This window comes from Ursus americanus, chromosome 15, assembly GCF_024610735.1.
Source record: "Ursus americanus isolate L20-20 chromosome 15, mUrsAme1.1.p, whole genome shotgun sequence".
NCBI lineage: Eukaryota > Metazoa > Chordata > Mammalia > Carnivora > Ursidae > Ursus > Ursus americanus.
Genome location: NC_142141.1, coordinates 34,518,273 through 34,590,361, shown reverse-complemented (window position 1 = coordinate 34,590,361; position 72,089 = coordinate 34,518,273).

Genomic DNA, 72,089 nt, shown 5'->3' with positions numbered 1-72,089 from the left:
GCCAGATGTGGTGGTGGGAAAGGAAGCAAGATGGGGCACCTGGCCATGGCAGCTCCAGGTAATGTCCTCCATGTCTGTTTCCATGTCTCAGAAAACCAGTTCTCTCTTTTTCTCATAAAATATGTTCAATTAATGTACACAGTCTGATGAAAAGAGGAGTAAAAATGGAACAACACGATCTTCTGAGTTTTGCTTTATCGTTTTTTTTTTTTTCATTCTGTTTGAAAATGTTCTCTCTAATTCAGAATATAGTTGGCATATAATGTTACATTAGTTTCAGGTGTACAACTTGGTGATTTGACAGGTTTATATATTACGCTCTGCTCGCCACCCGTGTAGCTCCCATCTGTCCCGCTACATCACTGTTACGGTATCACCGGGGGTATTCTCTATGCCCTGCTTCAGGGTATTGCAACTGGGCTGCTCTGCCAATGTACGATCATTCTGCAAGTTAGAGCAGCCTGGACACGTTGAAATACTTGACATGAAAATGGTCTACTTGGACTAAAAATCCATTAGCACTCTCAAACAAAAAATTTCAAGGTTTTATTTGTCGAGGGAAGGAAAGGAACACCTGTTAGATTCCTTAAATATAAATTCAACATTTATGTCTTGACACAAAGAATCACCTTCACAGAAACAAGTTTAAATTGCTCATTTTATGTGGCTCAATAATTAATTTCTTCCCTGTTTTGAATTATGCTTTCCTTATCATAAATATATGGTGTAATTATATTTTTTTCATCCAAACCCAGTTAGGAAGCAAGTAAATGCCCTTGACTTTACCCTAGGGTCCCATAAATATTATCAACTTTTTAAAAATCTGTGCTATGAAATGATATAATCTAGGAAGCACTGGTCCCATTACTGCTTCTAAATGTTTCTGTGGTGAAGGTCCAATTTTTTTAAAATTTCCAATCTGTTGTGGATCATTACTTTTGTGACAAATTAAATAGCAATAAAAATGAATGACTAAGAAAAGAAAAGAAAAAGAAGACATAAAATGTAAGCTTCTGGGGCACCTGTGTGGTTCACTCAGTTAAGCATCTGTCTTCAGCTCAGGTCATGATCCTGGATTCACTGGATCGAGCCCCGAGTGGGTGCCCTGCTCAGCAGGGGGTCTGCTTCTCCCTCTCCCTCTGCTCCTTTCCCACTCGTGCTCTCTCTCTGTCGCTCACTCTCTCTCAAATAAATAAAATCTTTTTAAAATATAAGCTTCTATTTTTTTTAATTACTAAGTTCAACTTGCCAAATTGCTATAAAAGTTTAATGCTTAGTCTCAGTTCTTTACTCTATCCTGCCATAGACTCACTAAAACCCAGTTTGCAGACCAACAATAAAAAGTGGACCACATGTGTGTAATTCTGAGTTTGACTCAAAATTTGAGTTACTAGAAGCCACTGTCAGGTGTTTTTATATTATTAGGCATACAACTTAATAGAGTTTTCTGATTATTTCCTTGCAATAAATTCTTAGAAATAGATTAATAGCCTTTTAAAACTTCTTTAAGTAACATAAATCAAATTTTTTTTACTGATATCATGATATTTTTTGTTACTGTACCTATGGCTGCTAGACTTGACCTTTCTGTTTTAGTTTTATTGTCTTTAAAAGTGATGTATCCTACCATAGCTAAAACAACTTTGAAAAAGAATAAAGTGAATCAATCTCCCTGATGTTAAGACTACACTCATCAAAGACAGCGTAGAACTGGTAGAGGGACAGACACACAAATCAACTGAACAGAAAAGCCAGAAATATTCATCCACCATTATGTCCAATTACTTTTTGACAAAAGAGCAAAAACAATTCAAGGGAGAAGGGATAGCCTTTTCAATAAATGGTGCTGGAGCAATTGGACATCCATGGGAAAAATACGAATCTCAACCAAAACTCACATTTCATACAAAAATTGTCTCAAAAAGGGGTCAGGGACTTAAATACTAAGCAGAAAACTATAAAATTTCTAGGAAAAAAAATAGAGAAAATCTTTGGGATTTAGGATTAGACGAGCTCTAAGATTTGACACCAAAACATAAAGGAAAAATTGTTAGATTGGACTTCATCAAAGTTAAAAATTTTGTGCTATGAAAGACTCTTTTAATAGGATGAAAAGACAAATTACAGACTTGGAGAAATAATTGCAAATCACACATACAAAAGAAGATTTGTGTTTAGAATAAAGAACTTAATATTCAACATTAATAAATAAACAACCCAATTAAAAATGGGCAGAAAGCACCATAGACATTTAAAGAAGAGAACATACTGATAAAAAAATAAGCACAGAAAAGATGACCAACATTATCTCAGGGTCAAGAAAAGGCAGAGTTGGGGTGCCTGGGTGGCTCAGTTGTTAAGCGTCTGCCTTTGGCTCAGGGCGTGATCCTGGTGTCCTGGGATCGAGCCCTGCATCGGGCTCTGTGCTCTGCTGGGAGCCTGCTTCTTCCCTCCCACTCCCCCTGCTTGTGTTCCCTCTTTTGCTGGCTGTCTCTGTGTCAAATAAATAAATAAAATTAAAAAAAAAAAGAAAAGAAAAGAAAGAAAAGGCAGAGTTTTCCAGCTATACTCAAAGAAGGAGTTACGAAAAATACTATCATCATCATCGTTGTCATTGTTACTAGTCATTAGAGAAATGCAAGCTAAGACCAAAAGGAGATATCACAACACACTTTCAGAACAGCTAAAATTAAAAAATACAGCGATTACCCTAAATGCTGGAGAGGGTGCAGAGAAACTAGATCATTCATTTATTGCCTCTGGGAATGTAAGATTGTATGGTTACTCTGGAAAATAGTTTGGTAGTTACTTTTAATGCTAACAATAAACTTGCTACATTTATTACAGAGGACATATATTACAGAGAAAATTTAAAAATTATGCAGAAATGTGTACATGAATGCATAGGGCACCGTTTTTTTGTTTTGTTTTGTTTTTTTCCTTTCTGATAGTCAAGGCCTGGAAACAACCCAGATGGTCTTTCAGTAGGTACATTCATGTCATGGAGTACCACTCAGCACTAACAAAGAAAGAGCTCCTGATACAGACAACAGCTTGGATGAACCTCAAGGAAACTATGTTAAATGCAAAAACCCAATCTCAAAAGGATACATACATTCATTCATGAGTCCACTTATGTAACATGTCTGTGAAGTGACATAATTATAGATATGGAGAACAGATGAGTCGTTGTGAGGGGTTAGGCATGGGATTGGGACTGGGGAAGATGTGGCTGTGAAGGGACAGGACAAGGGAACCTCGTGGTGATGGCCCAGGTAAGTATCTTAATTGCGGTGATGGTCACACAGAGCTACACATGTGATGAAATTGCAGAGAGCTACACACACACACACACACACACACACACACACACACACAGACACACAGACACAACACACACACACACGCACACACAGAAGTGCATATGTGACTCATGAAATGTGAATAAGCTCTATGGTTATATCAATGCCAATTTCCTGGTTTTAAGGTTGTGCTATAGTTAGACTAGATTTTAATGATGGGGAGGCATTATATATATATAATCAATTTTACAATTCAACATTCTATTTCTAATGACTCAACATTAAAGCACTCGGAGGAAAAAAAAAGTGTTGCACAATGATGTGAGGAAGGAGCCTGGGAAAATTTTCAAAACGGAGGAGAGATAACATAGCATTTGCTAGTATAAATTATATGCATATTGACATCTCAGTTTATGCCCTTATTTTGTGGCAAAGAAAAATTGGAGAAAATGGGCAAGGGCCTACCAGCAAGAATTCCAGGCAGGCTGGTGAGTTGGCACTTGGTTATTGAAAGCACTCAGCATTCCTTGGTATAAGGGCACTGTCCAAGTTCACTGCATTATTATGCCTATGACTTCAAATGCCTTATTGGGTAAAAGCAAGGGGACTTTCTGTAAACATACTGTTTTTATCCAGATGATTTCCTAGAATAATAATGAAAAATGATAGTGAAATATTAAAGGAATGGGCACCAAGTAAGGAGATTGCTTTTGAAATGATAGTTGAGGATATTTATACTTTACTCACCACTTGAAAGATTTCTCTCTCCCCATCAGTGATAGCACTATTGTTATCATGGAATCACCATTCTACCAAGTAGTACCCTTTCTGCTATACTTTTACTTGGGTTCATTGGAAAGTCTAGAACTTTCCATCCTGACATATATAGGGAAAATGCATAAAGAGCTCCCAAAGGGAACTTGAGAGAAAAAGAAAAGGCTTTGAAGGAGAGGGAGGAAGATACGGTTCAAGTGAGAAAACAAACCAACCAACAAACAGAAAACAAGCAAACCCACTATCTTCTCCAAGTCTGTCAGAGAAAGCCAGGCACCCAGGGTGTAGCTTATTGCTATAACTCTCTGTCCCACATGATCTCAAGGGCAGAAGACAGAGAGTAGGAAGCAGGCCGCACATTAGGAAAACCCATATGGAAGATCTCTCTGTCTGTAGGCACCCCGAGTGTGGCAACTCTCCCTGTGTACCAGAGATGAAATGGCATTAGTATTACGTGAGAAAGGGGATAGAGAATGGAGATCTACCAGTATTTTTCTTGGACTCTGAAGTAAGTCTAACATTAGAATTTTTGCTGATTAACCTATGTAATGACTTAATAGATATTTAGAGTCATAGCTTTTACTAAATAAAGTGGATTTGTCATAATCTTAAATAAAAACTCTTCAGAGGTCAGATAAAAATTTTACTTGGACAAAAGGATGGATGGATCCTTAGAAAATCTAGTTGGCAATTTATTTCCATTATTATTTACTTTTTAAAGGATTATGAGGCAGAGGCCCATTCAAGCCACCTTAACCAGTAAATAATAAAAGAAAATTCATGTTCTGTAAAGAAATTTGTTTCCATGCTTCTGCCAAGAGATGGGTTCTGAAGTATGACTAGGTAGTGAAGCCAGTTAATAGAGCTGTTGTGATGAAAGAAAAAGAAAAAGAAAGAGAGAGGAAGGGAGGAAGGGAGAAAGAAGAAAATATTTACAAGAACATTATTCTCAACTTTTTTGGGGGTCAGATCTGAAACCCATCTGCCTGGGTTTGAATACTGGCTTCACCACTTACCAGTTGTGTGAACTTAATTTAGTTACTTAACCTCTCTGTTCTTCATCTGTAAATTAAGGGCCATAAAACAACTTGCCTTATAGTGTTATTGTGAGGGTTAAATGAGTTAATAGATGTTTTTATTTTTATAATCATAAGCTCACTCCAGAATCTGAGGGCCAAGGAAGGATAGGGTTTACCAGCTGTGCTCAAACAAAGAGTAATGAAAAATATCATCATCATCATCATCATCATCATCATCATCATCATCATCGTCATCATCATCATCAATAGGTTTAGATGGCTTCACTGGTCAATCCTTCCAAGTATTTAAGGAAGGAAGAATACCAAACTCAACACAAACTGTTGTTTTAAAAAAGAAGAGGTTAAAATAAAGAAAATAGAATGAGCTCCTAAAGCCTTCTCTGAGGCTAGTTTTACTGTATCAAGGCAGAATGAAGACATCACAAAAAAAAGAATACTACGGACAATATTACCCATGAACAAAAACTCAAAAAATTTGACAATGAAAAGCAAACTGAATCCAAAAATATATATGTTTATAAGCATATGACTTATATGACTATACACTATCCAAGGGGATATTTTTGGAATGTATCAAGGACTCAGGAAGGTCATTCTGTGAGATTAATTATTTAATAAATTAATTCCCTGGGAAGAAATTTTACGCCTCATTCTTCATGTCCTCACATTTGTTTCCTCAGTCTGTTTAATGCTTGCTATGAGGTGTGGTGGGATCAAAGAGTACAATGACCAGGGGGAACAATCCAAAGGGAACAAAGAAAAAATCTAGTTCTTCAGCTCTGGTGCTGGCTTGCGTACAGTAGTAGAAACTTCGCGTGCGTCCACAGTGACAAAGATCCCTCCAGCACTGTCTCTATCCACCAACAGTCTTAAGAAACACACCCATTACGCTGCGTTAGGCAAGTGTTAGATGAGAAATCTCTCCCCATGTTTCTATACCAATCACTACATCCTCTCTGGATAGTATGGAAGCCTACCTGATGGAAAAATCTCCCTTCCTCTGTACCTTTCCCCCATTCTGTGATACTTAATCTTATGACATGTATAACCCATTTACAAGAAAATGTTTATAACTACCTAAAATCTATATTTGTTTAGAGTTTTGAGACTAACCAGTGTGAATGGACACTAAATTGAAAACACAAATAATTTTCATGCCTTGGCAAAAACTAAGTCCAACATTTGGTCGAGAACTAAAGGTCAAAGGAGATAGGCGGATCACTAGAAAAACAAATTATAAAAACTGCTTCCCATAATAGTTTTCCAAGATTTTTCCTATACATGCTACACTTTCTTATTTGGAAGGCAGTGCTGTTTTTTCAGTAGTTACAAAAGCATGATAATGCATTTTCTCACATTACAGATTATCTTTGGCATCGATGATATGCTCGGATTGCTATGTCCTTAAAAATTAAGCAGCATAATAGAATGCTTAAAAACCTTTTTCTGGGAACTGTAGTCTGGTAGAATGTCTATGAAGGGAAAACTGTTTCTGCCTTCCAAGTCAAGCCTAGTTTCCTCAATATCCCAAGTCAGCGGGACTCTTCCATTAGGGGAAGTAGCTGGTTTCAGTGTGAGCTTACAGGGCTGGGGGTGGGCAACTCTCTGAGAGGCTTTGGCACCTGCCTCCACCAGACCAAGTGCTTCTCTTCTGAACCCTGAGGTCAGCACTGAAATACTTCCTGTTGCTTTCTGCCCCCTTCAAAGAGATCTCCTTGCACTGGGCAAAATCTTGCCCAGAAATATGCGGCTTTGAATCTTAATAACAGTGTGTGCTGCTGGTCAGTGGGTGAATGTGAATATAATTTGGCAATTTTTTACCTGACTCCGACGGCTGTTGTTGAACTTAAGCTAACCTAGGAACTCATAAAAATGGCTCCAAACATTCCACATGCTTTCTTTAATTGTATTTCCCTGAATCTGCTTGGGGGAAGTCTTTTAGCAGATGTCCTAACCATATGGAACTGTCCTAGCAATTAATTTTTATAACTCGTGGGCTGAGCACGTATTGAATGGAAATACGCCTGCTGGATACATATGTGTTGTTGACACTTTTTACAGAAACAGCTTGAGGTACATTGTGGCAAATACATTTCATTTATGGGAAGATCACCCTTCCTTCTCCGGAGCCCTGCTCAGACACTCTCCCTTCACTGTGCCGGGCAGTTTGTCGAGACGCAAGATACTTTTTGCTCTGAGCACTTCAGTCTCTCATTAGGGTCTCTGATACTATTTTTTTTCCTATCTGAATAGACAGGTCGTTTGTTTTTTTCTTCCTGTCCTGCACCTCTGACTACTTCATATTCAGATAGAAAGAGAACATTTAAAACCATAGAGGGGGCTATAAAATGCAATAATAGGATGAATGTGAGCTGATAGGCATATTCGGAAGCTGAATTTTTTTCTGAAATTTCCTGCTACCCAAAGCTCAAAGAAGAAATGGTGGCCAAATAATGATTATTGTCTTAGGAAAAGAAGCATAATGATTGATTTGGCAGGACACATTTGTCTCTTGGAAAAGATTATAAAGAAAATTCAAAGTTGGGTAAGGTATAGTAAGGCCTTAAACTGAAATATTGTGATGTGGTAGCCGTATTCTTCACATGCCCCCATCTGGAAAACTGAGCCCCTAACGCTGTTCACGCACAGCTCAGGCATTCTGGTGGCCGATCAAGCCCTAGAGTGCATCGCACACTGATCATCTGCAATGGTCCAGGTTATTCCAAAACCTAAAATATGATAATATACCATGATACCGCTGATGAAAATTTCGAGAGCTTTTTAAAAAGTAGAGTACGAAAATCTGATGAATTATTTTCTCTTGTGGCACAGTCTTTACAATAAGTTCGTAAGTGCTTTGATTGACCTTGTAATTAAACAGGCAAACTCCTCTCCCCTCGGGAAAGGTTGCAGACTCTAGACGTGTAAAGCAATGAAAAGGGGAAGGATGTCATAGCCGTTACAATGTTGTCTTTCAGGTTTAAGTGGAGACGTTTGTTGCCATCAAATGCCTAGACCAGTTCAAAAGGATTGTCCTTGTCCTTGTCCTCTTGTTTGCCTTCAGCCTTACACGGTCAGAAGGGAGCAAGTCAATGCCTGATATTTCTGTGTAGCTTTTCAGTCTATAAATAGCAGTTTTGTGAACTATTAGTAACAGAAACTTCTCACAATGCAGCAATCCCAGGGTGTAGAGTGAGGTTTTTCTGAGGAGCCTAAGATCTAGTCCAAATGCTGGTGTGGGGCTTCCTGGGTATGTTACTTACCCCTTGTATCAACTGGGGCTCAAGCAGAGAAGCAGAACCAGTAGGAGATGTATATTAAGAAATGCATTGTGGGAGATCGACTAGATGAGTCCAAACTCTGCAGGGCAGGTCATTGGGAAGGGCGGGCTGGGACATTAGGGCACAGAGGAAAGCTGCTGTCCACAAGAGGAAATTGCTTCTTCAGGGAAACCTCAGCTCCACTCAAGGCTTTCAACTCATCAAATCAGGTCCACCAAGATTATCTAGGATAATCTCCCTTCCTAAACTCAATTGGTTATAGTTACTTCCCATGTACAAAAGATTTCCATAGCAACACCTCTATTAGTGTTTGCTTGAATCCCTGGGGACGGTAGCCTAGCCCAGTTGACACATCACACTGACCATCACACCCATAAAGAAGAATTATGAACTTTTGCAGACCTTAGCAACATAAGAAGCAGTCTGGCAAAACTCGTTTGGATGAAAGTGAGCAAGAAAAAAAGAATTGTGAAAACCTCTCTTCTTGGTAGTATCTTTCTGCCGAAGTACCTTGTAGTTAATATAGTCATTCTTCAAGCACAGTACTAATCTATCTTATGCATTTGAATACCTTTTAGCAAAGGGTCTCAGGATTTGCAGGGCCTCATGACTGAACAAGACATATTCCCCAGAGAACCTCATTGACACCCTTCTGATTTTCCAGAAGATCTTTGGTGAATTGACTGAGGATCTTTGAGTGGCTAACAGAGAGATTCAAAAATTCTCTGTCAGGGAAACTCTAGCAACATGACCATGGTCTCAGGAGATGTTTATATGAACCAGATTTCTAGAGCACGGACTAGAACCTCTCTCATGCTACATAATACCTGTACTAATAACATTGGGACACCTGTGCCCAGGACTGGTGGCTTAGGCTGTGGCACTAGCCCTCGTTAGAGATGGGCTGGCATCCTGGGAGGTCACTAGCATAGATTTCTAAAGCAACATCTTACCTTATTAAATCCTCATGCCTGAGTTTCTTTATATAAATTTTAAAACCTGACTTGAGGCACCCGGGTGGCTCAGTACGCTGAGCATCCGACTTTCGATTTCAGCTCAGGTCATGACCTCTGGATGGTGAGATGGAGCTCTGCAGCAGGCACCCCACTCAGCAGGGAGTCTGCTTGAGATGCTCTCTCTCCCTCTTCCTTTCTCCCTCTCCCTCTGCCCCTCCCCCTGCTCATAGGCTCTCTCTCCCTCTCTCTAAAATAAATAAATCAATCTTAAAAAAAAGAAACAAAATGCCAGACTTGCATTCCTTAAATAATTTACTCTCCTCGAAAGGTTACCTGGTCCAGCAACGGCAAATAATTTTGAAAGAAACTGAGAATGGCCGGACTGTGCTACATGAATGGGACGTTAGCTCAGGCACGTTCTTGATTGTCCTTGGAATGAGTGGCGGTTTTTGTTGCTGTTGTTAGCTATAGTAACTAAACCCTGGAACACGCCTCTGAGGAATAAAATGAGAGTGGGATAGAAGTTCAAAGTTGATACTTGAAAATCCCTCGTGGGTATGGGAAATCTGAAGTGCAAAACACGTAAGGATTAACAGGAATTACAAATCACCTGTAATGCAGGCCAACAAGACCGTCTACTACTTCCTTATGCTCTCGTCATCTGCCTTCAGTTAATCTTCGTGTGTTAGAAAAACTCAACTGGTGATAATGTGAAGTTTGAGTTGTCACAGTTTGGGTTCCTTCCATGTCACTTTGTTTTGTGATGAGGATTATGCCTTTCAAAACTTTTATAGTTAATTCCTGGCTTTTCCTGTAGCTTTGTTTTTATTACAAAGATTAGAGAAATACAAAACTGCTGGCCATGCAGAATTAAAGGATACGCAGTGCCAATCGGCTTGGCTTATTATCAATCTCACAGCTGAGTTCTGTATGGGGTTTTAAATTGTGCTGATTTGGGGGCGCCTGGGTGGCTCAGTCATTAAGCGTCACGCTCAGGGCGTGATCCCGGCGTTCTGGGATTGAGCCCCATGTCAGGCTTTTCCACTGGGAGCCTGCTTCTTCCTCTCCCACTCCCCCTGCTTGTGTTCCCTCTCTCGCTGGTTGGCTCTCTCTCTGTGTCAGATAAATAAATAAAAATCTTAATAAATAAATTAAATAAATAAATAAATATTGCTGATTTTGTAAATATCTTCCTGCACTAACTTTTTAATTAAGTACAGTTATGAAGTTAAGGAAATAAGTACAGTTAAGGACGTTAAGGAAATAATTAAAGTTCTAAATAAGAAGTTGGAACTGACATCCTACTTTCAAACATATTATCCCTTCAAGTAGGCATTCAGAGCAATCCACTGCACATTCTGTGATTAAGTTGTTAACACATTTCTAAAAATATACTTGCGTGAGTTTTCTTAAGAGCCTGCGTTAAATAGTTTCGCATAGTTTTGAGGAAATAAATGAAATATACACACATGTAAATAAAATGTGGAGTTAAGCCTCAAACACAGGCAAGTTATGAACTGAATCATTCTATCTTTGGTCAAGAAGCTATGAAGTTAAAACCACGCATGGGTCTGTATTACTTGACCGAATCTGCACACAATTTTCAAGAAGGAATTATCAAAACCTATCTCAAGGTGTAATATACATACATGCCCTTGCAGGGGCACAGCACCAACTTGGATTTATATTATTGGATATGTTTGCTTTGCAAAGTGATTTAATCTGTGCAACACTTTGCTGCTTTCAAATTGCTTCTATGTAGTTTAAAATTACCAATTCATTATCAATCTACTAGGGAGTCTAGTAAGAGGAATTATTAGAAAAGTTTGTCGCTTACCCATATGCAGTTCTTCGATCCTAGATACATGGCTGGATTTCACTTTCCCACCTTTACTTGTAAGTGGGAAGGGCTCTGTGACTAATTCCTAACAATAGGTTTTAAGGCAAAGTGATACATGTAATTTACTGGTAGAGATGGCATTAAGTCCATGTGTAATTTCAGTCTCTGTTCTCCAATCACAAAGACCACATGCTACATAGAATGCAGATAAAAGGGTGTGAAACATACAACAGCCTGTGTTATGTGTGACTATGTGGAGCCGAGCCCCCTCCAGCCCATTCTTGACACGTTGAGTGAACAGGAAATAACTTTTGTTGTGTTCAAGTGTGGAGTCTTTGTGGTTACCTATCAGCATAGTATAATAATGAAACCAAGCCAGACTAATACTGTATTTATATATTTCCTTACCTTAGAATTTAAAGAACCTTGGGCATCATTTGATCCTATGGTGAAACCTAATTAACAATCAGATCCATCCTGCATGGCATGGACCCTCTTTCACTACCACTCATTAATTACCAGGAAAAACACTAGCAGATAACAAAAGTCCCAGGGGAGTATTCCAAGGGACTTCGTTATTATTACAGTTAGGTGGGGGAAAGGCAGCCTTTTTAAAATTATTATTATTATTACTATTTAAGATTTTATTTATTTATTTATTTATTTATTTATTTATTTATTTATTTAAGAGAGACAGAGATAGAGACCACAAGCAGGGAGAGGGGCAGAGGGAGAGGAAAAGGGAGGGAATCCCAAGCAGACTCCCTGTTGAGCACGGAGCCCAACACAGGGCTCGATCCCAGGACCCTGAGATCATGCCCTGAGCTGAAGGCAGACGCTTCACCAACTGAGCCACCCAGGCACCCCAGCTATAGTTTTTAAATAGCCAGATTAGGAACACCTTGAACCTAACAAACTTGTGAATATTTTCCATTATTTCATCAGTGGTTAAGCTAACCTTCTCCCTCTTGCTGGAGAGAGAAATTAAGTTTCATGAGACTGTCTTAATGTATTTAAAGAACCCTTAAAAATCAAACTGTAAGTACTAGCTGCATAATGACTTAACCAAAAGAAGCTAGAGATATTAAAAAGACGTCAGAAAATATGTTCATAAGACAGTCAAGGAAAGCATTGGTTCTATTTTTGTAGACACTATTTGAGGTAATGTGAAAATTTTATTGTCTTAGTGATGCTGTTTTTATTCTAACAGAAATGATCTTCATGCATTTGTGCTGTTGGCTGTATAAATGGAGCAATTAAAGAATGTACCAAAGCATCAATGTTAAAATAATTAAATAGCTATGATCATAGTCAGTGAGAATGAGTCAAAAAACTTCAACAAAAGTCACATACCTAATGAATATTTTATTCGTTAAAATATACACATAAGTTTACTCAAATAAACAAAAGTGAGTTCTTGGATATTGTAGAGACATGAGTAGCACATTTGGGAAATTCAAACTGACCTAATATCTTTGGCTGTCTGCACATAGTGAGAGGACAGCATTCCGAACTCAGCCATGGCAGAAACAAAATGAGAGAGAAAATAAAACAATTTCCAGTACTTTTATTTTCAGTCTTGGTTTCAAGGCCGTCTTTTGGAAATCTACAGTGCTGTATGTGTGAAGGTGTCATGAGTAATCAATTGAAAATCTCTGAAAAGTTCTATTTTGTTTCAAAGTCCCTGAAAGTCACTGTCAAACTCAGGGTTCGGCTAGGTTATACTATAGTTGAGAAATGATGAGATAATCTCCCTTTGCATTGGTCTGTGAGGGCTGCCATGACAAAACACCACAGACTGGCTGGCCTAAACAACAGACATTTATTTCCTCATGGTTCTGGCACTGGAAGTCCAAGATCAAGGTGTTAGAAGATTTGGTTTCTCACGAGGCCTCTCTCCTTGTCTAGATGGCTATCTTCTCATTGTGTCCTCACGTGGCCTTTTTTCTGGGTGCTCATCTCCCTGGTGTTTCTTCGTCTTTCCATTTGGACATCAATCATGTTGTATTAGATTGAGGCCCACACATATAACCCCACTGAACCTTAATTATAACCTCTTTAAAAACATATCTCCAAGTATAGTCACATAGGGGTTTAAGGCTTCAACATATGAATTTGTGGGGGTGGGTCACAATTCAGTCCATAACACCCTTCAAGTAAAATATGAAGAAATCTGTTCTGATCTTCAAAATCAGAAAAGATGTAGAAGGAAATTCTACTTCTCCATGTTATATTTTAACATACTTCACATATTCACCAAGAAGCCAAATACAATCATAAGAACGGCATATAAGTACATGGGATATTTACGAAATAATGGTCATAATTGTAATGATAAAAGGGCAAAGCCATTTTGAAGCATGAGACTTTAGATTCCCAAGAAAGTTTTTCCTACAGGCCCTTAGCGTGGGTAGCAGATGCCATCTGCACTCTGGCCACAACTCCTGGATCCTTCAGTGGGGTTTCAGCAGCCTTGCAGTCCCTGCTATCTGCACATGTATTTTTTTCTATCAGAATGGAGGAAAGCTCTATCCAAGCAGACAAAGAATTCTGGAAAATTTAACTGTCTCATTCTACCTCCCCCGCATTTCTCATGTAGGCTCTCAGGAGCTGGAATAATTCTTAGATATGTGCTTAGCAGTTTCCTGAGTTCCCTGTGGGATTAAACTCCAGGTGTTTTCTGGAGTAGATGGTTTCATAGGGTGCCCTTTGTTGGCTGACATTCTTCTCTCTCCGGTGTCTCCTGTATTCCACAGGTATTTGCACTTGAATCCTTGTAGCAGAGTCTTCTCCTGGGAAAACCCAATATAAGATCTTATGGTGAACCAAAAGATCAAGTCTTCTACCAGGACAGATACATGTATTACATGAGATGTTCTTGGGGGTGGGCCTTCTAATTTAGGCATGTAGATCATTTCTTTATTTTCTAGAAACTGGTGGCATGTGAACATAAAGTGAGAGTTTTCTGATTAGAGTGTATAGAGTTGACACTTCTCTGTACTTTCTGGAAGAATTGATGATTTATTTCAGTTTCCCTGAATTGCTAACCTGGGAGAACCAAAGGCATATCAATGGACCTGCCAGTAAAGATGAAGAAGATAGAAAGGGGGAAGATCCAAGGTAGAGACAGCTCTTAAGGAGAATGGAGTAAGAAGCCATAAGCCAGGGAAGGGGAATTTAAAAGGGTCATAAACAACAAGTGTGCTGGAAGGGTTCCTACCAGCTAGCAAGAGCCAACTGTAAAACTTTCAGGAACTTTGCAAGGTTGTTGTTTAAAATGGCCAATATTAAAGATTAAATTGTATAAAGATAATTAAATCACACACACGAAACAAAGTTAATAATCATTACTCCCCTATTCTTGCTATTTTCTGTGTTCTTAAGGTTTTATGTCTATTGTATTTAGAGAGTGGAAATACTATAATGGTGTGTATTGTTGTATCTCTTTTCAATTTTGCATTCAGTGGTAGCTTGTTGGTAGCCCTAAATGGGATATACTGGGATATCGTTGTCAATCAGGACTGGTTTTTTTTTTTTTCCTGGAGACCCAGTTATTAAACATTTACCAGCATACTACTGACAACAAGTCAAAATATTTATGATAACTGGGTATTCTGAACACAGAAGAGGTAAATTTGGAAAGGACATGTGAGACTTTTCTGACAGATTGATCACTTGAGCTCAGAACACTCTGTCAGACTTATTAAACTTGTATAGAACTTCTGTCATCTAAGACCTTTCTGCCTAACGTTTACTCCTTCCCACTCTCCCTCCCAAGGATCAGACCAACTCTATGATATTACAGCTCCCTCAGCCTCCTCCAGCTCTATTTTTCATCACAGGCATTTTCCCTAATAAATCCCTAACATCCTTGATTCTGTCTTGGGGCCTGCTTCTCAGATGATCTAGATTAACTCTTGTGGTTCCAAGGGCGGTCCAAGAAAACAGTTGGTAAGATTGAGATTCGAGATCTTATCCACTGCCCTGCGGGTGAAAAGGACACCATTGTGGTTGGTAGGTAGGTGGGCATGGGAAATCCCTGGAACATGACAGCAGCTTAACCACTAAAGACCTTGGAAGAATGTCCCAGTGGAGAAAAATGATGTTATGGGAAAAATAATGAAAGAATTTAAAAAATATAGGGGAGAGGGAAGTCCAGAAAAACAGTGGATTTTGCTGGTTATTGAAAAGTTGTACTAATCATATGAAGAGGGAAAATGCGAGATTAAGGGCCTTTGAAAAGCAGGCTTGATTTTGATGGCTATTCACAAGAGTCAAAGACCCTAATGAAAAGTCCTCATCCTCTGCAGTGAAAGAGGAGCTTGCTGAGCAGCAGGCTGAGGATCTTATTGTGAGTGTTGTAGAGCTGTAGAGACATTATGTGCATGGCCAAGGCAATTCTAATATATGGAGATAAAGACTCTGATGAGAAAGCCCAGGGCCTGTAATGTAAGATGGTAACGTCTGGCTGGGTGACTCTATAGAGGTTGGGTCTGCAGCTCCTCTGACCTCCCTAGGCTTGTTGAGGTGACCCACCATTCCAAAGTTAAGAACTGGCACGTCTACCGTGCTGGAATATTCTGCAGAGACCTCCTCATTGCAAGGCAACAGGTGTCTGCTTCAGGAACTGCCTCCATGTTCTGTCCTGACTACCAGGCCGAAAACTAGGATTAAATTTCAGCATGATATGAATGGAATTTATGCTAAGCTTGATATAAGAAAAAGATACTACACATCAAATGATCTGTAAAAGTTAACTAGTAGTACGTAGCCGCAGGAGTGAGAATACCTGTTATACATTTTGAGAGTGCTGAGTAAGGCTAGATAACCAAGAATTCTGACCTGGGCTCACTTTCTCAAGACACAGGCTCTAGCTCCCTGGCAAGGACTCCAGAGGACAAACTTGCTGCTGGGATGACTTAGAAGTCTGGACAAAATGATGGCTGAAATTCAGCAAAGTACAAATGCCTGAGTTTCCTTGGTAGACAGCAGAAGTAATAAAGAGACTGAAGGAAGTGAGCATGCTGGAAGAGACATTTTATGTGGGGCCAGAAGACCCTGCAGAAAATCTGTGCTCGAGAAAATCAGAGAGACATGTTATTCATCAAATCCATGAGGAATGTGCTCATAAAAGGCGCACCAACATCCCTAAATGGTTCAGTGGTAGCTTTTCTATGCAGGTCAGGGGTGATGTTAGGGGAGGCCATTGTAGAGCTGAGTTATATCACTAACCATGAAGATGTAACCACAAAGAAGCCAGGTGGGGGCACCAAAATATCAGAATCCAGGAGGCAGCAAACACGGTAATGACCAATAAGACTCAATGAACAACCAAGAAGACTTGAATCAAAGGTAAATTGTGGAGATGGTTGACTATTGTTCTCTAGGTGCAAAATAAATGTGTACCCACATTGATGCTGCTTAACACCTGCTGATAACCCAAAAAAGGCGAGAATGAAGGAGTAAGACCGAAACAGCAGGAAAACATCAAAATTCCTTGCCCTTTACCAGACTTGAGCAAGTTTTGTTTATCAGATCTAGTATCAGATCCGGTATTGATGGAGGAGGTGCCCAGGTCTCTAGGAGAAAGGGCCTGTTGTACTCAGCTTGCAAACAAGTGGCTGGTTTGTCCCCTCAAGGTATAGTTCCGTATCAGTCCGCTAGGGTACTGGGTTCTCCTTCACCGGGCCTCAGAATCTGCACATGCCCCAGGGCTTCTTCCACTTACTATAAGGCATTTGGATTATTTTCATTTGGGGGTAAGTATTAAAAGGCTGCTATAAGCCTCCACATACGGGTTTTTGTGCGCACGTGCTTTCATTTTATATTGGACATATACCTGAGAGTGGGGTTAAAAAGTCGTATGGTAAGTGTGTGCTTCACATTTTTTTAAAAACAAGGGTTTTCAAGTAAACAGCATCGGTTGGAAGCTGCTGCAAATACTTCCGGAAGTACTCTCAGTCTGTGCCTCTCAAAAGTTTGCAGACTGATCCTCTTCGTAATATTGTAAATACTAGGAAAGCTCAATTCCTTGTTTGCAACTGTCTTACTTTTACCTTTTGACTGGCTTTACCCTTTCATTCTGCCCCCAACCCCTGCCTCTGGCAACCATCAACCTGTTCTCTGTATCTGTGAGCTTATTTGTTTGTTTGTTTAGATGCCACATATAAGAGAGATCATAGGGTGTTTGTCTTTTCTGTTTGACTTACTTCATTTAGCATAATGCTCTAGAGGTCCACCCATGTTGTCGCAACTGGCAAGAGTTCATTCCTTTTTATGGCCGAGTAATATTTCATTGTCTGTCTACACCATGGTTTCTTCATCTGTTCATCCATCCATGGGCACTTACATTCTTTTGTGTTTTGGCTATTGTAAATAATGCTTCAATGAACATGGGGGTGCATCCATCTTTTAGAATTAGTGATTTCTTTTTTTTCAGATAAAAAGCCATTAGTGAAATTTCTGGATCATATGGTAGTTCTATTATTAATTTTTTGAGGAACCTCCATGCTGTTTCCATAGTGGCTGCACCTGTTTGCATTCCCCCTAACAGTGCAACACTTGTTATGTCTTGTCTTTCTGATAATTGCTATTTTAACAATAGCAATGAGGTGATATCTCATTGTGGTTGTGATTTTCATTTCCATTATGTTTAGTGATGTTGAGCATCTGTTCATATACCTGTTGAACACCTATATGCCTTCTTTGGGGAAATGACTATTCAGATCTTCTGTTCATTTTTTAATTGGATTGTTAGGATTTTTTTTTTTTTTTTGCTATTGAGTTGTATGAGTTCTTTACAGATTTTAAATATCAGCCTCTGATCAAATATATGATTTGCAAATGTTTTCTCCCATTCAGTAGGATGCCTTTTCACTTTTTTGATGGTTTCCTTTTCTGTTCAGCAGTTTTTAGTGTGACGTAGTCCCCGTTGTTTATTTTTGCTTTTGTTGCTTTTCTTTTTGATGTTAGATTTAAAAAAATAATCTCTAAGGCCCGTCAAGGAGCTTACTGTTTGTGTTTTCTTCTAGCAGTTTTATGGTTTCAGGGCTTATGTTCAAGTATTTTATCTATTTAGAGATAATTTTTGTGTACAGTGTAAGATAGTGGTCAAGTGGTCCAGTTTCATTCTTTTGCACGTGGCTGTTCTGTTTTCCCAATACCACTTATTGAAGAGACCGTCTTTCCTTATTGTATTCTTGGTTCCTTTGTCATAAATTAATTGGCTATATATGTATGGGTTTATTTCTGGGCTCTCTGTTCTGTTCCATTGATCTATGTGTCTGTTTCTATGCCAGTATAATACTGTTTTAACTAGGCTCCATGCCCAGTGTGGAGCCCAATGTGGGGCTTGAATTCATGACTCTGAGATCAAGACCTGAGCTGGGATCAAGAGTCAGATGCTCAACTGACTAAGCCACTCAGGCATCCCATAATACTATTTTAATAACTATAGCTCTGTAATATAGTTTGAAATCAGAAGTGTGATTCCTCCAACTTTGTTTTTCTTTCTCAAGATTTTTTGACTATTCATGGTTTTTTGTGGTTCCTTACAAATGTCAAGATTATTTGTTCTATTTCTTTGGAAAATGACACTGGAGGGGCACCTGGGTGGCTCCGTCGTTAAGCATCTGCCTTCGGCTCAGGGCATGATCCCAGAGTCCTGGGATCGAGCCCCACATCAGGCTCCTCTGCTGAGAGCCTGCTTCTTCCTCTCCCACTCCCCCTGCTTGTGTTCCCTCTTTTGCTGGCTGTCTCTCTCTGTCAAATAAATAAAATCTTTAAAAAAAAAAAAAAAAAGGAAAATGACACTGGAATTTTGATAGAGATCACACTGAATCTGTAAAATTGCTTTGGATAGTATGGACATTTCAACTTTATTAATTATTATTCCAATCCATGAGCACAGAATGTCTTTCCATTTGTTTGTGTCTTTTTTTATTTCTTTTTTTCATGTTTTGTAGTTTTAAAATGAAATGGCCCCTCTACACCCAGCATCCTTGTATAGTGGAACTCCAGGCCCTTCTGGGCTAACAGTTATGTGAAGGAATTCTAACCTAGGATCCTGGAATGATAACAAAGCTACCGGAGTGAAAGAAGTTGCAGATGTAAGGGATGAATAATAGATAATTCTTTTACAGGTGAAAGTGAGAACAGAAATGGATGGGGTTCATTGTAAAGTGAAAGAAGTTTAACTTGTCTTATCCCTTGAGTGACAGAGACAAGGATGGCTAACTATTGCTATTTTTGGAGGTGAGAGGGGAACAAAAGAGAGTTTTTTCATAGCTTCCCACTCTGTCTGCATCCACTAAAGATGAATGATGCAGTTGACCTTAGGAAAGTACCTTGAATAGAATATTGAAGATATAGAATATTTCTTGCTGTGAGGAGTAAGGACAGGGATTGACTATGGATAAATCAAAGACTAGAAGGTGTTATAAGACCCTAAAAATATTTAGACATCAAACATTTTTTAATAAGAAAAATCAGCAGAAGTATAGAGGAAAGCAGAGCAAAATAGACAGTAAGAGTCCTGGTAAGTAACCAGTGGCCAGGAGATCTTCAGGAGTTCAAAGTTGCACAAAACACATAGCCGAATGGACATATCACATGGGATCCTACTAATTTAGACACCAATTAGGATTCATGCCACCCTTCTCAGACCTAGAATATACTTTTTGACCGCTGTTAAGGTTTACCTAACCCCAACACTGAAACAAAGAGATGCAGCAACTACGGATAGCCAATGTTGTCCTTGTGTATGTAGATGATAGAATAGGAGCTCGTTTCCACACACAGAGGTGCGCATGCTTCAAACCTTAGTCCTGCCACTATTAGCTCTGTGGCTTGGAACTTGTTACATAAATTATCTCATTCTGAGTTTATTTATCTGTAAAACTGGAATAGTGATATCTACCTCAAAGTGTTAATGTAATAACTAGGTGAAATAACATACACAGAACAGGTTTTCAATAAATATCACTTCCTTGAATTATCTCAAAATACTAAGATGATTAAAGTACTAATTTCCAGAATTTCCAGTACTAAAATCCAGAATTTCTATTTAGAATGTTTGCAGACCCCAACCTGGGTGAAAGCTTGGAGGCTAGGAAACTTCTCCTGGGGCTGTGTTTTTATAGCAAGCATACTGTTTTTTCATAGATGTTATATTTATTTGGGTTATTGTTGGTGGGTTGCATGGCTAGAAATAAGAGGGAGTGCTAAAGCATCACTCAGTTTGCAAGCCTCTCCTGGGCACTGCTATTGGCGATAAAGTTTGTTGCTTGCTGAAATGGGCCATATCTCACTGTTTCTATAGACCCTCGCTGGTAGTGAGTGAGTGTAGCAGTCAAAGCTGATGGTTATAGTTACACTGCATGGTTGCTGAGAGCCCAGGCTGGTGACAACTATTAAATCATCCTGTAGACAAAGAGTCCAAGGGGGAGATGGTAGGTCAGAGGGCTGCTTATTAAATCTCTGAGATCATGGTTTTCTGTGTCTCACTGGCATTCACAAGCCTCAGTGACTGCAGCTAATAGGCCTGAATTTTCTCAACAACTCTCTCTACAAGGCATACAGAAGACTGAGCAAATTCTGACTAGGATTCTATTTTATGAGGAGTCCTTGGGTCTTTGATTTTTATACTCATAGGTAAGAAATTCCCCCTCTGAAAGCAAATCACAAGCTCTGCAGTATATGGTCAAAGTTTAACTTCGAAATGAGACAAAAACTGTCTTATAAAACTTTGTGTGTAGAGTTTGAATGAGTCAGACATTTGGGAAAATCTCAGAGTATCAAAGAACAGTTAACCAACCCTGCCCCAGGAAAAAAACAATTGTGATAATACAGAATCTGAATCTTATCACTTATCTGCAAATTAGCTTTTTAATAAGGATTATGTATTATTAAAGAAAAGGAGGGGGTGCCTGGGTGGCTCAGTTGGTTGGGTGTCCCACTCTTGATTTCAGCTCAGGTCTCAATCTCAGGCTGGAGAGTCAAGCCTGCACTGGGCTCCACTCTAGGTGAGGAGTCTTGGAAAAAAAAAAGAGAGAGAGAAAAGAAAAGAAAAGAAAAGAAAAGAAAAGAAAAGAAAAGAAAAGAAAAGAAAAGAAAAGAAAAGAAGAAAAAAGACTCATTAACACACACATTCATGCCATTTAAGGCTTTGTAATCGGAGCGTCACAGGGTAATTGAGCAGGAACCAGGAGTTGTGTGCTTCACATCTAGTTGCCTAGAGCAACCAAAAGAGAATACTTAATGTTTCAGGGATTTTGTTCTACTTTTATTGTTGCCTTGGGGCAATTGACCAATTCTGGTGTTTTCATAAACAGATTGTAGAAGCTTTTGACGTTTCTTCTTTGCCCCTTTTCTTCTTCCTCATCTTTCTGGTATGAAAAGTCTTCTTTATGATACTATCTGATTTCTTCCAGTTTTCTCAAGCAGGATTTTTAAAAATCCTCAAAATGAATTGGTTATTACATGTATGTGATTCAGAAATTTGTCACTGTGATGTCTGCCAAACTGTTTGGGCTTATTTAATGGGCTAAGCAGATATCCACTCACTTTTTCCCCCTAACTATTTCATGAATCCCCCCGCCTCGAAACTGATGATGAATGATCCCAGGTAAAGAGTATGGTCAGCTATACATAATGAACTCCAAAGGAGCATTCAAAATACATCGCAATGCATTTAGACTCCGCTTTATATTAGTAATAACTGGGACGTCTGGATGATTTTTCCTACCTTGAGTATATACAGTCTTTGTCTGTTGACAGTTTTCTACTTATTCCAATTGATTTTCTCTTTTCCATTCATTATATTATATTTCTAAAGACCTTTTCATTTTACAATATACCTTTTTTTCTTAATCCACAACTAAATTTTTTATTTCTTGCATGTAGCCACAATATTACTTATCTTTGAATCCTAAGAACTTATCATTTCCTAACCCATTAAGGATACTCACTGATTTTTTTACTAGTATTTAAATCAATTAGCAAAATAATTTAATATTTTATCCAAAGTAAATGCAAATTGAAAGCAATAACAATAACTCATCAAGGTTTCATTCAAAGTAATATTTGATTATATTTCGGTCAATTACTTCTTAATTAAATTAGGACATTGAACATTGTTAATTAATGACAGCCCCCTAAGCAAAGTTGAGATATTGAGAGGAGAGGTTTGCATTGGTGAGAAATTAGAATATTATCTTTTGCATAGTACAGTGATGAGCAGTTAATGAAGAAGGGGGCTGTTTTCAGAAGTACAAATAGAATTCTAACTAATGTACCTGCTTATTTTCGTCCTTTCTGTTACATCGGGCATCAGGACGATACTCAGCGTACACGATGAACGCCACGGGTGCTCGGTGTTGTTGCTGCGATTGCTATTTCGTAGTAGCAATAACCATGGATTCAAACCATTCATCTATATTCTCTTCCTCAATACGGTTTGTGACCAGAGGAGATGGTGTATGCGATCAACTACATAGACTTTGCCCAGAGATAGAGCAAATCTAAATGTTCAGAATAGCACTCAAGGAGTGACCTCACTCTTTTCTTGTAAAACTGAGACAATGATTTTGACCATGTATCAATTCTCTTTGAAAATAATGCTCAAAATGCTATGGCTTTAGAAGAAAATAAGCAAATGAATAATAAATGTCGGTACATATAAGAAGTACAATTCTTAAAATGCCATAGGAAATATTGAAGACATGATCTATTAGGAAAATATTTGGAATGCATATACAGGCAATGGGTGAATTGTTTGAAATCACAGAGTTTACATAGACCAAATCTAATGGGTAAGACAGTTTTTGTCTCATTCCGAAGTTAAACTTTGACCATATACTGCAGAGTTTGTGATTTGCTTTCAGAGGGGGAATTTCTTACCTATGAGTATAAAAATCTAATTACCAAATCTAATCTAACAGAAATACTGCATATATTATGTATAATATATATTACATATATATAGGAGGAGCAGAATAGAAATATTATATGTATATATGCAATATGTATATAATAACACAATAGAAAAATAATAGAAATAATAGAAATATGAATTGAATAAATAAGTCTCAGAAAATAGACAAAAGCACAAACAAATAAATAAATGGTAAATTTTACTTAAAGCTAAAGGACTACAAAACAAATCAGAGAAATGGTTTTTTAAATCTGTAAATATATTGTCAAAAAATATGTTTGGTATTATTTCTTATAGGAAAGACTGTGGGATAACAGGGCTCTCATACTTTGTTGGTAGGAGAATAAACTGTTGTCATATGTTTGGAGAGTAATTTGATATTTAACAAAACCGAAATCCACACAGATTTTGACATATTTAGTGATTCATTTTCTAGTCATTCTTACAAAAGAATACCAAGATACAATAAACCTTATGTCAGCATTTTTAGTTATCGGAAAAACCTGAAAATATTTTCAATTTCCAACAATCAAGCCCAGTTAGGTCCTGGGTTTTGCCTGACCCTTGCTGGTTTGCTATTATTTTAGCATTTGTCTCTCCTTAAAAATATCCTGGTTATGGGGCACCTGGGTGGCACAGCGGTTGAGCGTCTGCCTTCGGCTCAGGGCGTGATCCTGGCGTTACGGGATCGAGCCCCACATCAGGCTCTTCTGCTATGAGCCTGCTTCTTTCTCTCCCACTCCCCCTCCTTGTGTTCCCTCTCTCGCTGGCTGTCTCTATCTCTGTCGAATAAATAAATAAAATCTTAAAAAAAAAAATATCCTGGTTGGGTGATAAATTATATGGTCACCCCTCCAATATGGAAATGGTTAATTTAATTATGAAAGAGAGTACAGCACACATGGATGTAATTTTTCATTTTATACCTTTCTATACTATTTGAATTTTTGCCATGTGTGTTTGCTATTCTTTTTCTTAGAATATTTTTTGTAAAGTGTGTGAAACTTAGTTATTCTCTGAAATTCAATGAATGGAAATAAACTTTTTTTTTTTTAAAAAAAGGATTTTATTTAGAGAGAGAGCATGTGCGTGCAAGCAGAGGTAGGGGCAGCAGCAGAGAGAGAGAGAATCTCAAGCAGACTCCCCACTGAGTGAGGAGCCCAACACAACATGGGGCTCGATCCCACAGCCCTGAGATCATGACCTGAGTCGAAATCAAGAGTCAGACACTTAGCTGACTGAGTCACCCATGCGCCCCGGGGGAATAAACTTTTTTATATTCCTACACAAACTATTGAGAATCACTGTTTTTATGGTTACTTTCAGTGGAGATAAAAATCCCTGCTGAACCCTGAAGGACTAATCCTCTGATTTTGATGCAGACAAAATTCTAGTGAATTAGGTTTTAATTGTTTTATGAGGAACTGTGGTTTGTTCTGTATAAGACAATATCAAAATCTCTTAGTTTGGTACTAGTATAATGTTTGTAGGTTTCATAAGCAGGATGTTAGTATTTGCTGAATGAAGAAATTTTATGCCTGAAACAATGTTCTCAATTTGAGCTTAGGTCACTTAGTGCTAAGTATTATGCTGAAAATCAGAAGATGTAATTAAAAAGAAAGTCAGCAACCCTTTAATATGAAACAGACTAGAACTGAAAAGGATAAAATGACAGAGAGGCTCCTTCACAAGCCTACGTATTGTTAATTGTGAGGGTGCCAGAATTGGGCTGCTAGGGTTCAAATCCTGACTCTTACCACTGGTAAATTACGTGACTTTGGGCAAATTAGTTAACTTCTCTGTATCTGAGATTCTTCATCTATAAAATCAGGATAGTAACTGTTATGAACTTCATGTGTGTGTCCATCCCAGAATTCATACATTGAAATCCTAATCCCTGGTGTGACAGTATTTAGAGATGAGCCCTTTGGGAGGTCATTAGGTCATGAGGGTTGAGCCTCCATGATGATATTAATGCCCTTATAAAAAGAGGCCAGAGAGCTAGCTAACTTGCTCTTTCTCTCTCCATCCTCAACCTTCTGAAAACCAGGAAGAGGGTTCTCACCAGGAACCTAATCATCTGGCACCTTATTTGGGACTTCCCAGGCTCCAGAACTGTAAGAAATAAATGTTCGCTATTTAAGCCACTCAGTCAATGGTATTCTATTGGGACAGCCCGAACTAAAACAATAACTGTATTAAATTCATAGGTATATTTGTTTCCTATGACTGCTGAAACAAATCACCACAAATTTAGTGACTTAAAGCATCAAAACTTTGAATCAGAAGTTAGAAGTGGCTTCACTGAGCCAAATACCAAGGTGTCAGCAGGGCTATGCTTCCTCTGGAGGCTCTAAGAGAGAATCTGTTTCCTTGCCTTTTCCAGCTTCTAGAGCTCCATTTCTTTGGCTCGTGGCCCCTTCATCCATCTTCAAAGCCAGCAGTGTAGCATCTTCTCTCTCTCACCGTGCTTCCTGTTTCCATCACGTGGTCGTCTCCTCTGTGTAATCAAATCTCTCTTTGCCCCCTTCCTCTGTGAACATTTACAAGCATGCTTAGGCTCCACCCATATAATCCGGGATGATCCCCTCATCTCAAAATCCTTAATCACATCTGCAAAGTTTCTTTTCTACCAATAAGGTAACACAGTTTTCCGAGAGTAGAATTTGAATATCTTTGGGGGACATTATTTAGCCTCCAGCAATAGTGTTACTGTGCTGTGTTACTAAAGGAGACAATGAATGTAAATTTCTTGGCATACAGACTGTTGTCTAATAAATGTTAAATAGTATTGTTATTATGGTTACAAAGTTCTAAGTGGGAGAACAAAAGTAAAAGCTACTCATTTTATATCCGGTCAAATTGTCCTTTAAGTACAATGGGGAACAGCACCCCGGAAGACTGCATTTAAACAAACAAATAAGGTTACAGTAAAACCTAAGAAACCAATATATGTATTTTTTTAAAAGAAGAGGGAAGAAGTAATTATGGTAACAGACCACTAGTGAATATTGAATTCTTTTAAATATAAAAGTTAGCTGGGGGACCTGGGTGGCTCAGTCAGTTGAGCATCTGCTCTTGGTTTTGGCTCAGGTCATGATCTCAGGATCCTGAGATCGAGTCCCCTGTGGGGCTTCGTGCTCAGCAGGCGGTCTGCTTGTTCTCTCCCTCTCCCCCTGCCCTTCCCCCTGCTCACACTCTCTATCTCTCATACAAATACATCTTTAAAAAATTTAAAAAATATATAAAAGTCAGCTGAAAATTGTGCCCATTGTGATTATGGAACAGCCAATAATGTAATAAATCTCAACAATGTAAATATATATATGTGTGTGTGCATATATATATATATATATATAATTTAAAAATAGAAGGAGATGAAGCAGAATGAAATGAACATGCTGATTTCCTCATTTCTCTTCTCAAAAATGAGTGTGGCCTAATGTTGCCGTATGCATCTAACAAAAAAATAATGGCTTTTACTTCAAAATTTCCTATAATCTTATTTTTCTTAAACTATATATATACATTTGGAGGAAATAGCACATTTTTCTATGGTTTAATATTTACCTGAGATATTGGAGATGTTGTGGGATTCTTTTTTTAACTTTTATTGTTGTTGTTTAAAGTATTCTCTGCACCCAACACAGGGCTTGAACTCACAACCCTGAGATCAAGATCTGAGCTGAGATTAAGAGCTGGACTCTTCACTGACTGAGCCACCCAGGTGCCCCAAGATCTTGTTCTTTTAATCTACTGATAAAGTCAAAGTTAATATTGAAATTATAAAGTGTTAGTGTTATATTGATAAAATTAGTTCATCTATTTAGCTCTGATGATTCTATCATCTACCCAAACAAAAGAAAAAGGACCATCCTGAATGAAAGAAAAAATCTTGATGCCAATTATTTTAGCGTAGCAGAATTTGAAGTTTTATGTATTTTTTGACTTTGCATTTTCTTTTATTATTAATAAGGATTGATTCATAATCATTTCCATGAGCACTATAGAGTTATTGTTTCTTCATTAATGAAAATAACAACTCGCCCAGTACCCAAAATAAAACATCTTAAGACCACCGTGGATCTCCTAGTCACTAAATCTAACATCATTACTCTGGCCTCATGTTTTCCACGTTCTCTACAGCGTTTGATAATACTTATTACCTTATACTTTCTCTTCTCACTTGACTTACAAAATACAAAAACCCATCTAGTTTTCCTCCCATCTCTCTGGTTGCTTTTTCCCCTTATGTTCTTACTTTTCCCTACACCTGTCTAAACATAGTTTTTCATTCTTTCAAACTACCACCTTGACAGGGTTCTCAAAACTTGCGGCGTATAAGAATTGTCTTGGGAGTTAAAATGCAGTGTCCAGGCTACTCTTTAATCAAACATAGATTTTCTGGGGCTGGGAAACAGGCATCAGTTTTGTTTGTTTGTTTTAAAATGTATTTGAGATTCCAATGAGTAGTGACATTTGAGAAAAAAATGATGTACTTTACTATCCAAAGTGTGGTCGTCAGACCAGTAATTTGGGCATTACCTGGATGCTCGATAGATATGTAGAATCTTGTGCCCCACCTGAGATGTGCTAGGACAAAAAGTGCATTTTTGAAGTCTTGGATGATTCATATGCAAATGAAAACTTGAAAAGTACTGAGGCAGATTACCAGATTTTAGCACTTATGATCTTTTTCTATGTTTCTGTTCTCATTTGCCTGTGGAATATCTTTACCTGTATCATCCAATGAGCTTAAACTTACAACTGAACTAATATTCTGTGCTTTTCCAATCATGAATCAGCATTTTTTTTCTGATTTTTTTTTAAGATTTTATTTATTTTTTTGACAGAGAGAGACAGCAGTGAGAGAGGGAACACAAGTGGGGGGAGTGGGAGAGGAAGAAGCAGGCTCCTAGCAGAGGAGCCTGATGTGGGGCTCAATCCCAGAACGCTGGGATCACGCCCTGAGCCGAAGGCAGACGATTAATGACTGCGCCACCCAGGCGCCCCTTTTTTCTGAGTTTTTATCTGCAAATAATATCTCTGTTCATCCTGCCTTTATACCTTCAGTATTATATAAATATTGTCTTTTTTTTTTAAGATTACACTTATTTATTTATTTGAGAGACAGACAGATAGTGACAGAGATAGCAAGAAAGGGCACAAGTGGGGAGGAGAGGGAGAAGCAGGTTCCTGTTGAGCAGGGAGCCGGACTGGGGCTCGATCCCAGGACCCTGGGATCATGACCTGAGCCGAAGGCAGCCGCTTAATCCACTGAGCCACCCAAGCGCCCCCAAATATTGTCTTTTTTAAAAAAATTTTCTTTCACACAGTCTCAATGTCCTTTTATAATAGCTCTTCCATATCTCTCACTCATTCCTTTCCACTAATTCAGACATAATTACCTCTCACTTGAACTTTTTAGATTGCTTCTTTATATATATTTTATCTGAGTATAGTTGACACAAAATGTTACATTGATTTCAGGTGCACAAAGTCATGATTTGACAAGTTTATACATTACGCTCTGTTCCCTAGACCTGCAGCCACCATCGGCCCCGTTGCGTCACTGTTAGAGCATCCTGACCGTGTTCCTCACGCTCTGCTTTTTAGTCCCATGATTTACTCATTTCATAACTGGAGGACCGTACTGAGATCTCTTCTTTAAAAAAAAAATTATTTTAGAGAGAGAGCACACAAGCAGAGGGAGAGGGAGAGAGAATCCTTAAGCAGACTCCCTACTGAGCAAGGAGCCCAATGCCAGGCTTGATGCCAGGACCCTGAGATCATGATCTGAGCAGAAATCAAGAGTCAGACACTTACCCACCTGAGCCACCCAGATCCCGAGATCCCTTCTTCACCAATCTTGTTGCCTCCAGTTGCTCTTTGCTCGAATTTGTTGTGCACCGTTGGATCAATCTTCCTAACGCCCACCAGTATCAGCCGGCAAAGAGGATCACCTAATATTAATAATCTCTAGAAGTGATTTCCTATGTTACCTGAGAAACTCACTCATAAACTTTAAGGGAATGGTAATCTACCATTGTAACAACCAGATTAAAGTAATTTTCACATTTTCTGATATCTTTGAAGATGGGAAATTGGTGACCATAAAACAGAGTGCACATCAGCAAAATCTAAAATAGTTGGACCAAGAAACCCCAATGTCCTTTGAGAGCAAACGTAAAAATAGTAAGTCATTTTCATTTTTTTTATTAATTTAGAAAGAGCCCGCATGTTTGCCACTTGATTTAGTTCTACTTCCCATCATTTATTATTCCAAAAAGAAATTGTTACCATCTCTGATCGTAGCTGAGAGGTCTTCGTGTATTTCCTCAGCAACAAAATGTAATAAAATTAGTTGTTCAGATTATGTCATTTTAATATGTTTGAAATTTTTGTTCAAACAATAACCATGCCATGCAAGAATAATTAAGTTATATCTGGATTCAAATATTAATGATAATGTAGTTTTCTACTTAGTCATTACTTTTTAAAAATAGCATGGAATAAACTCAAGCTGAAAGTGTTTGCAGAATTCCAGAAACTCAATTTGTAAGTGTATACCTGGAGGAGGAGTTTGTTGAAGGGTAATTAGAAGGACAGAGTTTGGTTAATACTAAAATAATTTCCATTAAATTGATTTTATGTACACAGTGCCCTTCCATGGTTAGAACTTATATAATCTATTAATCAGAGAATTGCAATAAGAAATTCTTGGGTCCTTGGAAGTACTTTTGAGTCTATGAAGAAACCTGACAAATTTATTACCCATTTAATTCTGTTTCCTGATGGGCAAGCATGTTTCCTGAATTCTCAAGAATCTGTGAGAATACACATTGAGATGTCCCTCGAAGGAACATTTTCCACATCATTTTTTTTAGCCTAGGAAAAAATAATTGGCTCCAAAAAAAATGTTCATTAGCTGTGTATTTTTGTTCATTATTTAAATTAGAGGACTAATTCATTTCCATTTGTGCTCGTTATTAAACAGAGACAGATTCTGACAAGCAAGTGATAACACGTCGTGAACTTTTGATGTTACAGACACAGTAGGCAGCAGATGTGTAAAAAAAGTAAAACCACAAATTCTAACCAACAACAATTTAAAGGGTTGAGTCCTCCTCTGGGAAGAAATTGAGACAGCATTTTCGGAATCTCCCTTGCCCCAAACACTGCAAAAATTTTTTTAAATATGAAATTTCATAGATACCAAAACAAACAAGTAAGTCTTTTCTCAATTCTATGGGAATTTCAGTAAAACTTCAAAATCAGCAGAGTAATAGGCCGATGCTTAAGTTAGGGGGTCAGGTGGGGAGCTGTAGGGTCTAAACAATTGCAATTTTTCTAGGATGTATAGACCACACTGGGTCAATGTAGAGGTGAAGTAAAAGCATAAGGATGGCTGGAGCCATTGGTATGAAGTGGGGGAGATGGCTGCCTTTGATGCCATGTTGACAACAAAGAAGAGGAGAGTTAGATCCCGGCTTGGGTTGTTGAGTTTTATTTGGAAATTGCCATTCTGATGCTGTAGGTGAGGAGAAGCCTGGGTTTAGATCCCTCTGAATAACGGAAGAAAGTTTTACTTCCCAAACAAATGCGTAAATTGATATAACTGGTGGTTTTCATCCTTTGACTGAAGTATGAGAGGGGATGTTTTGATTGCTTATCTTACAGGGCAAGGTTTGTTGGGTTTGAAGGCATATTACAGAACTGTAAGAGACAGATAGTTACGGGAGAGTGAGAGCATCAGTATTCTGCTCATCTCCACAAATCCAGAAGTTTCAAAGATGGGGACACCTGAGTGGCTCGGTCAGTTAAACATCTGTCTTTGGCACAGGTCATGATCCCAGGGTCCTGGGATCAAGCCCTGCGTCGGGCTCCTTGCTCAGCTGGGAGCTTGCTTCTCCCTCTCCATCTGCCTGCCACTCCCCCTGCTTGTGTTTTCTCTCTTGCTCTCTGTCAAATAAATACTTTTTTTTTTTAAGAAGTTTTAAAGCTCTGAAGCTGAAGGAAGTGTTTTCTTTCCTTCTTTGTGCTGCTTATGGACTCTCCTATGATTGGAGACCACACAGCATACAGAGAAGGACAGAGATGAATTCTTCACACAAAAGATCTAGAAAATGGTGTCATCCCCTCTTGGAAATGTAAAGGAACAAATGAAGCAACGGCCACACTGACTTGGCCTGGAAACTAGAAAGGAAGCATTGACTTCCCAGAGGGCTTGAGCAGCCATGACTCTCAAGTGGTTTAAGTGTACTGTTGAGTTTAAGGACAGACAGAAGAGCGTTCTGTGGACTTATTCTGGGCACATATGTGGCCTTACTCTAGAGATCCACTAAAATATTTGAGGATCTGAACTCCTTAATAAGTAAGATTACCCACACTCAAGTACATAGAGATTCATACCATCAATTTTGAATATAAAAATAAAAAAAAAAAACTTTCTCTATTCACCATAATGAAACCCAAAGCACTCAGATTTACCCATTCTTTTGAGTTAGCAGTTCTCTATCCCTACCTTCTCCCTGTATGGTATATATTAAGGCAAATCCATACCTGCTCCCCTTGGGAGCCACCATCTACTATAGGCCATGTAGAATCCTAACAGTGCTTGCAATTTATCCCAGAAAAGTAGGCAAGTGACGTTTTCTAAACTGAATTCGAATCACTTTTCTTCAACACATACCGCCTTGACAAAAGTGGAAGGGCCAAACAAAGAAAACATTTCTTCCAGTGTTCAGCTTGATTGGAATTGCCATTTTTCTAAAGGGGAATTTCAGAGGCATCTTTGGTCCCTCTCTTTCCTTGATTTAAACATCTCTTCATTCACCATATCCTATTGACTCTACTTCTTAAGTATTATTGATCTCTTCTCTAAGCCCATTGTAACTCCCTCAACTCAGGCCCTAAAGTCTCTTATGTTGATTACTCTATTGCTTCTCTAATTGGGCACCTTGTTTTCAGCTTTTCTTTCCTATGAATCATTTACTTTATTTTATAAAAATCCAAAATGGGTTACTCTATTTCTCTGATTAGACCAAAACTTTAGTTTTTAGTTTTAGTCTCCAGGCATTATGAGGCCTTTTTCAAAACTAGTTTTGAGCGTTCAAAGGCCTTATAATGCCTGGAGACTAAAATCCAAACCTGTCACTTAGGCTAAAGCCATCATACAAACAGCATTTTGTTCTGTCTGTTCCCAGATTTAGAATAGAGTCTGAAACATAACACTTTGCAATTATGGATAAATTTAAAAGATCTGGTGTCCTACAAAGCCTACCCACTTATTTCTTTTACTACCTACTTCTCTTTTCCATACGGCAGTTCTCTTAATCCCATGCGAAGCCGCCTAATTTAGGTACATCTCTTTATAAAATAGTCAACACAGAGTTAAAAAATAATTATGTTCACATGGAAAGAACTACATAGAGATTATTAAATGGTTTATAGTGTTAACCTTATAAATAAAACTGCCAGTTATTTTACCAGAAAAACAAAATAAAACAAAACAATGGGTTTATTTGGAAATAGCCCAGAATCGCAATCTGGGACAAGCAAGCTACAGCAAAACCATAGGCGAGCCCAAGGAATAAAAGCCCAGTCTTTCATAGAGGAAAGAGGGAACTAGGGAAGGCGGTTATAAACATAAAAGACTATTGGAATAAACTGGGGATTGGAAGCATGGTGGCTTTTTATTGGCTGAGTTATGATAGTCTCTCGTCAGCTGGGCTGTTGCCTACTGCCGAGGAAGAGGAAAAGCTTCCTTCCTCCTGCTGGGATCGTAAAGCAGTATTTAAAGCAATATGGACTTGCAAGCCATGTCTCTCATGCAGGGTCTACAACTGATGATGAGTGAGTGGTAGGGCGTAAGAGCTCCCCTTGCTGGCCTCCCAACTCCTTTCTAAGTGAGGTTTCCTTTTATTAATTTTCACAATAATATATTCTAATATATGGTTTGTTTTGTTAAATATTTTGTTGCTATATTCCTATCAAACAATATATTTCTTCTGATTTAATGTTTTACTTTGAGGAAAGCTCACATTAAGGGATTTAAATACATTTTGTTTTATTCTAAATATCTTTGAAGAGTGTATATAGAAATAAAACTTGTAATTTAATTTATGGCAGAGTGGTGAGTCTTCTAACTCTCTGAATGTGTTCTCACCAGTACTTGCTCTAATTTCAAATGTGTTTGTCTCTTGTGGTCACTTGTATCATTGTATTCCGACTGATGCAGACTTTATGGAAAATCAAGGATTAAATCACAGCTGGTGAATCAGTTGCCTTTTGAAATCCTCTGACCTGAAATGTCTATCGCCTCGATGTAGTACACATGAAATTGAAATTCACAAGTGGTATTTAAGTTTCCCACAGTGTTATGAACAATCCAAAGCGTTGGTATGTTCTCTAAGGTCTTAAGTAGCAGAGCAGGCATTATTGGGCCCATTTCACAGATGGCTCTTCATGGTAGTCTAGATGCTTGTCTGACTGGTTCTCAAAATAGCACAAGAGAACTTCAGAGGGCAATGAGTCAGATTTCCCAGAGTCTTTTTAGTAAACACGCTGCTATTCCCTAGCTGTGTGACCTTGAATTAATTCACATCTTTAAAACAAGTGGGATTAGAAGATGATTCCTAAGGTCTCTTTCAATTTAAAATTTTTACCTACTAATTTAAGTGTAAATCTTATTCTATATGGTAAAATCAAATATGCTCTCATGGCTATAAGTGTTTTACTGAAAAATTTGAGTAGAACATCAGACTCAATCCCATGGCACTCGATATTCTTAGAGCACTTTAAAAACAGTTTCTTCAGGGGCGCCTGGGAGGCTCAGTCGTTAAGCGTCTGCCTGTGGCTCAGGGCGTGATCCCGGAGTCCTGGGATCGAGCCCCACATCGAGCCCCACATGAAGCCCCACATCGGGCTCCTCCACTGGGAGCCTGCTTCTTCCTCTCCCAGTCCCCCTGTTTGTGTTCCCTTTCTCCCTGGCTGTCTCCCTCTGTCAAATAAATAAATTAAATTAAATTAAATTAAACCAGTTTCTTCATTCATTTCTCTATTTTCTGCTTGCCATTTTAAAAAATATCTTCTCATAAAACAGACAATATATTGAGTCAGATAATTTCAAATTAGAAGGTTATTTAGTATAAGTACCATTAAAATCAACTTTCATATTTATTTTTCCTTTTATCCCATATTTAATTATAAAAATTTTCAAAAATACAAGAAACTTGACTTAAGCACAATCTAGATGCTAACAATAAACATTTTGCTCTATTTGGCTTGTCACATATCTATCCAACTATCCATTTCTCTGAACTTTCATCAATTTATCCCATTACTGATACATTTTAAAGTAAGTTTCTGGTATCTGTACCCTTCACCCCTCAACACATCAGGATGCATATCATTAACTAGGGTTCAATTTTGTTTATAGTTCTTTTTTTTAGTTTAAATTGCCATGCAGTGAATTGCACAAATCTTAAGTGTACCATGTGATAAATTCTGATAAATATGAATATCTATGTAACCCAAAGATTTGTCAAGAAAAAGAATATCATCGTCTCTCCGGAAGGTTTTCTTGTACCCCTTCCTGGTCAATCCTTTTGCATATCTCCCAAAGACAACTACTGTTTTAATTCTTTTTCATACCAAAGATTAGTTTTACCTATTACAGAACTCATATAAATAGGACAATATAGTATGTACATTTCTGGGTAAAGTGTCTTTTGCACAACGAAATTTTTCAGGTACATCAGTGTTCTTTGTGTTAGTAGTTCGTTCCTTCCTATTGCTTAATAGTATTCCTTTGGCTGAGTACACCAGGGTTTATCTACTTTTTTCATGGACACTTGGGTTGCTTCCAGTTTTTGTCTAACATCGATAAAGCTGCTATTAACATTTGTTTTAGGTCTTTATGAACATATGTTTTAATTTCTATTTGGTGACTACTTAAGAGCAGGATTGCAGGGCTATAGGGTCAAGTGTATGTCTAGTTTTATGACAATCTACTGAAAGTTTTCCCATGATTTTACACTTCCTACCATTCTACACTCCAACTAACAGAGTTTGAGAATTCTAGTCGGTTAATATACTCACAAACATTTTATGTTGTGCCATTTTAAATTTTAGACATTCTAGTAGGTGTGTAGTGGCATCTTACTGTGATCTTAATCGTAATTTCTCTGATGACTAATGATGTAGGTGACCTCTCCAGAAATATATAGGCCTTTGTCAGATACATAATTTTTTTTTTAAAGATTTTATTTATTTATTTGACAGAGATAGAAACAGCCAGCGAGAGAGGGAACACAAGCAGGGGGAGTGGGAGAGGAAGAAGCAGGCTCATAGTGGAGGAGCCTGATGTGGGGCTCGATCCCATAACGCCGGGATCACGCCCTGAGCCGAAGGCAGACGCTTAACCGCTGTGCCACCCAGGCGCCCCTGTCAGATACATAATTTGTGAAGATTTTCCCCTGGGATTTGTCTTGCCTTTTCATTTTCTTAATTGTGTCTTTTGAGGAACAAAGTTTTTCAATTCTGATGAAGAGTAATTTATTCATCATAAAAATAAAATGATTTTTCTTTTATGGTTATTGATTGTTGTGGCCTTCTAAAAAACTTTGCTTTCTTCCAACCGTAAAGACCTTTTGTTTTCTTCTAAAAACATCGTTACGTTTTTACCTTTTATGTTTATGGTGTCTAATACAGTTATCCAGTTCTTCCAGCACCATTCGTAGAAAAGACTTTCTTTTCCCCGGTGCATTGCTTTAGTGCCTTAGTAGACTCTGGTAAGGGTGGGCCTATTTCAGGGCTCTTTATTTTTTCACTGATTTATGCCAGAATTATTCTGTCTTGATTACCTCATGTTTATGATAGACTTGAGTAAGGTCGCATAAATGCTTTTCTTCTTTTTAAAGATTGTTTTGTTGGGGTGCCTGGCTGGTTGAGTTTGTTGGGCATCCGACTCCTGATTTCAGCTCAGGTCATGATCTCAGGGTCCTGGGATGAAATCCTGGGTCAGGCTCCATGCTCTACAGGGAGTCTTCTTGGGATTCTCTCTCTCCCTTTCCCTCTATCCCTCCCCACCGCTCTTGTGCTCTCTCTCTCTCTCTCTCTCTCTCTCTCACTCTAAAATAAAAAAATAAACCTTTAAAATTAAAAAAAAAGATTGTTTTGTCTATTCTGGGTCCTTTGAATTTCCATGTAAATTTTAGAATCAGGTTATCAGTTTCTACTTAAAAAGCCTAATGGGATTATGATTGGGTTTATTTCAAATCTATAGATTAATTTGAGGAAAATTGATACCTCAGCAATATTGAATCTTCCCATTCATGGACATAGTATTTTTTGTTTCAGAAACTTTCAGAAGAATGAGTGGTCATTACATCTATTTTTAGAAATGAACGAGTAATGAAAATGAAAGGCCCAGTAGGAAACAGGCAGGGGAAAATAGGTAGAGAAAGGGAAAAGTTAGAAAATGTAGGCGTGGCTTCTATGATGTACTTAGACCACACACAATTCTTATGGAACAAAAGGTTAAAGATCTTGAGAAAGCTTTATAATCAGAGTACTTTAGATACAGTACAAAGCCAAACCTGCAAAGCAGTAACCATTTTGTTATGTAAATGGCATATCGCAGCAACTTTATGTATATGTGGTTAATATGTAAGATAAAGGAATGATGAGTAAAATAAAATTTCTAGAAACTAATTCTAGTCTTATCCTAAAAAAAAATGCTAAGATTATACTTACAATTAGGTTTCTGTTTGGAAGTTAATATAATTTTCTCATACCGACTGCTATTATGGCAAAACCAGATCTATTGCTGACTTGACTAATGAGGAACAATGATGGTCAGTGAAGGTACTGAACTGGATTCCCTTCCTGATATTTCTGTTTCCTGTAACATACTAAGTCGTGAGGATACATCGTGTTATTAATACTATATATCAGCTCAAGTTTTTATTATCTCTGTAAGCCTGGTAATGGAAGTTTATTAAGATAACTTATTATAAAGAAAACCAACATTCTTGAAGTGAAAAAATGACTTCATAGTGGTTTCAAATTATCTACAAGATAGTCTTTGACTAATAAAGTTAAATGAATTAAAGAAGCAACAACTGACATATCAGTAATGCTCATTGTTCTCTGAGTTTCCATTATCTCTCTCTCTTTCTCTCTTTCACACACAGACACACACACACACTAAAAAAAATCAATTTAACAGAATATTAGCGCAGAAAGTTTAAGTAGTTTGCCTGACTCACAAATCGAATGTAATTTGTATTGGGGCTTTCTGGTTTTACGAAGACATATTTCCACATCCTCTCCAGCTTCCTGAGCAATCTTATCAGGTGGTTAAAAGGACTTGTGTGAATGTTTGTATCACCCACCCTCTTCTGTTTGCTATATTAACTGGATTTTAAAAATTTTACTACTACAGAGACCATCTCTAAATCAGACCCAGAAAAGCTCTATTGGGTTTTTTTTTATGTTTTTTTTTTTAAAAAACTAAACATTCTAAAATTCTAGCAGTAGAATGCTAAAGCCTTAAAACTTTTTGCAGATTGTTTTGAATCAGCTTCCAGAAATGAAGTGGAACTTCCCATCCTTCACGTGAACGCTTCATCCCAACTCTGAAGCAGGAATTCTTTCTCTCGCTACCAGTATTCCATTTCAGTCCTTTCCATGTGTAACAGAAGCACAACAGACTTTAAATTGTAGATATTCCAACAGTATCTGCTGCCATATGCCCTTTATCTTTTATTTGGTGAATTAGTCGTTTATTGATCATTCCCCACATCACATAATGACTTGCTCCATTTATCATACTAAAAGAGTGAAAAACACAAGGTTGTATGTTTTCTTCTCTAGACCCTGCATGAAATGTTACATTAAAAAAAAAAAGCCATGAAATCTGTGACTTCTTTTAAATGTTGTATTAGAATATCTGTCCACTTTTTTCTTTTATAATAATAAGCTGAAGAAGAACTTTGATATTAGCTGTCCAGCCTCCTCATTTCACACATAGGAAACTGAAAAACAGAGATATGTAGTAACTCGCATAGATAATTAATACTTAGCTCACATTAGATTTCAGCTGGGTCTTCTGGCTTCTGGCTTTTAAAGCAATATTGCTTCCGTGACAAGAGGAGAGCAACTGTCATTTACTCTCAAAATGGGGTAAGCAACCATCAAGAGGATCCCAACCATACCATCTGGTACCAAACACATTGCTTCCTGACCCCTTGTATGACAGCAGCCTTACCAGTATCAATCACCAAAGCCAAAATAGTAACTCATCTTTTGCCTGCTGGTCCTGCACATCAATAAAGCTTAGCAAGAGTCAACTATCTCCATAGTCCTTATAGTTACTATCTCCACTTTCTTTCTCAAAAGCCTGATAATATCATACCAGCTAGTGAATTCTCCTCCACCACTATTGCATCCAGTTCACCAGTGCAAGGTTTAACAATGACACTGCCACCTTCTACCAGGGGCTGTGTTCCACGTACCACCAGCAATTGGGATCTTACCACCCACCAACTGGTAAATAGTCCAGTTCCAAAATTCCATCTCACCATCCGTATTCTTGAACTATTAGTGATACGAAGTTCTACAGAGTTGCTTCCTCAGGAAGCAGACACCGATGCAGCAATTAACACGTAGATGTTTCCCCCAGAGAATAATCTGGAGACACACACCCGTGGAAGGAAAGATTAAAAAGCCGGACTGAGCAGCAAGAGTGGTTGACTTAGTTTCAGTGAGGACCTCAGATAACTCCATGGAGTGTTCTGAAGTCAGGATAAGGAAACTGGCATTTACACCCCCACATCAATTAATCATTAGGTGCGGGCCACCTGGCAGGGAAGCATGTCTCTTCAGCTGAGGCAGTTCTGCAGGGGTTGACACCTAACGGTTTTCTTCCAGCAGTGGGTGAACGACTCTTTCCTTCCTGAAGGGTGTATGCGTGGTGCTTCTCAGTAGCCGCTGTACTTCCTTTGAACATTCACAATTTATCATTTTTATATTGTTGTTACCTTTTTATTTATTTATATTCCCCTACCTACCAGATGGAAGCCACCTTGAAGATAGGATGGTGACTTTTTCAATCTTATCTGCCTGGTAATGTCAGTTGCTCAGTTCTATATTTGTGTTACGATGCTGCATGAATGCACGGCCTTTTCCTCTTTCCTAAAATCCTTACACTAAATCAAACATTTCTACGGATACAAAGTCAAATGTGCCAACAATTGGTCTATGTGACCCTTTCTTTTTTCTTCTTTTTTAAATTTTTTTTAAGTAAGGGCTTGAACTCTCAACCCTGAGACCAAGCCCTGAGCTCAGATCAAGAGTCAGATGCTTAACCAACTGAGCCACCCAGGTGCCCCTCTTTTTTCTTCTTTTGCTGGGTATCTTGTACTCCATTTTAGAGATACAACTGTGCTATAAAGTTCTTCTTCTATCCTTGCCCAACTGTGGCTATATCCAGAAATCCCTCCCTTGTTTTCTATTCTGCTACCACCACTGAATCTCTTGCAAGAAACTAGTCTTGCTGTGAGTCACATTATCCAAAATATTATACTTAGAAGAGTCATCCATATAGAATATGGTCAATAAATATATGTTGAGACAGTTTGTAAAGTTTTAAATATTTTACTTTTAATAGCTGTCTAAAATTTCTATTAGCTCATTTTATCATTGTGTGTGTGTGTGTGTGTGTGTGTGTGTAAATTATGGAAAAGATAAAATCTAAATTGACACAAGAGATCATCTGGCTTTTATCTTTAATTACGTCTCCATCTCAGCATGAAGCTTTGCCTCTACAGGATATTCAGAACTTCTGTTTATTGAATCCATATGATGGAATATCCAATGCATTGAAAACTTCATCAAACACTGATGAATATAGTAATCAGGTCACCAGGCGATCAGCCCTTCAGCAAGCAAAAGTACATACTGACCTCATTTGAACCCATAACTCTTCAGAACAATCCGCTTAACGTAGATGAACAATGAAACGAAAGGTAAACTTTTGCAATGTCGAGCTTATATTTATAAATATGAATCAGTTCTAGTTGAACCAGAATCAATTGAATGTTTGCCCAAAACTTAAAGGAGAAGAAAGTGGAAAGAAAACTACATGTAAACATGCCATATGGAGTTCTAGAATTCTGACAAAGTAGTAAACAGTGTTCCCATAAGATTACCCCTCTCTGTTCATACAAAGACATTATTTACTTTATACTGCTTTGTTAAAATTGTGCCCTTTTTCATTTGCATATTCTGCTGGGGGTTATCAGTCATAGCTTGTAAGATGGTAGATCCTTAGCAATGTGTTTGCACTCCCGGAGGAAGCCAGCTAATAGCTGACGGGATTATATGCTCAGTGAGCTGAAGGCTGACAATACTTCGTTATGCCAACAACAACATTTACAAAAATAAGGCTCAAGTAAGTTCACGTAACAATGTTCCCTTTAAGGAAATTGAGAATATGAAGCCTTTTTCTGTGTAGAATTAATAACCTAAGAATATTTAATACTATACTATGATAGAATATCTATATGCATGGGCTTCTAAGCTAATAAACATCCTAATAATATTCTTCAAAATTCAAAATGTACAGAGCTATGGAACTAAAGATGGGGAAGTAAATCTGATTGTCAAAATGAATAAGGATATAGAAGTGGTTACTGGTTCTCTATTTAGCTGCTTAGTGTCCTATGTAAATGGCCATTTCTGTTATTTTGAAAATTGACTTGTTATTGTTTTAATGTTACAAATTCAAAGAAGAGATTGCAGCAATACAGAAAAATAAAAGGTTAAAAAATTCCCACATTTCTCCACCTAGAACTAATCATGACAGATAGAAGGTGGACATTATTCCAAGCATCTCTAAATATATGGAGAGAAGGATAGACCCATGAATAAAGAAAGAACTTTTATAAAAATAAAATCACACCTTGCATGCTATTTTTAACAAAAGTATTAAAATGTATTTTTAAATTATATTTAACAGAATGAAAGAAACCAAACTGAAAATGAAGGAAATGGTGAAGCTCAGATTCTTTTTTTTTTTTTTTTAATTTCAGAAGATGGTAGCTATTAAGGTTTCCCCAAAAAGAATTAAAAAAGAAAATTTTAAAAACACAATTTTTTCTTTTTCTTTTTAAATACCAATTCTTACCAATTGTCTCCCTGCTTTGGAAGTAAAGTAAATTAGTACACTCTACACTTTTTCCACCTCTCTATTATTCTTAGTTTTGTTAATTATACTGTTAAGTTGCTATGTTATGTAAGTCCCATGGTTAGTTATTCTTAAATCTGTATTCAAATGCTCAACACTGGTATTTTAGCAAAGATTGTCTATTATCAGGTAATTTATGTATTTTTTTTTATCTTTGCTGTCTAGATTTGGTCATCAATTTTTTTTTAATCAATCAATTTTTGAAAGAAAGGATTTGAGGTGTTATATTTCTTCAGTTTTTTCATGCTTGAGAAAATTTATAACTTTAAATACAAGTCTGTGACTTAATGAAGAACAATGCTAGGTATAAATTTGTTATTATACTTTCTATTTCTTAGACTTTCATAAATATAGATACTGCTTTATTGTTCTCTGGCATGACATGATGGTAGAAAGATGCGTAGGCCACCCTAATCCTTCTGTATATAAGCTACTCAAATTTCCATCTATATACTTAAATAAATCATTGTTTTCTAAGCTATGACTCATCACAAACATATATTTATTTCTTTTTATATACCTCTGTGAGACCTATAAATTTATTTCAGAAAGTTTTTTAGCTATTGTATCATTGAATGGTTTTAAAAAACACTGATTACACTTATTTTGGATGGTCTTTGTCCTTCATTTCTGTCTTTTTTCTCTTGATATTTCATTTGTCTCTATTTCATACTTTCTCTGCATTTATTGCAATGATTTTTCTCCCCAGATAATTAAAATTGAGCTCTTCTATCCCCTTAGATGGTATTCAATTTATTGGTTTATAATAATGCCATTTTAATTCTTGATTTTTTTCCTTTAGTAATATTTATTTTAATGTTACTCTGTTATTGTTAATAATCTTATCTTTGAAGACTTTTTCCTCAAAATTTATGCCTTCACTAAATTCTCCTTTAATATGGGGCAGTCATGGAGGTTTTCTTATGGTGTTTAGATTAGAATTTCTTCCAGACTGAGTCCTTCATCTATCTTTTGCTTGATATGTTACCTATTTTTGCTGTAAAATGTTCATGTTTGCAACGACAATTCTTTATATCTTGCCCACCCAAACATTCCATTTACTTTTATTTCATTTTGATGACCTCTCCTTGGCTCTTTTACTCCCTTTCTAAGATCTTGAACATGGAATATGAAGAATAAATGTTGCCTTCTAAACACTTCACTCAAGCCTGAAGGCGCAGGATTGGGAGATTATCTGGAATTTTGTGGAGTCTTTGTGGAGGACTTGAACTTCTCTTGTTCTTTATTATTTTGCTGAGAGCTCTCAGTTAATGTTATGGGTTAAATTATGTCTTCCAAAAGATGTTGAAGTCCTAACCCTCAGTCCCTGTGAGTGTGACCTTATGTAGAAATCTATTTCAACAAGATCAAGTTAAGACAAAGTCATTAGGGTGGAGTCTAATCCAATGTGACTGTATGCTTGTAAACAGGGAAATTTGGACATAGTGACAGACACGCACATAGGAATAATGCCACGTGATGATGAAGGTCGAGATCAGGGCAAACACCTACAAGTCAAAGAATACCAATGATTGCCAAACAACTTGAGAAACTAGGAGAGAGTCATGGAAGAGAATCTTCCTCAAAGTCCTCAGGAGGAACCAAGCCTGCTGACACTTGGAGCTCAGATTTCGAGCCTCCAGAGCTGAGACAGTAAAGGTCTATAGTTTAGGCCACTGTTTGGGGTACGTTGTTATGACAGTTCTAGGAACCTGACAGATCTAGTTGGGAGTGTTTCTTTTTCTCATGGGGAGAAAGGACATTCAGTTTTGGCTTATTGTCCCAATTCAACCTAAAGTTCTGAATTTTAAGGATTTTTTTTTTTTAAACAGGAATGGGGATAAGAATAATGAAGTCCTTTTGTTGTTGTTCATTCTTTTTACGTGAAGATAGGAAATTTCACCTGGAACCTTCTCTTTATCTCTTACCTCATTCTTGAGAACATTATTCCTTCATTTATTCTCAAAAAGCTCATTAAGGGTAGACATAGAAATGTATTTAATGTAGATTCAATCTACACCCTTTATCCAGATTCATGGTTTGGCTTCGAATGCTCTTGAAAGAAAAGATGTCTATGTGGTCTTGAAGTGGCAAGTCTTATGCCAAGGGTCCTCTGAGTCCTGAGCCCTAATATCGATGGTCCTGTACAGATGTGTCTTCTCAATTGCTTTGGTTTCTAGGCTAGTATTAGATCTATGAACAATCCCTCATCTGGTTAGATAAAAGGGAACATTCTAATAAAAGAGTCAACATGTCACTTTATTTGTGCAAATAGTGGTAGTTCTAGAAGAATGGTAGGTACATTTGTTTGGATAATAATAACTGAATTTCTAATTTCTCTCATAGCTCCCCCTTTCTACTGAAGTAAGAGGACCAATGATGACATTTGTTTCTGTATAAAAGTTATTTTTCTGCAAGGAATCCAAGCTAGAAGGATCAAGCTAGCTCTAACTTCACTTCTATTCCGGGGGAAAGGAGAGAAATTGGTAAGACAGCAGAATATAATAAGACTGAGGTCCCAGTCTTCTCAAGTAGAGTGTCCACATTTAAATTTTTAATTCAACATCTTTTTTCTAACTGCCAACATACTTCAGGGTAGTTATTTTTCTTAGCACTTCCCAACAATCAAAGAAGAACTATTACTCAAGTTCAGGAGAACTGTATGGTAGCAAAAACAAATAAGCAAACAAACAAAGGTTTAATTATTGATGAGTAAAATCTCTGTACTGCTTCTTCATCGTAATTGGTACAAAACTGATTGATGCTATTTGAGTAAAGTAACACTCATCATTATAGAATACTTTGTTAGAATAATATTTCTATTCCATTATTAGGCAGTGACAGCTATCTGTGGCTTCCTTTTGCATATTAGTATGTGAAAGACAATGATACTTAAGAGCAAATACTGGTGCTGGCAGCACATCACTTGAATATGGTGGTGTGGGCAGTTTGGGTGTGTTCAAATGCATACAATAACAAAACCCAGCTGATAGTGGATTAGACAAATGAACTTAATTTTTTTCTTTAATTACAAAAAGTCTGGAGGTAGATTTCCTTTTATTGTTAATGGGCCAAAGGACAGAGTGGTGATGCCAGCCACAATGGTCCCTTTCATTAGGAAAGCAAAGGAGGCTGGAGAAACAAGTATTTGGCTAATTCTATAAAGAAAGGCATGGAGACAGGATTTGGGAATGCTTATTGAATCAACCATTCATCAGGAAATAATATGAAAATAACATACTTTACGTGCTCTTTGTTTTCCTATTAGCTTATTTTCCACATTTGTCAGCAAGCTTTAATGAGTAATGAATATTCATTTGCTAGATTAAACTCTTTGGATTTAAGGTACTCAAAGATCTGAAGTTTTCTATTTAGAATACAATAAAAACTGACTCAGTGGTCAACTCATTTTAGAGTCTTCTACCATTTCCATTTGGAAAGGACTTTTGTAAAATACTTGCTGACTCTGAATGTTGGAGTTTTTCTTGCATTAGTCAAAATAGACTAAGCAATCAAATGAAAAATATGATGGCCACAAATATTCAAACTTCTGTGCTGATCCATTTCACATACATATTTGCGAGATAAAACAAAACATTGCAAGTGACAACAGCAAAACCAGGATCGGTAAGCCAATCAAAGAGAGAGTCTAAGAAATGATTCAGGAGCTCCACACTGACTTTAAAACTGAATAGTGCTGCTGAGGATCTGCCTCCGGGGAGTCAAGTTATTGGGCTCTGAGTTAAACTAACAATGGGAAACCCTAGATGTAAGGGCTTAAAGTTAATATTTATGTGAGCTTTGAACTGTTGGTACCCCTTAGGGTAACTAGTTACGTAATATTAATGGGAAAATTCAGTTTTATCACTTTCCCGTAGAATGGGAATGTATTAAATTTGCTTATAAATATTTAACAGAAGTATTATAAAGTATCAGATTTACCTAGGGAAAAGTACATTGTGGGAGATACTCAAGGTGCTCAGAACGTCAAGACGTTTAAATAATAATAATAATGGAAGGAAGAAATTTTAACAATTTTAATAAAAACTATTAGCTTAATTTAAGAGGCAAGAGCAAGCCTTTTAAAAGCTCAAGTCCTAGTGAGCCCAGCAGGGGGTTGCCCTCAACATCAACCACAACATAATCAATGTTTTGTGGGGGTTGGGATAGGAAAATAGGCTATGTGCTGACTTTTTAGTCCTGAAGCTTAGGACTAAAGTGTTTGCTAAAGAGAACGGAGCGAGCGCTGGGTGTTATATGCAACTAATAAATTATTGAACACTACATCTGAAACGAATGATGTACTGTACGTTGGCTAATTAAATAAAAAATTTAAAAAATAAAGAGAATGAAGTAGATGTTACAAACACTGGGTGAATATGTACATATGTGGCTAGAAAAGCAAAAAACCTTGTATTTCTAGCTAAGAGGAGCAGGAAGTAAAGGAAAACACAGATGTGTGAAGGAAATAAAAAGCAAAATCTTTTCTAAAAGAAAGAAAGCCACAAGTTCTCAAAGATAGGCTGTATTATTGTGACCTAGATCTGCCCTCACCACTCAACCTTGCTCATTTTTCTTTTCAAAAAGGTACACGAAATCAGAGAAAACTTAGCAGTCTGATTTGGAAGCAGAAGACCTTACTTCCTGCCCTTAGCTTGGTCGCCCCCTCTCCCAGAGCCCTGCTTCCTGATCTACAGATTTCCTTGAAGCACTTTATCTAGTGCAAGCTGAGCAGGGCATAGCCAAGAGTTAAAAGTACTTAAGACTATCAGCTGAGCTTTACCCTTTTCTGTGAGTAAAACAGCCTACTACAATGACTTCAATAATTCATGGCCCATTGCCCATATCAAAATGACAGGTTTGCTAGTTGTTAATGCCATGGAATTGGTCTTAACCATTTGTGAGATTATTAAAGTACCTTCCAATTGTACAAAGGCCACATGCATTGACCAATAGCCAACTGGACAGAGAGAAAGAGTAGCAGAGTGCCAGCCCCTAAGGTTCCATATCTGGGCAGACCCCAGGCAAGACTGAGTCACATGAACTGTGCTGAGCATTGGCTCTCCTAAGTGTTGCTGCAAGCGCTCCACCCCACAGTCTTCGGGGGGTATCTCCTGGTTGTTACAGAACTCCAGCTTGCCTGCTTTCTCTGCTGGGAACCTGCTTCCTGTCTGCCCAAACTGGCTCTGGTTTCTCACGCCAGTAGCTACCCTGACAGATACTTCTTTCTGTAATAAAGGCTAGTGCTTACAGGGTGATCTGTGGAACTGTGGACGGTCTGCATCAGTGCTATTTTGGGTTACAGGCCTTTTTGAGTACCTTAAGCATCTTGCTATTTGACCTTGCCAATTACTGCTTTATTTTAAGGGATGTCTTAGCTTTAGATCCCCCCAAAGGGAGCCTGGGACAAAGGCTTGTCTGTAGGTAGTTCATTTGAGAAAGAGAGGGACAAGACAGAAAGTAGAAGAGAAGAAAAAAAGGCAGTGCAAGAATTTGTTACCTAATTACCCACCTCACATGGCTGGACCTTGCTCCAGTGTGACTTTAAGAGGAGACGTTTGAAATATGCCTCAGAGCTGTCCACCCAGGGGACAAAGAAGAAAGTATATATCCATCAGGTCCTGGCCCACTGGTCAAGGCCGAGGTCATCGGCATTAACTCCCTAAGCTTCCTCGTATGCCTGCCCACGTGCCCAGAACATCCCTGCAGCAGAGGATAAGCCCCATGGCAGAACCAGAGCTCCGGGATGAGTCCATGCAAGGTGCTGCCAGGATGCACTTTTGTGAAACTAAGCAAAGTTTCAGTGAACTGGTTTTGTAGTAGAGGCTGCAGGAGGAAGTGGGACAAATAGAATCTAAATACTACATGAGAGGTTCAGATAGACTGGACGAGGCACTGATACTCCTGGCCTCCGAGGTTGTCTCTGCTCAAGATGTACATGAGGCTGGATGAAGAGGGTTAACCAAATAGCAAATAACAAAGTCGGACATTTCCCTCCCACTTGGCTTCGTTAGGAGAGAGCCCTCACGAATGGGCCGCTTCGGCCATGAGTTATTCTCAGATGCAAGCATGTTCCGAAATGTCACCAACTCTTCAATAAAATGAATAAGGATAAAAGCATTACAGAATCTGTAATAAAATCTAAATATCAGGAAGCTTTACAGAGTAAAATATTCTGGTTTCTTTCACTTTTCATGCATTTGTTAAAGGAAGCCATGCTCTATGAAACACTTAAAAAAAAAAAAAAAAGCAAAGAACTGCTTTGAAATAAACCAGGATATTTAAGTGGGCGAACAGAGAATTCAGAAATCCAATTCCATGGAATGTTGGTATCTCGAAAGCAGGCAGTTAGGCTGCCTCAGTCCCCAGCAAGCCGTGTCATCCTGGCTTTCCTGCATCGATGGCTTTTCACCATTTCCTCTTCACCCTTCCATCCCAACTCAAATTCTATCTTTCCTTCAAGTCGGTACCCCAAGCCCTCTTTCCTACATTAAACTGTCCCTGAGTCTGTCAGGCTGTGTAAAGCTTTACCTTTCTTCAACTTCATTAAAAGCAAAATGGAGTTTACCAGTATTTCCAAACCGCTGCTTCCCACACTGAGCAGAGAGTACATTTAACCACAACCGTCCGTTCGCTTCATTCTCTTTCACTGCTGATGGAATTCACGGCCCGGTTCTTCTCTACTTCATGATTTGATATGTATTTACATGAAGTATGACACAAATTGGAAAACATTGGTCTACCTTTTGAAAATGGAGCATTCATTTATTTAGTCTTTCATTTAAAAAAGTGTATTAAAGCACTTACTCCAAAGTAGGTACTTGGGCTGGAAGCCATAGGCATAAAACTAATACGGGTCCTGTTTCACAGAGCTTATGGGGGGCAAAGGATGGGGGACACACCAGCATGCAATTTCATTTTCTTTAAATGAAAAATTGAAAGCGGCACAGTGTGCTAAGAATGAAGTAGGGAGTCGAGGTGGGAAAGAGCAGAGATGGACTTCAAACCCAGTGCTCAAGGAAGTGCGCTGGCGGAGGGAGACATGTAAGAGGAGTCCTAAATGATGGAAAGGAGCGAGCTCCAAGGAAGGGCGGGAGGAGAGTATTTTAGGAAGATGGCTAGGGCACGGTAGACGCCCCTCAGCGAAGTGAGCTCTAGAGAAGGACAGGGCCCAAGAGGAGGCTGGAGAGATGGGCAGGGCTGCCTGGTGCCGGACCTTGTGGCATAGTGAGCATTGTGGCTTTTTTTACGTGTGTAATGAAAATTCCTCGGAGGATCTTATGCAAAAGAATGGTATAATTGAATTTGCTTTAAAATGATTAGTTTACCACGTGGAGATTTGTTTGGAGATGGGGCTGGGCGGGCTAGTCTAAAAGAGGTTGTTCAGCCATAAGATCATTGGTAACCTCCACTAAGAAAGAAAAGAACAGATTCTAGATGTATTTTAGAGAAGAGATTGTCAGGAATTGAACAAGAGTAAGGAGAAATATGTTTTCTAATATGCATTACCTTGGGTATAATTAAATAAATTTTTTGGTATGCTTGTCTTCTCTCATCTACCCAATTACTAACGCTTCAGAATAGGATCAATTTTTCATATGTACTCTATACTTTCCTTACATTTCTGAGAACAAGATAGATGTTCAATAACTACTTGTTTTCTAGTTCATTTTTTTGTTAACTAAACCACAGAATATTTCGTGGAAATCATGTTGGATGGCAGAATAAAACAATGTGAATACTTTCAGATCTTTCCAATGTTGTTTTTATTACTCTGTTACTTGGTGGATAGATGTTAAAAAACAGCATGTTGACTTTTGTGGGTGTTTCATAAAAAGGGGAAATCTCTCTGCTTGATTTAGCATTGATACTGCCAAACTATTCAATGTGGTTTCCAACAGAACACAAACTTGGCACCTAAACTAGGGCACTGTGTGCCCTTGCAGCCGGAGCAGATGGAAGCATTCACAACCCATGTCGATTCTGGACAACTTTAGAAAACAGTCAAAATCTTTTCGAGGTAGTCACAAGCAGAGGGGACACACCAAGCCCTCTTGCCACAGAAACACATTCTCTAGGCAAGTTCTGAAGAGGAAACTGTCATTTGCACACTTCCCTTTCCCACACTTTCCCTCGTAGTGACGTCCCTTTTTTTCCCCCAATACCAAAATGTACTCTATGGAAAAGACCAATAAATGTATTCACACAAGGTTATGAAGTTCTTCAGGGGTTATATTTCACAGGAATATTTGGTGTCAAAAGTATTTCCATAAATTAATTTCTAGATATGGAGGAGCTAAAGGGACAGGGGTCTTCTTAAGGAAATCCTGCTGGAAGGGCAAATGGTGACTCTGCCTACTGCTCTGAGGAGGTCTGGGGAGTATCTGAAAACAAAACTCCAGAATGGATGTGGCTGAAGATGAATTGGGAGGATCTTGGTAGCCCACATATCCAGGAACTTCGCTTCAAATTCAGAGGCCCCTGTTTCTCTCTCTGGCATCCCTTAATCTGCGGTTTTTAAAGAATTCCAGAAATATTATGTTGCTTTAAACCACGGAGGGCCTCCACATCCTCTTGTTGGAACCAGAAGACCTAGTTGCAGAAGGGAGGTCTGTCTCTCTTATCTTTGCTAAGGTTTGTCATTTATGCTGTCTAACATTTGAAGAGAATAATCAAATAGTGTCAGCATACTTTTTGGGATTAAAGGCTCAGTTTGGAAAGCAGGGTTCTCACATATACTAATGGTCCCACAAGAGCATGAGTCTGTCTACTGGACTCAGTTTGGCCTGTATGATTCTCTTTTGAGCTGCATAGTGCTACTGTGTCCTGTGGTCCCCTGATTTTGACTTGGTTTTTATGTTATGTTCTTGACCTTTATGGAACAGAGTACATGACTCTAGCTTTACACCTTTGTCCACCTCTTACATACTGACGAACCTTCACATATGATCAGCGATCATCTCTCATGAACCTTTCCTATATTCCCTAATGCCTGAACTCTTTGTAGTCCTCTATACTACGTTTGTACACCTTTAACAACATGGAAGTCTTACCTCTAAAAGCTCTTTGTAAAGCTCTAGATCATATGACATTTCCCTCTATGATGAGGATGTTCAATCTCCATGTAGATCCATTCATACTAGTTTTAACCTCTGAGCCATATGAAGCAGATATCCCTTTCTCTTAGGAGAGTCTTTCAAAAATTTGGAGCAACCATATTTCAGCCAAATATTGGAGTCAGTCTTCATTTTATTTGTCTTCCCTAGGTTAATTAGGTCCAATTATTTCAACCATTTCTGCTAATAAAGGTTTTAAGACATTTTACTGTCCTCTGTGCTCCCCCCATCACTATAGCTTTTCAAACATTTCTTCCAATAAGTCATATACAGAACAGAATAGCATAGCTCAAAGTTCATTCTAAGGTACACAGAAATGACATCCCTCCCTCCTCCTTCAAACTAGGTCCTATTCAGATGAAGGTATCTTTTCTTATTGCTCTGATCACCTCTTAGATGTCAATATTTATTTGCCATAATTCCAATGAAAAACTCTAAGTAGTCTTCAATGTGTGCCTGCCATGCTCTTAAGTTATTATTTGTGTCATGAATGTGTAACTTAATTTTATTTATTCGTATTTGATAAACATTCCTCCTTTATATTCACTTGTTTCTTTAAAAAAAAATTTTTTTTTGAGAATCTGCTAAATGCCAGTCACTGTGCTAGTTAGTGGGAAGACAATGCTGGATTACATATCATGGCCCCCACCTTGTTCACAGTTTATAACCTAAGGGCAACTAAAAGAAGTAACAATCTAATCAATTACAAATTACGATACTAAGTTCTCTAAAGGGTTACTAAGGGTGTTATCGGAGTATAAATGAGGTAGTTTAGGGAAGTTTTTCTGAAATAAGTGGCACCTGAATTAAGGAGCTGAAGCGGGTACGAGGCAGGAAAGGAGGAATAGTTCAAGCAGAGGAACGTCTTATCTAAAGAGCCAGACATGAGGCTGAGCATGGTGTTTTCTAGGACTGATAGATAAGAAAAGGTAGAGTTTATGCGTGATCTAAGAGGTAGATATTAATGTGAGATGACTCTAGGACTATAAGTAGATACCAAATTCTGAAAAACTTAGCACTATAACCTGAAAGAAATCAGTAGCCATTGAAGGGTTTGATGAAAAGGAGTGACACAATCATTCTCATGTTTTAGAAAAATTACTCTTGCTATGTGTAATATACACTCAAATCAGGGAAATAAGATAGGAAATTATGGCAGCTCTCTAGGCACAATATTGTGGTGGCTTAAAGTAAGAAATTGGTAGAGGGTTTGTTTGAAAGACCTAAGAGATGTAAGGACATATGTTATGAGGACACATTTGTTATATTACATGACATTTGGCTGATAGAATCGATAGACTTAGGCACTCATGTATGGCTGGATTAACCACGGTCAAGGAAAGTGAAGAATAATAACTAACTTTCTGTTTTGGAAAAGTGTATTTGTTGTATCACTCACTAAAAGAAGAATCAGGTTTTGAATGCAATAAGAATAAGGGATTAGTTTTAGACAAGTTGGACTTGTATTCCTATGGGTCATTCAAATGTGGATGGTCAATAAGAAGATACATACATGGGTTTGGAAATTAGTTAGCTGACCTGGGATTTTAAAAAAATACACACACACACACACACACACACATATATATCTGTGAGTCATTAGTACATATGCACTAATTGAAATAAAAGACTGGATGAGTCATGAAGGAGAATGGTAGAATGAGAAGAAAAGCAAGCTCTGGATAGCATGCAAATGAGGGGGAAAATGCGAACCCCAAAAGGAGGAAGAAAAGTATGGGCATAAAGATGGTATTTGGACAAAAGAGGAAACAGCAGATTGTGTTACCACAGAAACCAAAGAGAGAGAAAGTCTCTCAGAGGAAGCAAGCAGTCAGGATTGTCAAATGTTGCTGAGCACGTGTGTCCATTAGATTGAAAACTAAGGAATCTGTTAGACCCCACGCTGAGCATAGTCTCAGTGGAGCGGTGAGGAAGGAAGCATTGAACTGGAGAGTTAAGGGGATGTGAAGTAGAATAATAATACAATAATGTAAAAGTAATTTCAGACAATGGCTACACAAGGAAGGTGAGATATAGGATAGTAGCAAAAACAGGATTTTTTAAGGTAGAAAAGAGGAGAGCAAATTTAAATGATAATGGGAAATAGCTGCTTTGTAGATAAAGGAGATGGGAGGATGCAGAGTAAAACAAGGTTCCTGTAAAAGCAGGGATTTTCTCTCTGATGCTTCTGAAACCGGTAATGTCGATTTTGCTCATGTCATTCTAGTGATCACATTGTTACCATTTCCATTTTTTTGGACACTTTTTCTTTTTTTTTTAACTTTTATTCTTTTTTCTTTTTTTTTTTTCTTTTTTTGGAGTAGGCTCCACACCCAGTGTGGAGCCCAATGCGGGGCTTGAACTCACAACCCTGAGAACAAGACTGGAGCTGAGATCGAGTCGGACGCCACCCAGACACCCGTTTTATTTTATTTTTAAGTTTAAAAAAGTTTTATTCTGGAACAAAGTGATAGTTATATAGGATGAATAAGTCTAGAGATCTAATGTACAGCATGGTGACCACAGTGACTACTGTGTTGAATACTGGAAATTTGTCAAGAGAGTGGATTTCCAGCGCTCTCACCACACACACAAGGTACCAGGTGAGGAGGGGGATATGTTAATCAGCTTGACTGTAGCAATTATTTCACTATGTATCTGTACATCAAATCATCATATTCTACACTTTAAAATATACACAATTTTTAAAAATAAAAGATGAAAAGTTAACAAAATATTCCTTATAGGACCAAAATATTCCTCATGGACAGATTTATTGTTAAAATAATGTCTTATGCATAGGAAACTGTTGTCCTCCATTCATTTATTCACTCACCAATAATCACAAATGCTGACTAAACATTATAGACAATGGGCTAAGTGCTAGAAACAGAACAAGACATAATCCTAGACTTCAAAGAGACAATAGTATATAGTATATAGAAAATAATCATTCTCTTTAGCACTCATTTGGCCTTCCAATGCCTTACTGAATAAAGTTAATTCACTCTAAAAATTGTAGCTCTTCAATATTTGAAGGTATCTATTATGCTTCTATTTGATTCTTCTGACAACCATGCAAAATTTTAAGATGTTCAGTGTGCAAAACAAATCTTTCATTAGCTAGGTAAGTCTTTTGTGTAGTGAGCTCTTAAAATGTGACAAGAGTGGAAAATACTTTTAATTATAATCTCATATGAACAGAATAGACCCAAATGATCCTGGATCATATTAAAATGCATAAGCTTTTACTGGGCAACTGAATCATGATGTTGGCAAATAATGAGATTTTAGTCACTTATCCTTGGATTTTATATACAACTCTTAAGCCAATTATCTTTAATCCTGATCATATGCAGTTGGTACTTGCCATAAAATTATATGACTTCTTGCTTATTTATTTTACATTTCATTTCAGTTTATATCATCATTCCAAACCGTGTTAATCTCTAGACTTCCGTTCTATTTTTTTTTAAGATTTTCTTTATTTATTTGAGAGAGAGAGAGCGTCCATATGCACACGTGAGTGGGGGAGAGGCAAAGAGAGAGGGAGAGAATCTCAAGCAAACTCCACACTGAACATGGAGCCAGATATGGGGCTTGAGCTCACAACCCTATGATCGTGACCTGAGACAAAATCAAAAGTTGAACGCTTACCTGACTGAGCCACCCAGGCACCCCTCATTCTATTATTGAAGGCATTGCCAATCACTCTACTCTTTTAAAAAGTTAAATTATTCTGATATTAATTAAAATTATCTATTAAGACATCAAACAGCACAGGACTAAACATAAATTTGAGAACTATCTAGACTGATGTCAATAGATGATTTGATGTTGTTTGATTCAGGTTTTTTTGGGGGGGGGTAACTATCCAGAAAGTAGTCTAACAGAGCTCATCTAAATCGCATTTTTCACCACTTATACTAAATATTATCACGAGAGGCTTTCGAGGTTCCTGACAAAAATTCCAGAAAGCCTGAGATTTAGAAGGGCTACACTAGCCTCAGGGAAAGAATCTACCATTTTGAGTCAAAGGTTAACTTAATGGTAAAGAAGGTCAGTGGGTCATAGCACTGCCATTATCTTACACGAAGAAACCAAAACCAAATGAAAAGAAACAAAAACCCAAAAACCCAAAGACATCACAAAACAAAATATAAACAATTTTCTTCAGACACATCCAAGGCTTGTTCTACGCAAATAGTGATTTTCCTGTCTGCTTTGAGATTTTAAATGTCAGCCAACAATCTTCTTGGCTTCTTTTTCTGGCACAAACTCCCTCCGGCCATTTCTGAAACCTCATGGAGACTGTTTGCTTCCTCATACTACATTTAATTAAGAGTTGGATGTAGCCAAATATTAACAAAGTCCCCCTATGATATTCTGATTACATTTTAGAAGTTCTTTTTTTTTTTTTAATTTTATTTATTTATTCGACAGAGATAGAGACAGCCAGCGAGAGAAGGAACACAAGCAGGGGGAGTGGGAGAGGAAGAAGCAGGCACATAGCAGAGGAGCCCGATGTGGGGCTCGATCCCATAACGCCGGGATCACGCCCTGAGCTGAAGGCAGATGCTTAACCGCTGTGCCACCCAGGCGCCCCTACATTTTAGAAGTTCTAAGCCATAATCCACCTTTACATTTTAGTCTTATTTTACTGTACTAGGTAAATATTGCTCATCTTGGTATTTCAGTTAATTTTAAATAATATGGTAAAATTCTTTTAAAATTACATTTTTGTTTTTATTAAGGAAGCAAACATATATGTAATATTGTAGAAATTGTGGAAAATAGAGAAAATATAAAGATAAAAATAATGTAATTGTCAACATTTTGGTAAAATATCTAACATTTCAAATACTATTTATAAAATATGGATCACGTATTACAAACTTACTTTTTCCACTAGGACATTTCTTCTGATTTTTTTTTCACAATTGCTTAAATTTTCTCCCACAGAATGATACTGAGGATATAGAATTTAATCATATATAGATATAATACATTTAATCCACATCCTTATTTATCAATCTTTATTTTTCACCGTCTTTAAACATTATAGAGTAAACCTTTGTGTGCATTTCTGATTATTTCACAAGACATATTTCTAGAATTAGACTGACTAGGTCAAAGAAATCTACATTTTTAATGCTTTTGATACATATTTCCAAACACCTCTCCAAAGGTACCATTATCACCAACTATATGACAAGTTAGCAACTTTACTGATACTTACTCTGCTTATTTTATCATGTACTGTATCTATTCATCTATTCATCCTTCTATCTTTTCCATCAATCTGATGTAGTTTCTGAATACAGGTGAGGTTTGGCGGGGTAAGGTCCAGAGCCTGTGGCCAAGAAAGAATTCTTGAGATGTCTTTAGGGCAAAATGGTGGTTTTTATTAAAGCACAGGGACAAGACCCATGGGCAGAAAGAGCTGCTGCTCCCTGCTGCCCCCAAATGACGAGGGGCAACTGATTATATACTTTGGGGTAGGGGGAAGTAAAGATAAGGGAAGTTCCAAAGGGTTTTCATATGCTCACAGGATACAGGAGGCCTTGCTATTGTCAAACTAAGGTTGCTTTTCCCTCTAGCAAGGCATGAACATGAAGACAGTTGGGAGTTTCCTAGAGGAAGGTTCTACTCTGCCTGCCTCAAGTATTTGTCAATGGGGTGCAGGTTATACGGACAATAATTTTATCTACATTTCCTTCTGCCTTTTTTTCCCCAGTCAAATCCATCTTATCTTATGAAGCGTTTCAAAGTAAATTGCAGACATCAGTACACTTTTTCCTCAATCCTTCAGCATACATAATTAACTTGTGTTCAATGTCTATTTACAGATTTTTTTCTTTTAATATAAGAATGCATACATCATAAGATTACTTTTGCTGAGTTTTCACTTATGCGTATGCTGTGTAACCCAAACTACCATCAAGATAGAGAACATGACAGATGTTCTGATCTCCTGTTTTTACTGAACCTTTTTAAACTTTCTGTTTTTCTCACCTCCCACATGAAACACAATGGCAAGACTGACCAAGCCTGTCTCAAATCAGTTTTCATTCGTTTTCTGTTGCTCCTCTCATTATCCCCTCCGCTTGGCTGGACCTCTACAAAAGCATTGCAAACGTTTCCCTTACATCCAACCGGCGCTCCCATTCAGTGCATATTTCATACGGCAAATGGAAAGATCTTTCTACAACATAAATTCAGTTTTGTGACTCTCTTGCATTCAGTTCCTTCAGAATTCTCACTGTGGTCTACAAGACGCTGCATGACCTGGTCTTGGCTTCCTGTCCCCCTTCATCCCGTGTTTGGCTTCTTGCGGTCTGTGCATTTTCGCCATACTGGCCTTCTTCCAGCACTTTCTCTCCTCAGAACTTTTTATGCCTGCTTATTTTTCCCCTTGCCTGAAGTTCTGTGGCTCCCTCTCCTTGCCGAGCTACCTTCCTGTCTTCATATCTCTTACACAATGAAGTCTTCTCTGATCACAATGTAGCTTCCGTTGTTGGTCTCGTGGATCACTCCTCGTTTCCGGTTCTGCCCGCACTTACTACACTGTGCAAGTAGATAACGCTTTGTGCGCTTTCTTTCATGCGTTTCTCAGCCCCTAGACTGTAAACGCTGCAAGAGCAACGTACGGTTGTGCACCACTTTTGGACGGCCCGCACTTGGCACCACGGCAAGTGCACAACGCACCTTCAGCAAATTGCACAGCAAATGGGTTGATGACTCTTTCAGTTTTGCATTCTGAGCCCAAGCTGCTTAGGAAGCCTCTAGCGAAATGTCTTTCACATGCTTATTATAGGTGTTTAGTCCCTGTATTCTAAACATGACTGAAAGTGGACAAACGCCTTAAAAGATAGGTGATGAAGAAAAATAACGATCTAAGAGCTGACAGACAGGAGTTTTCTGTCCTAATCCTTTCTTAGTAACATGATTTTTTTCCATTATGCCGGAAAGCTATCGCTTTGCACACAATAGTACTAAATCAGTACTTTACAAGTTAAAGGAAAGACACTTGATACCCAGTTACAAAGAAGGTAGCATGACGCAGAAGCTGTTAATGAGGAATGTATTGCTTTTTCTTTCTTCCCTATATCACTGGCCCAAAACTGACACCATAGCTTGAGCAACTCTTTAAATTCTTTATGACATGTGGATAAAAATATCGGTAATCACCTACTAAGTTGCAACGGCATTTTTAGTTAGAGAAGGTGTTCTCTGACAGCCTTTCCCACAAACTCTGTGTGGTTGTCAAAGTGAATGTTTTCAGATTTCAGGTATGTCACAGGGAAGTACATCTCCATGCCTGGTATTCTGACCACTGAAGGAGAAGGTTCAAGAAAAGTTAACTTTCTCTGTTGCAGAGGTGAGTCAAGACTAACTCTCCCTTTGCCTGCTTTATTCTGCTGTAAGGGAGAGAGTACAGAGTAAGGGTTCTGATTTTTCTTTCCTTTCCGCTCTCAAATGTGAGCTCCAAAGTAATCTTTTCTACCAAGCCAGCCCAGCAGGAGGTGAATGGACGCTAATCCAGAATCTAGCAACTTCTTCCTGTCTCTAGTTCTTGGGTCTCATTCAGTCAGTGAAGAAATCTCACGCATCCTTTGGAAGAATTCGCAATCTATTTTAATTCCCTCAATAGGATCTACAAGTTAAGAAAATTGGTTTGGGAATCAGAAAGGCTCAAGATATAGTTCTAACTCCACTATTAAGTAATTTGTAGCTAGAAAAAGGATAACTGTTACATCTCAACGTTATCAGCTCTAACAATAGGGTAAAATGAGTATATTACTCTCAGAAGTGGGTCTGAATAGCAAGATACGATGTATCTAAATTGCTTTCCAATTTAATCAAGTGTTAGTTACTATTGTTTTTGGTGATTCTGTTTTTATTCCCACTGCCTTGGACTTAGTGAGCTGGGAATGGACTTTACATTCTTGCTTAGGGTCATACCAATGTCATAGAATTCCCCTGAATTGAAGAAGAAAACTACCACAAGAGTTAGAAAAGGGTCGTTTGAATATTTAAACTCGAATTAATTTTGTTGCTTGGTTAGAATATTAAACAGCCCTATCAGGGCACAGCAACTGGTACCATCATAACTTCTTCATCATGCGCAGCAAGAGATTAAAGAAAGTACAAATGCTGACTGGCTAGAGATACAGTGTTTTCTAAGCCTCGCTCAGCCTTCTGATTTTCAGTATGTGCACTGATTTGACACAATTAAAGTAGAAGTCATGAAAAGAGTAAGTTTTCAAGGCTTCAGAGATCACCTAAGCTTTTGGTCTCATTGTACAGATGAGAAAATGGATTTAATTTTATTAACCAAATAGATTGAGCTACTGGCGGAGGTCCTATATTTGGTTAGTCGAAAAGACAGAACTTCAAGTTGATACCTTACCTTCCATTTACGCCCTGGGAACATGTGAACCCAGCACTGTTCTTCTAGTCTACCAGAGAGGAAGTGACCTTTGAACTTCTCTCTCTGCTGTTTCTTATATATAACCTAGCACCAACCCTGGTTGCTTATTCCTTTGAAATGTCTATCAGAGTGGTCTGTTCCTCTCTGTTCACACCTGATTTGCTACAGAAGCCTCCCTGTGGCCTCTTTTCGAATGTCTGTCTTCCTGTTCAAATTTGTCCATATTATAATTACCAATCTTTCTATAATATAACTTCCATCATCACTCTCCAGTGTTCAAGAATTTCCAAAGGCTTTCTACCAACTATTTTAACAAGTGTAAAGTCCTCTACCCAAATCTACATGTCTCTAAAACATGGTGCTTCCCAGCCAGTCTTATTTCTGATATTGTTTATATAGAAAGAAATCTTGGCATTCAGTTGTGCTGGTTTCCTACCTATGCCACCTTCATTCCGTTCCCATCCTTATTTGCGCTGTTACCATAAACCATGCCTCTATCCCCATCCCATTCGATTTATCTAAATCTTTCTCATCTTTCAAGGTTCAGTCACATTTTTTTCCTGATGATATTTCTGACTAGAACACACAGGTTTTTTCCTTTATGAACATTTATGGCTTATATATTAGCTGCAAACTTCTAAGTTTTGTTTTTTTATTTATTTTATGATTGGTGGTGTGTCCTTTAATAGTGAAAGGGAATGTTGGTACAGACTGGTTTGTTTTGTTTTTTGTTTTCGAGAGGAAGAGAGGGGTGGGGAGGGACAGAGAGAGAGGGAGAGAGAGAATCCCAAGCAGACTCCACGCCCAGCATGGAGCCCCACGTGGGGTTCAATCTCACACCCCTGAGATCATGACCTGAGCTGAAATTAAGAGTCGGACGCTTCACCGATGGAGCCACCCAGGTGCCCCTAGTACAGACTGTTTTAAACAACTTTATGGCTAGATAGTCTTATCTAATTCAGAAAAATGTTCAAGACCTTCGCCTCGCTCATATGTCCTGGTCCACTCAGAGAGATGGATACCTCCTCCAGACGACAAATCTCCACTCTGCTCCAGGTTTGAATTCTTCAAACTGGGATTTGGAACCATCTCCATGACCATTACTTTGTGATCATTAACTAATAGCCCTCTGCCTTTGAGACTTCTTCTGTTGTCTCTTTTTTCTTTATGGCTTTTAAGTAACTTGAATCTCTCTGCTTGACCCATCAGGTGTCATTTTTTCTCAACCTCTGGGACGACTGTGAATCAGTTATCTCCATCTTGCTTCACCACAGGTAGGCCTGAGATTAGAGGTAATAAACTACTTAGATTTTGTATGTAGAGAACACAAGAGAAACAAACCTTGATACTTCTTTTTATATGGCTCCTTGGTCTTATTCTAAAAGAATACTTTCCCTCCCTCTGTTCTAAATATCATCAACTCGTATTCCCAGTTGAGGGCTTGACTCAGAGCATGTCAGGCTCTGGCAAAGGGGATGAGCATGTGCCAGAATGAAGGAAGGGAGGAGAGGTCAAAAGTCATCTGACTCACACTCTGTAGTGTTTTTTTAATTAGGCTGCAATCTGCTTGAAGGTGGTAATCTTTCCTAAGAATCCTTTTGCCTAGGGGCGCCTGGGTGGCACAGCGGTTAAGCATCTGCCTTCGGCTCAGGGCGTGATCCCGGCGTTATGGGATCGAGCCCCACATCAGGCTCCTCCACTATGAGCCTGATTCTTCCTCTCCCACTCCCCCTGCTTGTGTTCCCTCTCTCGCTGGCTGTCTCTGTCGAATAAATAAATAAAATCTTTAAAAAAAAAAAAAAAAGAATCCTTTTGCCTAACAATGCTTTACATAGTTGACTTTTAATAAATATCTTCTGATAAAAACTGATAGGACTGCTTATTAAAAAGATTACATTGATACATCATTCTATGTGAGAAGTTGTACATTTCTTCATACGGACTTTTTGATTTCACACACACACACACACACACACACGCAGAAAAAAAAAACAGAGGCTCATAGAATAGGGAGTAATGTTTTACGAAATCTTTCAGGGCTTAAAATGCCTTATTGATATTTCTTTGTTGTTTGTACCACCACTTCCCACATTCGTGGCTCTAATTTTATTGTGGCATAAAGATAATGGAAAAAATTGAGAATTTCATTAAGTGTCAGATCTTGGAGAGAAAAACATTTCCACATGGACACAGAAAATACAGGGTTCAAAAATAGTGTTTCTCTAATTGTCACTACAATGGCCATGTTTGCTGTCTGGTAAATACCATGGAAACACGTAAAGCTTAGCCTGTGCCTGGGGCACCTAAATTAACTTAGCCCCTTTCTCTAATTGAAATTTTGTCTCTGTTTTTCTGCTGCATACCTAACTTCTTGCCTTTGTGCTTCAGATTCCTCAGTTGCTAAGAGATTTTTGTAAGTGCTTCGTGTATTCCTAAGACAGAGCATTTCCCTAGGGAAACAGGGTCCCCAGAGTGTCCAGAGCCTCCCTCTTTACCGCTTTATTTAATTACATCTCTGCAACGAAGCAGCACTACGTTGAGAAGTCTGCTACCTTACAGTTAGTGCCAAGAACATAAATGCAGCTTCCAAAGCTAGTCTAAACCCAGAGTTCAGTTTTGCCAATCACACGTGGTTCCTTTGGTCTGCCCAGTTCTTAGATGCAAGTCAAAGCTGGGCTAGAATGAGGGCCTGATGGTCAGTGGGAGTGATGGCCTACTTCTAAGGAAAGTTTTGTGATTTTTATTAATAGTTGTTGAAAATGTATAAAGTTAACAGTAAGAGTTTAACATTTATCTCAATCCCCATAATGATCTTTGAGGTAGGTGCTATTAATGTGCCCATTTTATAGCTGAGGAAGTGAAGGTCTGTCCAAAGTCACACAGCCACTGGTTAACAGAATTTGATTTCTGATGTGTCTGGCGCCAGAGTTCTCAATCTTCATTCTTCTATTCCCCTCCTTCCCTCTGCATGGGAAGGAATAGACTCAGGCTCATTTTTCCTAGTGCCTCTGCTTTTCTAGAAGAGATGAAGGAGGGACAGTGTGGCATTGCCTGAGCTTTGCTGGGTTACTCTTCGTTTAATAATGTTAAAGAAAAATTATATGCCAGACACTGGTTCAAAATGTCAAGAACGACATTGCTCAAGAAAATGACAATAGGGAGGCCTGGGTGGCTCAGTCAGGTAAGTGTGTGTTTTCCGCTCAGGTCATGATCCCAGGGTCCTGGGATGGAGTCACGAATGGGGTTCCCTGCTCCGTGGGGAGACTGCTTCTCCCTCTGCCTGCTGCTCCCCCTGGTTGTGCCCCCTCTCTCTCTGACAAATAAATAAAAATCTTTAAAAAATCAGAATCATTATTATTTTTATTGTAATATTTTTTAATAATATCATATTTTTGTTCCTTAAATTTTAGTTTAATCTTGCTTCTCATTATTAGTACTGCTAAGGGCTCCTTTCGCTACTTTATGTAGCACAAATCTAAAATAATTTGTGTTTCCAAGTCTGCAATGTAACTCTATCTTGAAGCACCTGAACTTTGGGAAACAAAAGGAAATAAACATCTTAAGAGTAACTTGAGTTTACCTTGGCCTAATTTTCCAAGGAAGTTATAGGTATATAACCATATCTAAGGATTAATTAGATTTCATGAGTTTTTATATTTGTTTTTTTATTTTGTTACTAAATTCCAAAGAAAAGATGTGATTAAATTTTATTATCTCAGTGGTATAATCTATAATTTGAGGGTTAATATTCAACCTATAATAAAAAAGGAAAACAAATCTTATTAGATACAGAAAAGAATACAAGTAAAATATTCCTCACTGCAAAAAAAAAAAAAAAGTGTCGATTCAGAGGAACAACACTTCACTAAATTTCATTTTTTCCCAAATGCTCCAAACTTAAGAAAAATTTTGAATATTTGACTTTGGCCCTATTACTGCACTTTTTATTTTTGTCACCTTTGTCATTTTTTATTTTTGCATCATTCATTGTGACTCTCCTTTCCAAATCCTTGTGTATGTCTTAGGATCAGCCAGAGATCAGGGAAGTGCCTTGAAGGGTAGGTAAGTCTTTCATACACAAAAACTTGGCAAGTAAATGTGTATATTCGTATGGTTACCTGCTTTCCATTAGGCTCACAGAGCTGCCTCAAGAAGACAGTGATGGATGAAGAGGCTTGAAGAAGCATGTTGGCTCTTTTTGGAAAATTTTAACTCACTTCTGTGCAGATAATACACATTTATTGTTTCTTCACTTTCCCCCCAAATATTGTGTCCTGTTTCTTGCCTTCAACTTTCTGCCTTACTCTTTACCTCTCCTCCTTGATTAAAGAACGTGTGGAGAGGGGTAAGACTTTCAGCTGCAAACTTTGGCCCCTTCCTCTTCCCTGTGCAGGCAGTGACTTCTGTGTGGAGGGTGGGGCCAGACTCCCAGGCAGGGGCGGTGATTAAAACAGGGACCCGCCTCTCTTGGAACCTGCCAATGGCTCTGTGTGCAATCAGTATGTTTGGATTCCTTTGAGTCTAGTGGTGCTTGGACCTCGTGAACTTCTATAATTACAAATTGCACTGAAGAAGGGTCGGTCCAAGGACAGTTTGAGACTTCAATAAAGCACCATTATTTAAAATCAGTTTATCCTCCACTTTGTTCTATTGCCAACACCCTCAGGGCTGGGCTGGTTGGTTTGCTTAAAACAGAGAAGAAAGCTTAGACTCTGTCCCAGGCCCTGGTTTTGGTCCTGGAATTCACAGTTGTAAATTGAGTCAAGTAGTAGAGTTTAAAAGAATTCAATTCCTTTAAAAATTCTATTTCAGTCTGACTAGAATGTCTGAAACTTTCACCATCATAGTAAGATCTGTGGTCCCACATCTTTAAGTCAAATGTTCTAAAGGTAGAAAAGAATGTTTTCTTATGGTACACTTTTTTTTTTTCTTTCTGGAGCATCTTTCTCCATTGGTACGTCAACATTAAATACTTCACTTAATTTTAAGATCTAACCCAACCACATAATTGTAGGGAAAAAGATATGCAACATTCCTACAAATATCAAAATGTAGGCCAAATTTGATTTCAAAATAGCATTTTTGGGATTGAATTTTTATTCTTTGTCCCATTGCCCAACCTATTCATGAGGGAGAGATTAAGAAGTTCTCGTTTTTATGAGAGCTGGTATTTTTCTCCAAACTCTTTTCTACAGTGTTATCATATATTTTCTAATTACAATTTTAATGCTACACATGTACCAAGAGACTAAAACGGGAGATTGGTGACTTTTATTTAAGGCTATTATTTTACTAACCGCACTTCGTCAGCCTGAGATCTGTCGTGTTGTAACATACCGGTATGTCTTAATTATACCTGCCACCTGGAAGCACAGTGCAATAGATGCAAAATTATATAAGTTGTTTCATTCCTCCAAGGTAAGCGTTCTTATGGCAAATTTCACAAAAGAACAATTTAGTTAAAGAACAAGATATTATTCAGAGGGTTTACATGAAAGGGCTGTCCTCTCTCTCTTAATAGTCTATTAATACGTGGAAATGAAAATTCTCCACTAAATTTTTTTGGTTATTGTGTTCATGAGTATGTGTGTGTATGAAATCTTGTATATAATTTATATTTTCCATCTTAGATGGCTAATTTAAATGCTTCTAAATAATTCCATCAAATATACACATCTAGAAATTTGATATTGAATTTCATTCATAACTGCCAGTATCAAATCTTTAAGAATAGTTATCGTTTATCCAACATATCTGAGTGTCTACTCTGTCAACAGATATGACAACATATCTATGTGTCAGCACAATACTCTTAGCAGTTGAAATCCATCTCTAAAGAAAACCGATGACATCTTCCCTATGGAACTTATATCTTAGTGGGCAGAAAGCATAAATAAGCAATGAACATGATACATAAATGAAATACTATATTAGAATTCAATGAGTGCTATAAAGCTAGATCAAGTTATGAATGTGAAGAATGTTGAGGGGCATGGAAATGTAATTTGAATAACATGGTCAAGGAAGGTCTCACTGAGAAGAGGAGGACATTTGCAAAACACTTGAAGACGGTGAGAGAGTGAGCCACGTACATATATGAAGGAAGGTTGTCTGGACAGAGGGCAAAGCACATACAAAACCCTAATGTTGGAGTGTTCCTCTAGTATTCCAGAAACAAAAAGGAAAGGGTGGCTGGAGAGGAGTGAGCAAAGGAGAAAGATAATGGGGTGACTTGTAATAGGGGCTCAGAGAATACTGTGGGTTGTAGACCACTATAATTGGTTTTAATCTGAGTAGAATGGGGAGCCATTGAAAGAATCTGAGCAGGAAAGTGCTATGATCTGACATGTATTGAAAGTATTAGTTTGTAATGAGACCAGATAAGTGTGGCAGGCAAGGGTAAAAGCAGGGAGGTCAGGGAGGTCAGGCTAGAAGCCACACGATGATGATGGCTCAGATAAGTGATGATGGCAGCAAGGGAGATGGTGAGGAGTAGATTTAGGTAGGTTTAGGGACAGTTTATCAATGGGAAGGCTGAGCCTGTGGGAACAGATGGCAGTTAGAGGGTAGATATGACTAACCAGCTGAGAGTAAGAACAGGGGATGAGGTCTTGGGAGTTTCTAGAGAAATGAGAAGATATGAAATTGTCTTTGAAGAGAATAAGACACTGAAGGGATCAGAGGACACTAAAATGATTTCCTGAAAATATGAAGGGCCCACTGTGAGTTTCGCACTCATGAATATGCCATGGAATGAGCTCAGCATGGTTGTGTATTTCTCCACAAACTCAAGCTGCACAGGGGCTGGGAGGTGCATTGAACCAGGGCGGTGGTTTTGTCAAGTAAGGCAAAGGGGAAAGAGTTACCCTGGAGTCAAAATATGTGCAAGAGACTGATGATGGTGATGAACCATGAGAACGAATCTTGCTCAGGAAAGCAAGAGTGTATCACGTGGATGAAGAATATTGAAGCAGTGATACTATCAATGAAGCGTGTGAAGGGGTTGACAGTTTGAGGTCATAGTTGAAAATTTAGGAGGTAGTTGTCAAAATTGAAATTATAATGTGTTGCACTTATCGGTCATGACTAGGCTTAGAATACAGCAGAGGGAATGGCTAAAATAGAATGAAAGACAATATTACAGGATTGAGAGGAATTCAACCTGATGACAAGAGATTCAAGCTGCATTTTTGGTTGGTGGGTTTTGTGTTTTTTTGCTTTGTATTTGCTTTCATGGATACTGTGAAAATGAAGGGAGAATGGCCAAAAAAATGCTTAGGGGGAGCAAAGGGGATACTGAGCCCTCCTCCATGTGCAGTGCTACACCCTGGGAAGGCATGCTCCCAGTTTAAATGTGCCTTGCTTTTGACCCTTGTTGGTAGAGGGGTAAGTGGATTATCTTTTGACCTCTGTGGGTAGAGCCAAGATTTACGGGGAAGGAGGACCTGGATCTCTGATGCCACACCTTGTGCTCTGCTCTTTACAGAGCCTATCAGATGACTCCAGTTTTTCTATGGGAAATGGTAATACATGTTTAAAACAGCTTTTCAGATCCTTAAAAATGTTGAAACCAAACAAAATGTTGTCAAACCATTATTTTAAAAGAGCATGAATTTAATGCTAAATTAATGTCTATTTAATCTGTTGGGCTGGCGTTATTACAGCCAAAAATGTGCTTCTGGTTTAATTAATTTTGTTGAATGTCAGTGTGTATAAAATATGTTTTTCTCAGGATTCTGGTTTAAACTCTTTTCACAGCAAATGTGATAGCAATTAGGGAGGCTAAAATCACTTTCTATTTGGACAGGAATAGTTGAGGGTCTGGAAATCATCGCTTACAAAATAGAAGTCACTAAGTAAGACCCACAGAAACATTAAAGAAGGAACACAAGTGTCATGTCCAACCTTGATTCCTTTTCCTAATTGTAGAAGGCACCAGCTTGCTTAAATGACTGATGCAAAAAGGTGAGCTGTTTTTGTTTTTGTTTTCAGCAGAATTGTGATAATTCAAATTAAGAAGTGGAGTATTAAGATGGTCATTTAGGATTTAAGATACAGGTTTTTGTTTTGTTTTGTTTTGTTTTGTTTTGTTTCCATAAACTAAAATACTTGGACATCAGGACTGTTTTCCTCTTAGAGGAATTAGAATTTTTTCATTTTCATCTGAGAACTGCTTCTATTTTAGCCCCATAAGTTCTACAACTTATTTCTTTAGTGCTAAGCACAGCGAATTCACTGCCTTCTATGTGAAAGTTTACTTTCACCTTTTGATTATGAATTGTTTCGAGACCTCCCTGGTGCCAATACACGTACAGACACATAAGCATACACACTCCTTCTGCTTGCAAGAAAGAAACCCCAAAACTGTAAGTTTTAGTGTATTTGGGGTTAAAGGCTAAATGAAAAATAATAATGATGTGGGAAACAAAGGCAGGAGGAAATGTAGATAAAATTAAATGTCCTTATAACCTGCTGTCCGTTGACAAATAATTTGAGGCAGGCAGAGTAGAACCTTCCTCCAGGAAACTTCCAACTGTCTTGAGGTTTAATGACTTGCTAGAGGGAAAAACTACCTTAGCTGGACAACAGCCTGGCCTCCAGTATCCTGTGAGTCTCCTTAAGCATATGAAAGTCCTTTTAGAACTTCCTTTTGTCTTTACTTCCCCCAACCCCAAAGTATATAATCCGTTGCTCCTCACACTCTGGGGGCAACAGCTCTCTCTGCCCACATGTCCTGTCCCCGTGCTTTAATAAAACCACCTTTTTGCACCTAAGACATCTCAAGAATTCTTTCTTGGCCATCAGCTCTGAACCCCAACAACACTACTCCAAAAAACACATCAATAGTAGAAAAGAGAGAGAAAGACAAGAAAAGAAAAAAATGGAGAAAATCAGACCCTTTAGCAAGTACGGTTTGCTTACAGGTTTACAGACATAATGTTTATGTTTTTATTTTTAAAAAATCAGGTGGGAATAAAAGCCACTAAAGAGAAAGACAAGACTGGAACTAGTGGGAAAATAAAATAGAGCACAATTTGTTTTTCTCTTTTATAATTCTAATTCCGTTTAAAAAAAAAAAGATTTTATTTATTTATGTGAGAGAGAGAGAGCTTGTGAACGGGGAAGGGGCAGAGGGAAAGAAGCAGACTCCCTGCTGAGCAAACTTTATTTATCATTTATGTATAGTCATAGTAATACGTTTATTGAATATTGATTCTTCTTCTTTCTTTAAGATTTTAATTATTTACTTAAGAGACAGAGTGAGGAGAGAGCACGAACTGTGGGGAGGGGCAGAGGGAGAAGGAGAAGCAGGCTCCTTGCTGAGCAGGGAGCCCAATGCAGGGCTTGATCCCAGGACCCTGGGATTATAACCTGAGCTGAAGGCAGATGGTTAACTGACTGAGCCACCCAGGCGCCTGTAATTCTAATTCTTTTGCAATATTCTCCTCTCCTCTACCTTTCACAATCAGGGCCTATGAATCCATCTCTTGGGAAAGCATATGTAAATTATTAAAGTAGAATTTCTCTTAGATTTTTTAGTTCATTTGTTCTAAAAATAAGAGTATATTTCAATATTATATAATTAAATGATTTTTTTATTACTGAATTCACATATTGATTCTTAGTGTAAGAATAGAACATTTTAAAAGATAAGAAAGCCCATATTAGCCAGTATAATAACTTGAATAGATTTTTCAATGGCTTCATTAAGAGTTTAGAAATCAGAAATTTGGATGAAGAAGAACATAGTGATGACCTGTTCTATTTTGAGCCCTTGAACTGAAGAAGATAAATAACTGATAAATTAGTTTACTACAAATTTATTTAATTCATAATTTTAGTGTTTACCATGTACCAGGCATTATTTTAGAAACATTAACTAATTTAAACCTTGTAACAACCCTATAAGATAGGGTTTAGTAATTTTACCTAATTTAAAAGAAGACAATACCAGGGCATCTAAGAGTTAAGAAACTTACTCAAGATCAGAAAGCCTGTGTGACAGTCTTACTCCAGAGATCATGATCTTGATCCCTGTGCTATACTTCCTTGAGATAAGTATAAAATAGGGTTTCATGTGCTTTCAAAAATCTTGAAATCCCCTGAATTTGTACACAGAATCTTGTACAACTATACCTATAAATATTTTATTGGAGCGAGGTTGGAATCTTATAGTGATGAGCCATAGCTTTGATCAGTTTTATGGAAAAATCTAGAACAATAAAATTTATACTTCCTAATAAAGAAAGAGTTTACTTATCTTTAGTCAAGTAAACAATATAATAACCAACTCTACTTTGTGTTTTTTACCCTAGAAAATGGAAACCTGAACTATTTTGTAACTGTTGTTTTCTCAGTTCATTTATTTTAATCCAGAGAATGGCCAACTCTGGGACTGACCACCCACATGCATTTTTAGCAATTATATGCAGCATGTCACTGACCAAAAGAGTTATCCTGCAGGAAATAGTTGAGAAATCAGCCTTGACCACATAGAAGCCCAGGGAATTATTCCAAAGTCTTCTACCAGAGGCAATCATTGAATCTTTTTGTGTTTATTCAAACTGGCTGCTGCTCTGTATAGGAAGAAAGGTAAGGTCTTAAGAAAATGCTTTTACTATCTGACTTGTCAGAGTGGATGAACTGATATTAGATATACAATATAAAGCAATACAAAAAAATTAAGAGGCATGAGAGTTTGAAGAATCTGGTGAAGATTGAAACCTATGTTAAGGTGAGAAGTGGTAGGAGAAAGAAGAAAAGGAAAGGCATCTTTGTTGAGCTACAAGATAAGCATGAAAGTCTTGCAATGGAGCAGTTGAGCCTCCTGAATTTAAAGAAAGCAGAAATCTAACATTCTATGGGGCAATACTGGGGAGAGAGTTGAGAATGAAAGCTAGACACTTTGTATGATATGTTATGGGATATGTCATAGAGAAAGTATACATGTAACCCACATGTCTGAAACCACCCCACGGGCATGAGCCTCTCTTCGTTCATATGAGGAGAGTGCAGAATTTCTGGGGAAGAATCATGGGGAACTAAGGAAGATCCTAATGGTGGGTAGTGGATATGGAAGGGAAAGTATGAGAGATAACAGAGCCAATCAAGAAATATCGTTCTAACGTGCTTAGAGATCTGCCCATGTTCCTGCTCTCATTTCCACAGTGTGGAGTCATCACTGGCAAACACCTGTCCATCCACGAACTCTATTTCTCAATACTCTATCTGTGGTCATAGGACTAGCTCATACCAACAGAATCTGATTAGAATTATATGCCTTGCTCCTAGGCCAGATTCATTAAAAACTCGCATGTATCATACCACCAGTTTCCTCTTCTGCTGCTTTCTACAGATGACTTCAAGGCCTTATAGACTGACAGACCTCTAGGGGGAAGGAATTTGAGTCCCTGAATTACGAAATGGAGAAAAGTTATTTGACAATCAGGAACAATCACACTGGATTATTTGCTAGGGAGATATAAAATTCTAATGTTGAGACAATAAAATTTTGAGGGTTACTTATTACAAAAGCTAGTATCATACACCCCCCCATACAAACATACACGCATATTCCACTGGGAATGAAAAAATAGAACGTGACAGTAAGTAGATTGTCGGTTAACTAAAACTTCTATGTGCTACCCATTACTTCTTATTTGTAGACTCATGATTGACACCTACAAAAAAATAAATAAATCATTAAGATCATGAAATTATTAAGAGCTTCCAAACTCTTGAAAAAGAAATGGAAAAATGGCAAGTAATGATAAAGGTGTTTTTATTTTTCACTAAACATTAGCACTTTAACAAGAAAGGAGAATGGATGACAAGAGAAATAAATGGATGGCCAAATGCAAGACTGAAGCCCAAGCCCCCTCCTAGGACTGAGCTCTCTCAAGCTCTGGGAACAAGTCATTTGCCCAAAGGATGCTTTAAGTAAATCCGCAAGAGAGAGAGGATTCCGAACAATGTTGGGCCTGAACAAAGTGACCATGAAGAACATGTTGTGACAGGAACAAAGGGCCAACAGTGAGGGAGATGTCCAGGATTTCTAATAAGAGCGTTGTTAGGTTAAAAACAAAACATATGGATAAACAAAAAACTAATACCAGTATAGTAGGCAGAATAATTGACTCCCAAAGATGTCTATGTTCTAATTTCTAGAACCTGTGTTTAAGTTATGTTATATGGCAAGAAAGAATTAAAGTTGCAGATGAATTAAGATTGTTAATCCACTGACCTTAAGATAAAGACATTATCCTGAAGTATCCAGTGGGCCCAGTGTAATCAAAGAGTCCTTTGAATATGGATGAGGAGGAAAAAAGCAGAGTCAAAGAGAGATTTGAAGATGCTACCCTGCAGGCTTTAAAGACAGAGGAGGAGAACATGAACCATGAATTACAGATGGCCTGTAAAAGCTGGAAGAGACAAGGAAAAGAATTCTCCTCTAAAGACTCTAAGAAGGAAAACAGCCCTGCAGAAACCTTGATTTTTAACTCAGTGAAACCCATTTCAGACTTTTAACCTCCAGAACTAAAAGATTACAAATTCATATTGTTTTAAGCCACTCAGTTTGTGGTCATTTATCATAACAGCCATAGGAAACCAAGACAACTGGTTTTCTGCATATCTCCATATGCTAATAAACAGAGTTGTAGTAACAACCAAGAGACATTTGAGATTAGAACACATTTTGGCAACTCTAACTCCATAGATATGATGCAAACGTGAAGAGCTGAGACTAGTAACGGGAATAAGGTGATGGAAGAAAGTTCTGGAGCAAGGAAACAGACATGTTAAGAGGCAATTGTGCATTATTTCATGAGATATGCACTTGTGTGGATCAAGACACAGAACATGGAGTGTTTTCAAGAGCATCTGAGAAAAGTGCAAAGACAAAAGGGCGTTATAACTGATGGTATACCTTCACAATGCCTCACATTTGCTTAGGGTTTAAGAAAGTTGCCATATTCCCACCCTACCCCAATGCTGTGGATGTTGTCAGGGAAACAAATTAGGAACTGAGGACTTTGAAAATCACAGGCCAAGGGACAGACATGGGGCCAGAATGAACATCTTTGGTCCAGCTCACTTTCCACAATATTGACTGCAGAGGAAGAAAGCCAAATGTTCACAAAACTATAAAAACAAACAAAC